The sequence below is a fragment of the Lacerta agilis genome, chromosome 7 (assembly GCF_009819535.1).
Source record: "Lacerta agilis isolate rLacAgi1 chromosome 7, rLacAgi1.pri, whole genome shotgun sequence".
NCBI lineage: Eukaryota > Metazoa > Chordata > Lepidosauria > Squamata > Lacertidae > Lacerta > Lacerta agilis.
In genome coordinates this window covers 83,102,434-83,172,351 of record NC_046318.1, presented here as the reverse complement: position 1 = coordinate 83,172,351, position 69,918 = coordinate 83,102,434, and the positions used below count along the sequence as shown (strand labels likewise).

At 47.1% G+C, this 69,918-nt stretch overlaps 4 protein-coding genes across 4 annotated transcripts in view; 2 read left to right on the top strand and 2 right to left on the bottom strand.

Moving 5' to 3' along the window:
• LOC117050331 (lymphocyte antigen 6E-like) overlaps nucleotides 1-777 on the top strand; it is a 10,583-nt gene extending 9,806 nt beyond the window's left edge. The window contains exon 3 of the mRNA XM_033155936.1: nucleotides 404-777. Coding sequence (XP_033011827.1) covers nucleotides 404-612 — 209 coding nt within the window. The 3' untranslated portion in view covers nucleotides 613-777. The remainder of the gene's footprint in view (nucleotides 1-403) is intronic.
• Nucleotides 778-33,192: 32,415 nt separating this feature from the next.
• Nucleotides 33,193-38,269, top strand: LOC117050489 (ly6/PLAUR domain-containing protein 2-like). Its single transcript, XM_033156156.1, has 3 exons — nucleotides 33,193-33,244; nucleotides 35,086-35,232; nucleotides 37,997-38,269. The coding sequence occupies exons 1-3, from the start codon at nucleotides 33,193-33,195 to the stop codon at nucleotides 38,206-38,208; spliced, it is 411 nt and encodes a 136-aa protein (XP_033012047.1). The 3' UTR covers nucleotides 38,209-38,269.
• A 10,538-nt stretch (nucleotides 38,270-48,807) lies between these two features.
• THEM6 (thioesterase superfamily member 6) lies at nucleotides 48,808-58,928 on the bottom strand. Its single transcript, XM_033155935.1, has 2 exons — nucleotides 58,201-58,928; nucleotides 48,808-49,922 (listed from the first exon to the last, which is right to left on the bottom strand). Exons 1-2 carry the CDS (start codon nucleotides 58,708-58,710, stop codon nucleotides 49,809-49,811), a joined length of 624 nt encoding a protein of 207 aa, XP_033011826.1. The 5' UTR covers nucleotides 58,711-58,928; the 3' UTR covers nucleotides 48,808-49,808.
• A 3,111-nt stretch (nucleotides 58,929-62,039) lies between these two features.
• On the bottom strand, nucleotides 62,040-65,989 carry LOC117050488 (ly6/PLAUR domain-containing protein 2-like). The gene is made up of 3 exons (XM_033156155.1): nucleotides 65,938-65,989; nucleotides 63,662-63,781; nucleotides 62,040-62,319 (listed from the first exon to the last, which is right to left on the bottom strand). The coding sequence occupies exons 1-3, from the start codon at nucleotides 65,987-65,989 to the stop codon at nucleotides 62,108-62,110; spliced, it is 384 nt and encodes a 127-aa protein (XP_033012046.1). The 3' UTR covers nucleotides 62,040-62,107.
• Between the last annotated feature and the right edge of the window lie 3,929 nt (nucleotides 65,990-69,918).

Here is a 69,918-nt window from a genome sequence, read left to right as displayed (position 1 = left end):
AACAAAACATTCTCATAAAAAGAACAGAAGAAGGAAGTGGGACTAAGTTTCAATGAATGGGCATGAAATTAGAATCATTTTCTGAGCTGTAAATGATCAGTATCAGTTTCAGTGTCAGACTCTGTTGTGTCTGTCATTATCACAAGTTATTATGGGCTTCTAAAAACTGAAGGTTTGCTTGGATTGAAACATTTTTTTTCAATTTTTCAGAAAAAAGGATTCGGGGGAAAAACAGGTTTCCCCCCTGAATTTTTCCATTTCCCCCCCTGGGCCTTCACATCTCTAGCGCAGCTATCCAATCTTGAATCCCAATTATGTCCTCCCTGCTATTAGCTACCCAGTTTGCTGTCTTCTGCAAATTTGATGAGCATCCCCTCTGTTGACTCGATTCCTTCCCTTCCAGGTGGCTATTCGTCGCAGTCAATCACCAAAGGCTGTGTTGCGGTTTGCCCGCAGATGGGGATCAACCTTGGCTTCGCTGCCACGTCGGTCAGCTGCTGTTCGTCTTTCTTGTGCAACACCAACGGAGCCAGCAGCGTCAAAACAAACCACCTGGTCCTGGCTGCTGGGATCGTGGCCAGTTTCCTCTACCTCTTTGGACCCAGGCTGTGATATTTTGAGAAATCTTTGCACGCAGAAGGAATCTGCTCAGCCTTCTCTGCCGAGCAGCGCCAAAATAATGTGCTTTCAATGGCATATAATTCCATTGCTTTTTAACCCAATGAATCTGTGTCTCTGCACTTTGTATTGGTCTTAAGAGGAGAGAGACCTTTCCCACTTAACTATTTTTTTGGGGGGGGGGAAGGGTGTGGGGGGGAATGAAATGTTTTGTATGGCAACACTGCCCCCTTGAGGCTGCTGGGATATGTGCGCACCCTGGCAAGGAGCCGCAGCTTTTTGGGGAAAGAATTTTGCACCAAATCGAAGCCAAAAATTCCGCAGGAGAAAACATTCCTAATCTCTATGGTGGGCTTTGAAACAGGGGCCTTAAACAGTGTTTTTCGCTTGATGGCTCACCAGGAGGCAAAATCGACTGGGGGGTTGGGTAGGGAAAACCCCTCGGATTTCTTTTTTTTCGGGAAAATTCTGAATTTAGATCCAGTTTTTTTGCTTGTCACATTTTACATAAAGAGCAATGTTGGGATTTGCAGCAGGTGTTTTTTTTCTGCCTCTAAAAATTTTACATTTAAAAAGTTAACACTTTCTTGACGATTTTGCAAAACACTGTTCTCTTGTGCTTTCTGAACTTTAATAAATACATTTTTGGTTTTTACCTTCCTTCATTTCCTCCCCCTTCTGTTTTCGTGTCGTAGGATGCCTCCAGTTTCACGTAGTGTGTTTTCCTGAAATAACTCACATTATTATTACAGTGGTACCACTGGTTGCGAACGGGGTTTGTTCCGGAGGCCCGTTCGCAACATGAGAAGTACAACCTGAAGCGGCAAATGTGTGCGGCGCGATTCGGCGCTTCTGTGCATGCATGAAGCGACGAACCAAGGAGTAACCCATTCCAGTACTTCTGGGTTCGGCGCGTTCGTATCTTGTGATGAATGCAGCCTGCGCAGATAATTAGAATCCTAGAGTTGGAAGAGACCACAAGGGCCATCCAGTCCAACCCCCTGCCAAGCAGGAAATACCATCAAAGCATTCCTGACAGATGGCTGTCAAGCCTCCGCTTAAAGACCTCCAAAGAAGGAGACTCCACCACGCTCCTTGGCAGCAAATTCCACTGTCGGACAGCTCTTACTGTCAGGAAGTTCTTCCTAATGGAATCTTTAGGTGGAATCTTCTTTCTTGAGAGAACAACCTTTCTCCCTCCTCCATATGACATCCTTTGATATATTTGAACATGGCTATCATATCACCCCTTAACCTTCTCTTCTCTAGGCTAAACATACCCAACTCCCTAAGCCGTTCCTCATAAGGCATCGTTTCCAGGCCTTTGACCATTTTGGTTGCCCTCCTCTGGACACGTTCCAGCTTGTCAGTATCCTCCTTGAACTGTGGTGCCCAGAACTGGACACAGTATTCCAGGTGAGGTCTGACCAGAGCGGAATATAGTGGTACTATTACTTCCCTCCCCTTCATGGATCACTGCCTTGTCGTGGCGAAGGGGCTTGAATTACTCAGGCAAGCTATGGACAGGTCAAGATGGACAGGTCATAGCGGAGAGTTTGGACCAAACGTGATCCACCTGGAGAAGGAACTGGCAAGCCGCTCCAGTATCCCTGCCAAGAAAACTCCATGGACAAAGACAACAGGCATATAAAAGATATGACGCTGGAAGATGAGCCCCTCAGGTCGGAAGGCGTCCAACTTGCTACTGGGGAAGAGCGGAGGACAAGTACAAGTAGATCCAGAGCTGATGAAGCGGCTGGGCCAAAGCCGAAAGGACGCTCAGTTGCGGATATGCCTGGAAGCGAAAGGAAAGTCCAATGCTGTAAAGAAAAGTATTGCATAGGAACCTGGAATGTAAGAACCATGAACATTGGTAAGCTGGATGTGGTCAAAAATGAGATGGCAAGAATAAACATTGACATCCTAGGCATCAGTGAACTAAAATGGACAGGAATGGGCGAATTCAGTTCGGATGACTATCATATCTACTACTGTGGGCAGGAATCACGTAAAAGAAATGGAGTGGCCCTCATAGTCAACAAAAGAGTGGCGAAAGCTGTACTGGGATGCAACTTCAAAAATGATAGAATGATCTCGATACGAATCCAAGGCAGTCCTTTTAACATCACAGTAATCCAAGTTTATGCACCAACTACCAGTGCTGAAGAAACCGAAATTGATCAATTCTATGAAGACTTACAACACCTTATAGAAATGACACCAAAGAAGGATGTTCTTCTCATTATAGGGGATTGGAATGCTAAAGTAGGAAGTCAAGAGATAAAAGGAACAACTGGCAAGTTTGGCCTTGGAGATCAAAATGAAGCAGGGCAAAGGCTAATAGAGTTCTGTCAAGAGAACAAGCTGGTCATCACAAACACTCTTTTCCAACAACACAAGAGACGACTCTACACATGGACATCACCAGATGGGCAACATCGAAATCAGATTGATTATATTCTCTGCAGCCAAAGATGGAGAAGCTCTATACACTCAGCAAAAACAAGACCTGGAGCTGACTGTGGCTCAGATCATCAGCTTCTTATAGCAAAATTCCAGCTTAAACTGAAGAAAGTAGGAAAAACCACTGGGCCAGTAAGATTCAATCTAAATCAAATTCCTTATGAATACACAGTTGAAGTGAAGAACAGGTTCAAGGATTTAGATTTGGTGGATAGAGTACCTGAAGAACTGTGGATGGAGGCTCGTAACATTATACAGGAGACAGCAACGAAAACTATCCCAATGAAAAAGAAATGCAAGAAAGCAAAGTGGCTGACCAATGAGGCCTTACAAATAGCGGGGGAGAGAAGACAAGCAAAATGCGAAGGAGATCGTGAAAGATACAGGAAATTGAATGCAGATTTCCAAAGAATAGCAAGGAGAGACAAGAGGGCCTTTCTAAACGAGCAATGCAAAGAAATAGAGGAAAATAACAGAATGGGAAAAACCAGAGATTTATTCAAGAAAATTGGAGATATGAAAGGAACATTTCGTACAAAGATTACCACAATTAGGTCCTTTCCACTTTTGTCCTTAACAGAAGCAGAAGACATCAAGAAGAGGTGGCAAGAATACACAGAGGAATTATACCAGAAAGATATGGAGGTCTCATACACCCCAGGAAATGTGGTTGCTGACCTTGAGCCAGACATCCTGGAGAGTGAAGTCAAATGGGCCTTAGAAAGCCTTGCTAACAACAAGGCCAGTGGAAGTGATGATATTCCAGCTGAACTATTTAAAATTTTAAAAGAGGATGCTGTTAAGGTGCTGCACTCAATATGCCAGCAAGTTTGGAAAACTCAGCAGTGGCCAGAGGATTGGAGAAGATCAGTCTACATCCCAATCCCAAAGAAGGGCAGTGCCAAAGAATGCTCCAACTACCGCACAATTGCACTCATTTCACACGCTAGCAAGGTTATGCTTAAAATTCTACAAGGCAGGCTTAAGCAGTATGTGGACCGAGAACTCCCAGAAGTGCAAGCTGGATTTCGAAGGGGCAGAGGAACCAGAGACCAAATTGCAAACACGCGCTGGATTATGGAGAAAGCCAGAGAGCTCCAGAAAAACATCTACTTCTGCTTCATTGATTATGCAAAAGCATTTGACTGTGTCGACCACAGCAAACTATGGCAAGTTCTTAAAGAAATGGGAGTGCCGGATCACCTCATTTGCCTCCTGAGAAATCTCTATGTGGGACAAGAAGCTACAGTTAGAACTGGATATGGAACAACTGATTGGTTCAAAATTGGGAAAGGAGTACGACAAGGCTGTATATTGTCTCCCTGCTTATTTAACTTATATGCAGAATACATCATGCGAAAGGCTGGACTGGATGAATCCCCAACTGGAATTAAGATTGCCGGAAAAAATATCAACAACCTCAGATATGCTGATGATACTACCTTGATGGCAGAAAGTGAGGAAGAATTGAAGAACCTTTTAATGAGGGTGAAAGAAGAGAGCGCAAAATATGGTCTGAAGCTCAACATCAAAAAAACTAAGATCATGGCCACTGGTCCCATCACCTCCTGGCAAATAGAAGGGGAAGAAATGGAGGCAGTGAGAGATTTCACTTTCTTGGGTTCCATGATCACTGCAGATGGTGACAGCAGTCACGAAATCAGAAGACGCCTGCTTCTTGGGAGAAAAGCAATGACAAACCTAGACAGCATCTTAAAAAGCAAAGACATCACCTTGCCGACAAAAGTCCGTATAGTTAAAGCTATGGTTTTCCCAGTAGTAATGTATGGAAGTGAGAGCTGGACCATAAAGAAGGCTGATCGCCGTAGAATTGATGCTTTTGAATTATGGTGCTGGAGGAGACTCTTGAGAGTCCCGTGGACTGCAAGAAGATCAAACCTATCCATTCTCAAAGAAATCAGCCCTGAGTACTCACTAGAAGGACAGATCCTGAAGTTGAGGCTCCAGTACTTTGGCCACCTCATGAGAAGAGAAGAATCCCTAGAAAAGACCCTGATGTTGGGAAAGATGGAGGGCACAAGGAGAAGGGGACGACAGAGGATGAGATGGTTGGACAGTGTTCTTGAAGCTACTAACATGAGTTTGGCCAAACTGCGAGAGGCAGTGAAGGATAGGTGTGCCTGGCGTGCTCTGGTCCATGGGGTCACGAAGAGTCGGACACGACTGAACGACTGAACAACAACAACATTACTTCCCTTGATCTAGATGCTATACTCCTATTGATGCAGCCCAGAATTGCATTGGCTTTTTTAGCTGCTGCATCACACTGTTGACTCATGTCAAATTTGTGGTCTACCAAGACTCCTAGATCCCTTTCACGTGTACTGCTCTCAAGCCAGGTGTCACCCACCTGGTGCTTGCTCTTCACCATTAGGTTCCAGGGTGGATTACAACATTGGCATACGGTTTTGAAAAAAAATCACAAAAATAAGTTTGGTCCTAAAAATAATACACCTCAAGTGTCAAAAGCCATTATCTCCCACACTTCATAGAAGCAGAATTGTAGAGTTGGAACAGGCAGGGAGCAAGGGTCCTCTGTTCAAACTCGCTGCCATGAAGGAATCTCAACTAGATCATTAGAAAAAACTTCGAAATCCACGGTCTGGCAATACCTTGGGACCAACCAAATGTCACAACATGGTTGCCAGCTATTGCCTTGTCCAGTTTGTGTGTGTGAGAGAGAGTGAGTGTGTGAGGGAAGTCCATGCTGAAGTTAGCCTTACAATCAAGATGGTGCATTGTAGAGCAGATCGTTTCAATTCTTTAGCTGTAGTGCAACAAATGAAAATGCTAGTTTTGTGCTCAATTGCAACCTTTTTGAGTTGGGGAATAGAACAGGTTGGCAACCTAAGGCCCATGGGCTTGTAGCGGCCCACAAGGCTTGTCTAACCGGCCCATGGCAACCCTCGCTGCCTGCTCTTACTGGTGTGATGCAGGGGCCGACTTCCGGGTTGATGGCGCCTATGTGCATGGGCGCTCCTCCGACCCAAATGAATGCATGTGCGTACATGCTCCGGCCCATCCTCCTGACAGACAGAGCATCGACTGGCCCATCCTCAGATTAAGGTTGCCAACCTCTCGAGTAGAACATAACCCAGGGGTTGGCAACCTTTTGCAGCCATGGGCTGTTCAACCGTCCCTCAGCCCTTGTGGGGGGTCAGATTATATTTGGGGGGGGGGGAATGAACGAATTCCTATGCCCCACAAATAGTGCTGCTGCCCGGAGCTGTAATCAATCAGCTTTACGATCCTTCCCGACATCTAATGGCCGCCAAGTCACGCTTCTCTCTCAGCTGCACGTTTAAAAGCTGTCTTCAGTAGCAGAGTTAGCACAGGGTACGATGGCTTCTTTAGGTCTGCTTCTTCAGTGGTGTCTTAAAATAAATCAACTGGACACCAGTGCTACTAATCTAACAGAGCTTTATTGTAGTAGCACACACAAAACGTCCTACAGACTCGAGCTGCATGTCTGCAGCGTTCTCACTCATACATCAGAAAGCAACAGCACAGAGAAACATCATGCCAGGGGAAATTGAAACCAAAACTCCCCTTTTATCCAGACAAAGGAAAATGCCCGTATAACTGTGGGCGAGGCACCCAGGATCAGAACGCTTCCTGAACGGTTAACTATGTGATGACCAGAAAACCTGACACGTATCATGAACGCACGGAAAAAAACCCAAACCCCCGGAAGAAGCGCGATTTGAGTGCTGCGCATGCGTGAAGTGCGCAGAACGCTTCTGTGCATCCAGGGGTCGCGCGCTCTCCGGAAACACTTCCGGGTTGCAAGGGTTCGCAACTCGAACGTCCGCAACACCGGGGGGGGGGTTTACGTAACCCGGGGTTCCACTGTACCCATAAAATAAGCCGTAGCAGGATTTCTATGCATTTGCGCAATATAAGCCATACCCCGAAAATAAGACACAGTGACGCGGCGCCTCCCTTAAGACGGCCTGGATAGTCATGGCTATGCAGCGTACCGGCGGGGAGCGGTTAAAATAAGACATCCCCCACCCAAATAAGCCGCTGTGTGTTTTCTTGAGGAAAATATATATATAAGGCAGTGTCTTATTTTGGGGGAAACACTGTACTTTGTATTTTTATTTAGAATCCTAGAGTTGGAAGAGACCCCAAGGGCCATCCAGTCCAACCCCCTGCCAAGCAGGAAACACCATCAAAGCATTCCTGACAGATGGCTTTCAAGCCTCCGCTTAAAGACCTCCAAAGAGGGAGACTCCACCACACTCCTTGGCAGCAAATTCCACCGTCAAACAGCTCTTACTGTCAGGAAGGTCTTCCTCATGTTTAGGTGGAATCTTCTTTCTTGTAGTTTGAATCCATTGCTCCGTGTCCGCTTCTCTGGAGCAGCAGAAAACAATCTTTCTCCCTCCTCTATATGACATCCTTTGATATATTTGAACATGGCTGTCATATCACCCCTTAACCTTCTCTTCTCCAGGCTAAACATACCCAGCTCCCTAAGCCGTTCCTCATAAGGCATCGTTTCCAGGCCTTTGACCATTTTGGTTGCCCTCTTCTGGACACGTTCCAGCTTCTCAGTATCCTTCTTGAACTGTGGTGCCCAGAACTGGACACAGTATTCCAGGTGAGGTCTGACCAGAGCGTAATACAGTGGTACTATTACTTCCCTTGATCTAGATGCTATACTCCTATTGATGCAGCCCAGAATTGCATTGGCCTTTTTAGCTGCCGCTGTTTATTTTGGCAGTCTATTGGGGATCTTTTCCTCCGGCGTTTCCTCGCCTAGGTCGGCTGCCGCCTGACAACATTCATTCCAAACATTCCGCCAACGTCTATAGTTCCGCCTCCATTGTGACACCCTTGCGCTTCTCTCCCCGCGACGATGGTGGGAGGTTTTCGTTCCCCTTGCACTTTCATTGTCCAAGATGCTGAAATGCACATGTAACAGGTAGTTGGAACAGGCTGAGCTTTTCCTACTTTCCCCCGGTTCCAGGAGGACGCTAGCTGCAGAGCCCTGTTCCCGGGGCGGGTTGGCGGTGGCTGTCTTGAGAAAAGACACGGCTGGCTGACACAGGTAAGAGGGCTGCGGTGGGAGCAGAGGCCATCCTGCTGGGGTAGGAAGGTGAGAAATCAAGTTCCATGGCGGTTCATTGGCTGCAGACAAGCAGTGTAGTCTCCCATTCATCGGTTAAGGACCCCAAGTAATCTTTGCAGCTGGGGTGAGAAACCTCAAAGCCTGAAGCAGGGGCGTAGCAAGGGGGGGCGTAGGGGGCAGAGTGCCCCATGTTCAATAATGGAGGGGGTGACAAATTATCAAGGAACAATTGCTGCCCTACTAGGACGGTTCATAAAAAAAAAACTTTTTTAAAATGCCTGCTCCAAAGGTCTTATCATACTATACTAGGGATTACATAGCTATATATGAAATTTCATGCATATCGGTTAATATCTTGACCCTCCTCCACCAAAATAGCTGTTTCCTTGGCTGTTTTCCCATGTCGTGAAGGCTGAAATTTCACTTCAGTGGAGCACTTACTGTTCCCAACCCTAACCCTGTGGAAAGCCGTCTAATTAGACTTTAATTTGATTTTGAGATGTTTTTAGGAGGTAATTTAATTATTGTTTGATTTTATACCAATGTTATGTATCTGATGTTAGCCACCCTGAGCCCAACTTCTTCCGGGGAGGGCGGGATATAAATAAAAGTTTATATTATTAGTTATTATTCCTTTGTAAGAAAATATGAAATAACATAAAACCATTTTTGCAGGGGGGGATCATTGGGGGGTGACAAGAAATTTTCCGCACCGGGTACCACCTGACCTTCCTATGCCTTGGGGGCGTGACAAATTTTTTTTTTGCCCCTGGGTACCAGTTTACCTTGCTACACCCCTGGCCTGAAGGCTGCCTGTTGCTCTCCAGACCTCTCCCTAGGCCATGGGTGTAGCCAACGGGGGTAGGGAGGGACAGCTTTCCCCCCAATCAAAAAAAAATACGTAGCAAACAGGTTCTGCCCTCCCCAAATCCTGGCTATGCCCATTCCCTTCTGTACCCATGGGTGCTTTTCACTTCTCTGTGATGTGTCCTTGATCTTTGGCAATGCTTCCTTGCCTTGATGGAGGGCAAGGGAAATAGGACAGGCCTGCTGGATCTCACCAATGGCCCATCTAGTCCCCCATCCTGTTCTCAGAGTCGACAGCCATCAGATGCCTCTTCTGGGATGTCTGCTGCAAGCCAGGACCTGAGCACTAATAATAATAATAATAATAAAATTATTTGTACCCTGCCCATCTGGCTGGGTCCCCCCAGCCACTCTAGGTGGCCTCCAACAGATATTAAAATACATTAAAATATCACAGGTTAAAACCTTCAGGTATTTTCTGAATGACAGAAATCCTGTAATCTCCGGCAGTTAGACACATCCTACTACTGTGTTTTCCTGAAAATAAGACACTTATGTTTATTTCTCCTCAAGAATACACGCTATGGCTTATTTTCAGGGGATGTCATTTTTATTACCTGTATCTTTCACGAACAGATATTAAAATACATTAAAATATCACAGGTTAAAACCTTCAGGTATTTTCTGAATGACAGGTAGTTGTTTATCTCTCTGACCCCTGATGGGAGGGCGTTCCACAGGGCGGGCGCCACCACCGAGAAGGCCCTCTGCCTGGTTCCCTGTAGCTTTGCATCTCGCAGTGAGGGAATCGCCAGAAGGCCCTCGGCGCTGGATCTCTGTCCGGGCTGAACGGTGGGGGTGGAGACGCTCCTTCAGGTATACAGGACCGAGGCCGTTTAGGGCTTTAAAGGTCAGAAGAAGAGTTTGGATTTGATATCCCGCTTTATCACTACCCGAAGGAGTCACAAAGCGGCTAACAATCTCCTCTCCCTTTCTTCCCCACAACAAACACTCTTGTGAGGTGAGTGGGGCTGAGAGACTTCAGAGAAGTGTGACTAGCCCAAGGTCACCCAGCAGCTGCATGTGGAGGAGCGGAGACGTGAACCCGGTTCACCAGATTACGAGTCCACCGCTCTTAACCACTACACCACACTGGCTCACCCCCGACCTCCTGTAATCTCCGGCAGTTAGACACATCCTACTACTGTGTTTTCCTGAAAATAAGACACTTATGTTTATTTCTCCTCAAGAATACACGCTATGGCTTATTTTCAGGGGATGTCATTTTTATTACCGTATGTCAGTATGGTACAGCAATCTACATTTATTCAAATATAGTTAAAGTCGTTGTCTTCTGGAACATCGTCATAACTCTCCAAACCCGGAATTCCATCCTTAATTTCTTGCGACTCCATTTCCTTTAGAACCATTGGCCCCAATCTTTCATGTCGAGCGACAGAGCTCTGAGTAAATGAGCAGCCTAAAGCAGAGCGTCCAGCTCCACTTCCCTGAGGAGACTTTTACAGGCGAAACTCTGAAAATTAGAATATTGTGGAAAGGTTCATTTCTTTCAGTAATTCAACTTAAAATGTGAAACTAATATATGAGATAGACTCATGACGTGCAAAGTGTGATATGTCAAGCCTTTATGTGTTATTATTGTGATGATTATGGCGTACAGCTGATGAGAACCCCAAATTTACAATCTCAACTTTGGGGTTTTCATCGGCTGCATGCCATAATCATCACAATTATTGCAAACAAAGGCTTGGCGTATCTCGCTTTGCATGTCATGAGTCTATCTCATATATTAAACTCCAGGAGCTAATGAAAACAATTGCTTACATAAATGGACTTTCCCATGATAGTCTTTTAGCTTTTTTAGCTGCTGCATCACACTGTTGACTCATGTCAAATCATGTCAAGTTAATGGTCTACCAAGACTCCTAGATCCTTTTCACATGTACTGCTCTCAAGCCAGGTGTCACCCATCCTGTATTTGTGCCTTTCATATTTTTTGTGCCCAAGTGTAGTACTTTACATTTCTCCCTGTTAAAATTCATCTTGTTTGCTTTGGCCCAGTTCTCTAATCTGTTAAGGTCATTTTGAAGTGTGATCCTGTCCTCTGGGGTATTAGCCACCCCTCCCAATTTGGTGTCATCTGCAAACTTGATCAGCAGCTTAGAATTCAGGCTTCCTGGAGCATTTATGTTAAAACTATGGAGGCCTGTTGAAAGCCTTCTCTGCCATGATTTTGCCCAGTCACCATTGAAAGCTGTCCTAGTGGGTGTGCTCCGGTGGCAGGGAGTTCCATGGTTTAAGCCCTTTTCTTTTTCCTGTCCTGAATCTTCTAAACATGCATCTTCCTTGGATGTCTTCAAGAAAGCAAGAAGAACTTTGCTGTCTCCACGAGAGAGTGTGATTTTGTAAAGGAATAAAATTCTGTGTAATTTCTTAAAGGAATACTTCTGAACATTAAAGGAATATTCTGTAGATAGGAACGAAGCAGCATTTGTCCCTGTGAAGAACTCACCAAAGGGACCACTAGGTGGGGTTGTTGTTTGACTAACAGTAGTTTTAGGGCATGCACTGTAATTCAGAATATGCTGTTGTGTGTTCCCACTTCTTCTTAAGCACTGACTCTGCCCAGGGGTTGGCAGGGAAACTTAGGAGTAGGGCTTGATGGACATATCCACCCCTTTTGGTGTCTGCAGCAACTGTTAATCTCCAATAATAAAAATGATTGTGATGCATTAGAAGCAGGAAAACAGCCAGGGAGGCGGTTAGACTTTTGAATGACGAGAGAATTTAAGGTGTGCTAAAGGAGGGGATGCGGGTGGCACTGTGGGTTAAACCACAGAGCCTAGGGCTTGTCGATCAGAAGGTCGGCGGTTCGATTCCCCGTGACGGGGTGAGCTCCCGTTGCTCGGTCCCTGCTCCTGCCCACCTAGCAGTTCGAAAGCACACCAAAGTGCAAGTAGATAAATAGGTACCGCTCCGGCGGGAAGGTAAACGGCGTTTCCGTGCGCTGCTCTGGTTCGCCAGAAGTGGCTTTGTCATGCTGGCCACATGACACGGAAGCTGTATGTCTGCTCCCTCGGCCATTAATGCGAGATGAGCGCCGCAACCCCAGAGTCGGACACGACTGGACCTAATGGTCAGGGGTCCCTTTACCTTTACCTTTTAAAGGAGGGAAAGGGGGGTTGCAGAGAAGCTGAATGCATAATAAGGACAGGCAAAAAGATTCAACAACATGATGCAGTGTTCACCTGTAGTGATGAAGGCAGCGCTTCTGTGGGAATGTTCAGGGTGTCAGGAGAGTATATACTGTTTCTTAATATCCTTCCTAGCTTGCACTAGCAAGTTTCTTTACTTAGAGTTTACATTCCCCTTTTACATGCACAGCAGATAGCTGGTTGCAGGCTCGTGTGAGCTTCTCACTATAATACAATTAGACTGAATTGTACGTTCCTGGTAAGTTCCCTCGAATCCCTCTTAAAAGAATAAATACGTCACAATCTTATTCAAAGTCAATAAAAGACATTTACTCACATCAGTTCACAGTTAGATTCCGGAAGGCAGATTTAGTTACACATATGTACATGTGGGTCTACCCTATGTTTACCATATAATTTTCAATGAATCCGGGGACACTTTTTTTTTTTAAGCTGAGTAGCAACAGGGAGTCAGTAGTGGGGATGGTGAGGCAAAAGACCCTGGGCCCAAGCACACATGCATTTTGAATAAAGGTGCAAAGCCCTTCTTTCGCACCCTGTGAAACATAAATGCCCAGAGTTTTTTTTAAAAACCGGGCAACAGCCGCCCGCCCGTGACTCCCAAGCATCCCCCATCAGTCAATACAAAGGGGGCAGGGGGCAGGAGATCTGTACGGCCGGACGTCCCCGGTTCCCCTTTGGCAGTGGGAACGGCAGTCTCAGCACCCCAGAGCCAGCCTGGTAGCGGGGGAAGAAGGGAAAGGAGAATGTTAGCCGCGTTGAGACTCCTTCGGGTAGTGATAAAGTGGGATATCAAATCCAAAGTCCTCCTCCTTCTCCTCCTCCTCCTCCTCTTCTTCTTCTTCTTCTTCTTCTTCTTCTTCTTCTTCTTCTTCTTCCCAGGGACAGATTAGCAAATCAGGACATTCCAGGGACGGAATTTGTCCAGGGACAGATTTGCAAATCCGGGGACTGTCCCCAGGAACCGGGGATGTCTGGTAACCCTAATCTACCCCATATGGGGGAATAATCCCAGTGCTTCTGCTAGCTGAGAGCTAGCAGAGCAGTCCTAGCTAAAAACTGGTCAAACGAAGAAGAAAGTCAAAAAGGAGGGAGGTGTGCTGCGTGACTCGTCCTTTTGTTACCTGGACAGGTAAGGACACGCCCACCTCTAGTCACAAGCAAAAAGAAGGATGCTCCAGCCAGGAGGAACAGGAAGTTTCGAATGGCTGGACCAAACATTCCCTTACATGTCTTCTCTAGCATTACAAGGAATGTTGTACTTGACTGCCTCTCATGGATCACACACCCCACAGCTTCCGAATCTCTGTTGCTGTGGGGGGGGGGGGAGAGCAGAAGTGGCGAGAGAGCACTTTTGCATTCCTGGGCTTCCCAAGGGCACCCGGTTAACACTGTGAGACATGTGATAGGCCTTTGGTCTGATGGTAGAATTAGACCCAAGTCCCATCTGGTTCAGCATCCTGCTTTCAGCAGAATGGTTTTAAATGGTACCATCTCCTTTCGCATTCCAACCGTCCTGGCTGCATGAATCACAAAGGAGAGAACTTCCCGCAGCCAATCGGAAACAGCACCTTGGTTTCCGAATGTTTTGGAAGTCGAACGGATTTCCGGAATGGATTCCGTTCGACTTCCGAGGTACCACTGTATTTCCTGGCTTAATTGTTGACGTGATGATTTTGTGCACCAAAGGGAAGCGGGGACTCCTCAAGGCAGGCTGCTTCATCCTAGCGGCGGAGGGAGACGCAAAATGATGAAGGTTCTTCCTGTCCTACTGTTGACCACCATCTTGTGGACTAAAAAGGGTGAGTCATTGACACGGTGGTTACTTGCTCCTGGAACAACCTCCTTAGCTTGGAGAGGAGAAGACTGAGAAGTGAAAGAATCATAGAATCATAGAGTTGGAAGAGACCACAAGGGCCATCCAGTCCAACCCTCTGCCAAGCAGGAAACACCATCAAAGCATTCTTGACAGATGGCTGTCAAGCCTCCGCTTAAAGACCTCCAAAGAAGGAGACTCCACCACACTCCTTGGCAGCAAATCCCACTGTCCAACAGCTCTTACTGTCAGGAAGTTCTTCCTAATGTTTAGGTGGAATCTTCTTTCTTGTAGTTTGAATCCATTGCCCCGTGTCCGCTTCTCTGGAGCAGCAGAAAACAACCTTTCTCCCTCCTCTATATGACATCCTTTTATATATTTGCACATGGCTATCATATCACCCCTTAACCTTCGCTTCTCCAGGCTAAACATACCCAACTCCCTAAGCCGTTTCTCATAAGGCAACGTTTCCAGGCCTTTGACCATTTTGGATGCCCTCTTCTGAACACGTTCCAGCTTGTCAGTATCCTTCTTGAACTGTGGTGCCCAGAACTGGACACAATATTCCAGGTGAGGTCTGACCAAAGCGGAATACCGTGGTACTATTACTTCCCTTGATCTAGATGCTATACTCCTATGGATAGCAACCTTCAAGTATCTGAAGGGCTGTCCACATGGAAGATGGAGCAAGTTTGTTTGCTGCTGCTTCAGAGGGGAGGAACTGAATCAATGGCTTCAAGTTACAAGAAAGGAGATCCCAACTAAGCATAGTAAGAGCTGTTAGACAGTGAGATGGACCAGCTCAGAAAGTGGTGGGCTGTCCATTATTGGAGGTTTTTAAGGTTGGAGAAGCTATCTGTCAGCAATAATAAACAAACAAACAAACAAACAAACAAACAAACAAACAAATACATACATACATACATACATACATGCATACCCCGCACATCTGGCTGAGTTTCCCCAGCTACTCTGGGTCGCTGAAAACACATATAAAAACATACCGGTAGTAAAATTTCAAGTGTTAAAAACCTCCCGATACAGTTCTGCCTTCAGAAGTCTTCTAAAAGTCAGATAGTTGTTTATCAGGGAGTTGTTAAAGAAGCTGAACTGTGGTTTGACACATCTGAATTGACCTGCCATTGTTTGCAATGGGTCAAGAGCCATAGTTTGCTACAGGTTTATGCTACGATGCCCAACATAATTTCAGCCATCGCTCTGCTTTAAGGGATTGTTGGATCATGGAGACAAGTTATGAAGCTGAGTGCCAAACAATGATGATGATGATGAGGAGGATAAATTATTTATACCCTGCCCATCTGGCTGGGCTTCCCCAGCCACTCTGGGCAGCTTCCAACAAAATATTAAAATACAATAGTCCGTCAAACATTAAATGCTTCCCTAAACAGGGCTGCCTTCAGATGTCTTCTAAAAAGTCAGATACAGTAGTTGTTTATTTCCTTGACATCTGGTGGGAGGGCATTCCACAAGGCGGGTGCCACTACCGAGAAGGCCCTCTGCCTGGTTCCCTGTAACTCGGCTTCTTGCAGCAAGGGAACTGCCAGAAGGCCCTCAGCACTGGACCTCAATGTCCGGGCAGAACGATGCGGGTGGAGACCAGTGCTGTCAAGTATCCCGTTTCCCCCGGGATTCTCCCTTATTTCAAGCAGTTTCCCGCTGCTCTCCCTTATTTTTTATTTCCCTTAAATTTCCCGTTTTTAATGGAAGCAGCTCCTCCCCTGCTGGCCAGGGACTGGGTGGGAAGAACTTGCCTACTTGGAAAGAAAAGCCTCAGCCCTCAAAGCAAGTGGGAGCCATTTCTCATGCTTACAGGGGGGGTGTATTCCTCCCCCTGCATCAGTCCCTCAGCCGGCCAATAGGGTTAGCTGGCGGGCGGAGCCTGGCTGCCTTTGAGCAGCTGCTGCTTTCTATCCTGTTTTGATGGGATCAGACAAGAAGACGATGGGGCTCTCCGCTCTGAGCCTGAGTCCGCTTGGAGTTTACATTGCTGCTCCGCCCACTTTTGCTTCTGGCTCCACCCACCACTGACATGTGACTGTCCCCAGGATAGGTGAGACTGCTGATCCCTTATTTTCAAATCTGAAACTTGACAGCTATGGTGGAGACGTTCCTTCAGGTATACTAGACCGAGGCCATTTAAGGCCATTTAAGGACCTTAAAGGTCAGCACCAACACTTTGAATTGTGCTCGGAAACGTACTGGGAGCCAATGTAGGTCTTTCAAGACCGGTGTTATGTGGTCTCGGTCCAGAATTCTTTGGCTCCGATTCCTGCATTGCAGGAGGTTGGACTAGATGACCCTTGGGGGTTCCCTTCCAACTCTACAATTATGTGATTCTTGTGGGCATCTTGGAAAGGAGCACAAGGACATGGTTTGGCCCAGCAGCCAGCCACCCATGGTTGGTTGTTCAGATGCCCTCTGGTCTTAGGAGACCTACCAGGGAGAGACCTGGGGATCCCTGGTTAGGTAGCTCCAGTACTTAGTCTGTTTCATTTGAAAGTCCTAGCGAAGACAGATCCGCCCCCCCATCTTTACTGTGTGTTTTTATTTTAAAAATTGCTTCTTCCTTGCAGCTTCTTCCCTGGAATGTTACGCCTGCAATGATAAGAAATATGTTGGTTGTGAAACTGTTATGAACTGTTCTGAAACGGATCGCTTCTGCACGAGATACACTGGTGAGTATGGAGAGGCAGAGCATAGCCATTGTGCCTAGCAGCCATCAGTAGCCCTCTGCTCCATGAATTGGTCTAATTCTTTTTCAAAGCCATCTAAATTGGTAGCCATCACTGCTTCATGGGGAAGGGAGTTCCATAGTTTAACATTTCCCCCCCGGTTACAGGTAGGTTGGTCTGCCATAGCCGTGTTGGTCTGCCATAGTCAGAACAAAATAAAAAAATTCCTTCTTTAGCCATCTCACCCCTTGCTTTTTCCTGTAAGACCAATTGCAGTCATTAAGAGTCGTCAACAGTTTTCCCACACCCATCAGCAGGGCTGGCGCGTCCATTAAGGCGAACTAGGCAATTGCCTAGGGTGCCAAAATGGAGGGGGCGCTGGCCAGGCTTTGGCGGGGGGGCGGAACGGGTGAGAAGCAGCTTCTCTGCTACAGCAGAGAAACTGCTGCTTGCCTCTCCACCCCCCCCAACCTCCTGCTAAAGCAGGCTTTGGAGGGGGCGCCAGAAGGTGGTCTGTCTAGGGCGCAAGAAACCCTACCACCGGTCCTGCCCATCAGCCAATCCCCCATTCCCACCACCCTTCTGAGTAATACCCCTCCCCACCCTCTCACTGTATATAAGGGTCTGGTGACTTCTGTTTCAGTGCATCTGAAGAAGTGTGCATGCACACGAAAGCTCATACCAAGAACAAACTGAGTTGGTCTCTAAGGTGCTACTGGAAGGAATTTTTATTTTATTTTTATGGTCCTTAGTTTTCCAGCGTTCAGCTTCCCTGGATGCCCATGAGTTGAAGGGTTAGGAGAGCGGGAGGAAAACTGTCTCTCTCCCCTTTCTCCATGTTATGCATTATTATGTTGCCTTTTTCTTGAAAGTCAATGAAAATTATGGCTTTCTAACCATGGCCCTTTCCCCATTCTCTCCTTTTTAGAAACGACCTCTGCCACCGGCTATTATGTGGAGCAAGGCTGCTCCAACACTTGCTTGATTGCCAAAGTTAGTTGGCCGTCGCTGTATACTTTCACCTGCTGTCAAGAGGACAGGTGCAACGGCACAGCGAATGTAAGATTGTGCATGCTTCTGCTGGTGGCGCTGGTTGTCATCAGAGCTTTGATTTGACCCGGAACCGAGACCCCGGGTAGGCAGAATGGAACCACGACAAAGCCCCTGCCCAGAAAGCAAGTCGTCTATCTGGGTGGCCAGTTTTAGCCAAGCCGCACAGAGCAATCCTACCACCAAAAAGGCCCTGTATCTTATATATTTTTTTTATTGCTGCGTTGCCTTCTGGACACTGTCTGTTTCAGGGAGGAAAGTCCACTACCAACAGTGGCAGACTGGTGCACCAAAAGCTGGACTTCTGCGGACACTTTGCAGGCTTGGGTCAGCTTGTGGCCATCAAGTCATGTCTGATAGCTCATGGCTACTTTCTATTTTTAACTTTTCGTATTGAGAACTTGCAAAGATGCCAAAAGGAAACACGGGAGGGTTAGGCACAGGATTTTTCCACAAGTAAGACTAAATCATAAAACAAATATGTACATTCCATCTAGTAATGAAAAGACTGGACCCCTTCCGGGGAGATTTTCATCGTTATTCAGAAGAAAGGAGAGATAAACGAGACATATCCCCAAGAAAAAGTTAAATGGCTCGGGATCTGAGCTTTGTGGGGGTCGCTGGACATTCGGGAAATAGCAGCAAACTCTTCTGGAGCCAGCGTTGCCTTTTTGTACTTTTAAATGATGTGCGAGTTTTTCAGAAACTGCTAATAAAAGTTGTTTTTGTTTTTTTACCATATATCTGAGGGGTTTCCTTTTGCTTCTTCCCAGTTCTGAGTTCTGAATGGTCTTGTGGCTGCGGACATAAAAATAGTCAGTTCTTTTGAACTGAGATTATTGGCTTGATTAGGGAATACAGTGATACTTTGGTTCTCGAACTTACCGTATTTCCCCGTCTATAAGACGCCGCCATGTATAAGACGCCCCCTATTTTTGGGGACTCAGATTTAAGAAAATGGGGGGAGATGCTATCCATGTATAAGACGAGCCCAGACTTTGTACATTATTTTAGAGTAAAAAAAACCCATAGTCTTATACACGGAAAAGTACGGTAATTTGTTCCGGGATCCTGTTTGACTACTGGAACTGTTCAAAAACCGAGGTGCGGCTTCCGATTGGCTGCAGGAGCTTCCCGCACTCAAGCGGAAGCCGCGTCGGACGTTCGGCTTCCCAAAAACATTCGGAAACCGCAACACTCACTTCTGAGTTTTCGGCGTTCAGGAGCCAAAATGTACAAGTACCGTGGCATTTGAGAACCAAGGTATGACTATATGGAAAATAAAATCTTTTTGCCCAATGTGGGGCTCGAACCCACAACTCTGACATTAAGAGTCTCATGCTCTAGCAACTGAGCTAGGATCCTGTTTCCAACAGTAGCCAAAGATGGCCTCCAGGGAGTCCATAGGCAGGGCATGAGAGCAATCCCAGAAGCTGATATGGCACTGTGCCTCTTCTGATCTTGGAGGCAGCATTTCGGCTTTGTGGCTAGTCATAGACTTGCCCTGATCCCCTTTCCAAGCCATTCACTCCATACAGTTTAAGAACCACAGTCAGTGCCGGATTTACATATAAGCTAAACAATTGGGACGCTGGTGGTGCTGTGGGTTAAACCACAGACAGAGCCTAGGGCTTGCTGATCAGAAGGTCGGCGGTTCGAATCCCCATGATGGGGTGAGCTCCCGTTGCTCTGTCCCTGCTCCTGCAAACCTAGCAGTTTGAAAGCACGTCAAAGTGCAAGTAGATAAATAGGTACCACTCCAGCGGGAAGGTAAACGGTGTTTCCGTGCGCTGCTCTGGTTCACCAGAAGCGGCTTAGTCATGCTGGCCACGTGACCCGGAAGCTGTACGCTGGCTCCCTTGGCCATTAATGCGAGATGAGCGCCGCAACCCCAGAGTCGGACACGACTGGACCTAATGGTCAGGGGTCCCTTTACCTTTACCTGAACAATCTATAGCTTAGGGCCCCAAAAAATTTAAAGGAAAAAAAAAACCTGGATGTACATTTCCAAAATATAAGATAAATAAAACCTACATACAGCAACAGTGTTTTGTGTTTTGTAGGCTCCTACAGCCTTGTGCAAATTAATTGAAACAAACAATGTAGTTTATTGTACAAAACTCACATATGCATGTACAAAACTCACATATACTCACATATGTTCGGCAGTGGAATTTGCTGCCAAGGAGTGTGGTGGAATCTCCTTCTTTGGAGGTCTTTAAGCGGAGGCTTGACAGCCATCTGTCAGGAATGCTTTGATGGTGTTTCCTGCTTGGCAGGGGGTTGGACTGGATGGCCCTTGTGGTCCCTTCTAATTCTATGATTTGCTACCAAGGAGTGTGGTGGAGTCTCCTTCTTTGGAGGTCTTCAAGCGGAGGCTTGGCAGCCATCTGTCAGGAATGCTTTGATGGTGTTTCCTGCTTGGCAGGGGGTTGGACTGGATGGCCCTTGTGGTCTCTTCCAACTCTATGATTCTATGATTTTATATACGTACATTAGAAATGGATATGACCTCCACAAGGCGTCTACTAGTTTCGAACAGTCACTGTTGATTTCCGGATCCCTGTACCACACTTGAATCAGCGCCTGAATGAGCTTCTCCATAGTCATACAGTCTACAGCGCGGAGACGACTTTTGCATATAGCCCACAAATTCTCAATGGGATTTACGTCCGGGGAATTCCCTAGCCAATAAAGTACCTGTATTTGCTGCTCTGTCCTGAATTTCTTCAGCACTTTTGATGTGTGATAGGGGACTATGTCCTGCAATGTCCCAGTACCCTCAATATATTGTGGCGAGCACATCATTCCTTCTGTTAGCTGCAGGCTTCCGACACCATAATGATCAACTGACTTTTCGTGTTTGCTTTGAGTAAAGGATTACGAGTAAGATAGAAAAAATGCCTTGTTTCAATTAATTTGCAGTAGGGTTTATGATGTAAGTAATGGGCCCCGCCTGCTAGCCTGCTCCCTAAAATATCACTGGTTTGCTCATTTCTATATATAGGGTGCCTACATTCTGCATGTGCAAATGGGTTTAGATACCTATTGGGTCCATAAATTACCATATAGCATATATTCAACAACAACAACAAAAAACAGCGGCAATTTGTTGTTGACAAGGGACAGCTGGACATAGAAAGGGCCCCATTACCTTCAGTAGCTTAGGGCCTCATCAAACCTAAATCCGGCCCTGACCACGATACCACTTTAAACTGTCATGGCTTCCCCCAAAGAATTCTGGGAGCTGTAGTTTGTTCAGGGTGTTCAGAGTCCTTAGGAGACTCCCATTCCCGGAGTGGTTCTACAATCAATCCCTCTTCACAGGGAACTCTGGGAATTGTTCATTTTTTGCCCAGGTGTCTCCACCTTGCTTGTTGTATTTAATCACAAGAGAGAGGAGTAAAGCTCTTGCCAATCAGAAGAGAAAAAGAACAGCAGGCATGCAAAGGGGAAGAAAGAAAAAGGAATTCACCGTTCAGCCAGTTTCAGGTAAGTTGCATGAAACCGCCCAAGTCTTACCATTATCCTATTGTTCTTGGCAATTCAATCTGAGAAAAATACCCCGACCGCACACGTCAGTTCACACTGTTGGTAAAAGAAAATGACAGCAGAGATGCTGTTTCTGTGGGCCTTCTAAAGCTCTCTGCGGGCGAATTTGCCTGTCATCTCTGTGGAAAGGTGTGTTCAGAACAGTTGACAGTATCCTAGATGGTGTCTTGGTCTAATATCTGGATTTTCATTGCAAGAAAACACAGCCCAAATCAAAGAGGTCCTCACACTGGCTTACTAGCAGTACAGTGGTACCTCGGGTTACAGACGCTTCAGGTTACAGACGCTTCAGGTTATAGACTCCGCTAACTCAGAAATAGTACCTCGGGTTAAGAACTTTGCTTCAGGATGAGAACAGAAATCACGTGGCAGTGGCGCGGTGGCAGCGGGTGGCCCCATTAGCTAAAGTGATACCTCAGGTTAAAAACAGTTTCAGGTTAAGAACAGACCTCCAGAACAAATTAAGTTCTTAACCCGAGGTACCACTGTACAGGTGAAAAGGATCTAGGGGTCTTAGCAGACCACAAACTGAACAGGAGTCAGCAGAGTGATGCAGCAACAACAAAAAGTGGATGCTATTCTAGCCTGCATCAACAGAAGTACAGTGTCCGGGTCAAGGGAACTCATCGTGCTACTCTATTCTGCCTTGGTCAGACCTCACCTGGAGTTCTGGACTTGAGGGCATCCTGATCAAGTTTGCAGATGACACCAAATTGGGAGGGGTGGCTAATACCCCAGAGGACAGGATCACACTTCAAAATGACCTTAACAGATTAGAGAACTGGGCCAAAGCAAACAAGATGAATTTTAACAGGGAGAAATGTAAAGTACTACACTTGGGCAAAAAAAATGAAAGGTACAAATACAGGATGGGTGACACCTGGCTTGAGAGCAGTACATGTGAAAAGGATCTAGGAGTCTTGGTAGACCACAAACTTGACACAAGTCAACAGTGTGATGCAGCAGCTAAAAAAGCCAATGCAATTCTGGGCTGCAACAATAGGAGTATAGCGTCTAGATCAAGGGAGGTAATAGTACCACTGTATTCGGCTCTGGTCAGACCTCACCTGGAATACTGTGTCCAGTTCTGGGCACCACAGTTCAAGAAGGATACTGACAAGCTGGAACGTGTCCAGAGGAGGGCAACCAAAATGGTCAAAGGCCTGGAAACAATGCCTTATGAGGAACGGCTTAGGGAGCTGGGTATATTTAGCCTGGAGAAGAGAAGGTTAAGGGGTGATAAGATAGCCATGTTCAAATATATAAAAGGATGTCATATAGAGGAGGGAGAAAGGTTGTTTTCTGCTGCTCCAGAGAAGCGGACACGGGGCAATGGATTCAAACTACAAGAAAGAAGATTCCACCTAAACATGAGGAAGAACCTCCTGACAGTGAGGGCTGTTCGGCAGTGGAATTTGCTGCCAAGGAGTGTGGTGGAGTCTCCTTCTTTGGAGGTCTTTAAGCGGAGGCTTGACAGCCATCTGTCAGGAATGCTTTGATGGTGTTTCCTGCTTGGCAGGGGGTTGGACTGGATGGCCCTTGGGGTCTCTTCCAACTCTAGGATTCTGTGTCCAGTTGTGGACACCACAGTCTAAGAAAAATATTGACAAGCTGGAAGTTGTGCAGGGTGTGGGAATGCTCAGGGAGGCAGGAGAGGATATATTGTTTATTATTATCCTTCCTAACTTGTGCTAGCAAGTTCCTTTTCTTAGCAGAGTTTCACATTCCCCTTTTAAACGCACAGTGAATAACTGGTTGCAGGCTTGTGTAAGCCTCTCACTATTTGGTTCCTGCTAAGTTCCCTTTTATCCCTCTTAAAAGAATAAACACGCCACAATCTTCTTTAAAGTATATAAAAGAAGTTTACTCACATTCAGTTCATAGTTGGATCCCTGAACGCAGACTTAGTTACAAAGTATATACATGTGGATCTATCCCACATGGAGATAATCCCAGTGTCCTCTGTTGGAAGCCAACAGAGCATCACTAACTAAAAAGCTGCTCCAATGAGGGAGGAAGTCAGAGAGAGAGAGCATAGCTGTCAACTTTTCCCTTTTCTTGCGAGGAATCCTATTGGGAATAAGGGAATTTCCCTTTAAAAAAGGGAAAAGTTGACAGCTATGGAGAGAGAGAGAGGGAGTGAGAGCTCTGTGACTTGTCCTTTTGTTACCTGGACAGGTAAGGGCACGCCCACCTCTAGTCATATGCAAAGGAAGTATGTCCCAGCCAGGAGGAAAAAGGAAGTTTTCGACTGGCTGGACAAAACATTCCCCCGCATGTCCACTCTAGGAAAACAAGGAATGTTGTACTTGACTGCTACTTGTACTTGACTGCTACTTATGTATTACATCCCACACAGGGAAGGGTGACCAAGATGATCAAGGGACTGGAAACCAAGCCTGATGAGGAATGGTTGAGGGAATTGGGGATGCTTAGCCAGGTGACGTGATAGCCATTTTCAGATCTCTGAAGGGCTGTCACATGGAAGATGGAGCACTCTTCTTCTTCTTCTTCTTCTTCTTCTTCTTCTTCTTCTTCTTCTTCTTCTTCTTCTTCTTCTTCTTCTTCTTCTTCACCAGAGGGTGGGACCTGAACCAACAGATTCAAATCCTAAGAAAGGAGATTCCAACTCAACATTAGGAAGAACTTTCTGACAGCAAGAGTTCTTCGACGGCAGTGGAACGAACAACCTTGGAAGGTGGTGAACTTCCTTCATTGGAGATTTTCAAATAGAGATTGGATGACCACCTGCCAGAGATGCTTTAGTTGTGATTTCTGCATTGCAGATTGTTGGACTAGATGACCCTTGGGGTCCTTTCCAACTCTGCAATTCTATGATTCTCTGCAATGCTCCACATCGTCTATGACGTGGCAAGCTGGGTGCTTATGAATGGATCCGTTGTGTGAGTGAGAGAGAATGAGAGAGGTTGCATTCAGACTTGTGGATTATTGCGTAAATTTCTCTGGTTATAACAATAGCCCCAGGTTCTAACGTTCCTCTTAAACTGCATGACCTTCTGTGTTACAGAACTGCTGTAGTTCATTTTATCTGACACTGTTGTGAACCACTTTTGACCTATGGCACTACGTCACAAAAAATATAAGAATTTAAGCAAATAAAGAATAATAAAAACAAATAAAGAACAATTTCGATAGAAAGAGCAAGAAAAACAGCCAAAGTGCATGGCACAGAGCTTTGCATCGAATCTTGATAAATAAATCAGGGATCAATAAATCCCTCTGCAAAATTTGAAGCTCTGTTTGCACTTGGAAGCCACTGATCTGCTCTGATCTTTCCATACCACCCCAGTAAAAATGGTTTGCGTGGCAATGTCCAGTCCTCCCCGTGGAAAATAAATGACTCGTGACACAATATATGTTAATGGGCAGAAAAAGGCCACAACTTTATTGATTACAGACTTTGAACGGTATTGGCTTAGGCATTGGATCTAACCGACTATATCCGACCCGAGCCCATGCGCTGGGAGTCTGGGAAGGGTTAACCACCAGTAGGGGGAGTCCTGCTGATGCACATCAACTAGGAGCTCCCCCTGGGGTCACCGTTAGGGGGCGTGCCTTAGGCCCTAACCTCCCTAGGCTTCGGACAGGGCCACACCTCCCAGAATCCTTTAATGGAATACCCTTCAAATTGTGGGACAGGTGATGGCGCAACTTCCCCTCTCCTCTTCTACAGAAATATTCCAATGCCTAACCGCCCAAACCAAGAGTTGTGACGAATTGCTACGAAGAAGGCGGAAAACCAAATGGCTGGTGCCAATTTGCCCAGTGGGAAAAATTCCTACCAGGGCCCTCAATGGCGACCAACCGAAGTCCATAGCAAGGTCAGAAAAAGAAAAAACCTTAAAGGGCGGGTGGGCAGGGAAAACCGGAGCAGCTGGAAGCAGGGAAACAGGAGGAATTCCCAGCTGCGCCCTGCTTAAATAGGGCAGGCCACACCCCCAGGACGACCGGATTGGTCGGCCTGGCAAGTGACGCAGCCGGGGTTCCCCCTGTCATGCAGCGGCTGGGCACCCAGCCCAGGTGCACGTGGCAAGGCCGTGACTGCCCGCAACACCACCTCCTCTTAAGGCGGAAGTGGCTTTGTCATATCTAACAGGACGCCAGGAAGCTATTGCTGGGCATGAACTGCAGCAAAGCATATTTATACTGCAACACTGTTCCCAAACCGTGGCTGCACAGGATGAAAGCCTTAGGCTAAACGTTATGTGAAATATACTCTGAGTCAAGTGTGGATTTCATGCTCTTTATTCAGCTCATAGTAGCGAGGAATGAAATTTCCCCCCAAAACATCTGATTTATATACCAAAAAATAAATAAATAAAAAAAATCCTTCCAGTAGCACCTTAGAGACCAACTAAGTTTGTTCTTGGTGTGAGCTTTCGTGTGCATGCACACAACTTCAGATACACTGAAACAGAAGTCACTATACATAAGGGTCTGGTGACTTCTGTTTCAGTGTATCTGAAGAAGTGTGCATGCACACGAAAGCTCATACCAAGAACAAACTGAGTTGGTCTCTAAGGTGCTACTGGAAAGAATTTTTTATTTTATTTTGTTTTGACTATGGCAGACCAACACGGCAGCCTACCTGTAACTGCTTTATATACATCATTTACACAATGGGTCTCACGTGATTGGCTAATTCCGGGATACTCCTGTATGCCAATCAGGTTGCGGATTCACTTCCACCTGGAGCTGGATTGGGTGGCTCCTGCAGACCAATCAGACTGCTGCATCCTATTGTGCTAGGACCAATCAGACTGCTGCATTCTGGATCCTATTGTGCTAGGACCAATCAGACTGCTGCATTCTGGATCCTATTGTGCTAGGACCAATCAGACTGCTGCATTCTGGATCCTATTGTGCTAGGACCAATCAGACTGCTGCATTCTGGATCCTATTCAACTCAGTACATAACACCATGAAACCATGAAAATTCTCAGTAAAGGCATGGGAGATTTAGGCTGACTCAGCCAGAGCAGGAAACATTTTTCAACCCCGAAAGAGTAGGATTGCCAGCAGCCCCGTCTTATCCATAGGGGCTACTGGCGCGGTGCTCCAGGGCGCCGGCCCCCCCAGGGGCGCCCCCGCAAGCCCGCCGGCATACCCTGCGCCCCCTCCCCAACCCACCCCCGCCCCCATGGGCGGACGGGCGCTTGCGCGCCGCCAGCACAGCCGCTGCCGCCCATGCCGCTCCCGGGCGGGCTGCGAGCCGGCCGCCCTCGCCTCCCATCCCGCGTGGGGAGCCCCAGCTGGAGCGCTGGAAGGGCGCGCAGAGCCCCACGCCGCTCCAGCGCCACGCCCCTCATCTCCCGCTCGCCCACCCCCCCTCCCGAGGGGCGGCCAGCGCGGGAGGGAGGTGGCCCCAGAGGCGGAGAGGCGGCACGCCAGAAGCGCCGGAGGGATCGCGTGCCTCGGCGGGCGATCTGCCTAAGACGGCCCTGGTTGCCAGACTTCCCTCTCCAGGCCTGATGCCTCCATGTTTGCCTGGCCACCCCCAGGTAGCAGCGGGAGGGCTTGAATCCCCAGGTAGAAGAGAACACATTTTTTTTAAATAATAATAATAATAATAATAATAATAATAATAATAATAATAAGACAGTGCCCGAAGCTTTCAAGCTTCTCACTGGCAGGAGCTGGCAGCAAATCATTGCCTAGTGTCAAGAACTGAAGCCTCCATCTTTGCCTGGCTCCCTCCAAGTGGCAGGTGGAGGGTTAAATATCCAGGTGAGCGAGACAGCGTTTAACAATAAAAATAGTTAACAAGAAGATTGTGTGTGTAGCTTGCAAGTTTTAGCCTGGCAAGAACCAGCTGCAAATTATAGTATAGGCACTCTGAAATCTGCCCTCCACCGTTCCCCTTTCCCAATTAACCTCCATCGCCTGGGGCATCCCTAGTTCTCAGGTTTCGGCCCTGAAATCTCAGAATCTGGGATGCTCTTGACTTTTCAACCCTTGTTGTTGTTGTTCAGTTGTTCAGTTGTGTCCGACTCTTCGTGACCCCATGGACCAGAGCACGCCAGGCATGCCTATCCTTCACTGCCTCCCGCAGTTTGGCCAAACTCACGTTAGTCTTTTCAACCCTAGTAGTGTCCATTCTCTCTTCAAAGGCAGGTAGTGGAATGTCAAATACCTGAGTTGATGCAATCCGACCTGGCTACATGACTGAACGCAAATGAGGGCAACTGGAAGTGAGGAGGACCAACGAGGGCTATTTAGCACAAAGGCACTTTTTCACAAGCAACATCAAAAGGGGAAAGCGGGTGCTTGGTGTTTGATTTTGCAGTGCTGAGAATGTTCATGAAACTCTCTCAAAGAAACCAATGCAATTCTGGGCTGCATCAATAGGAGTATAGCATCTAAATCAAGGGAAGTAATAGTACCACTGTATTCCGCTCTGGTCAGACCTCACCTGGAATACTGTGTCCAGTTCTGGGCACCACAGTTCAAGAAGGATACTGACAAGCTGGAACGTGTCCAGAAGAGGGCAACCAAAATGGTCAAAGGCCTGGAAACGATGCCTTATGAGGAACGGCTAATAATAATAATAATAATAATATAATATATTATTTATACCCCACCCATCTGGCCGGGTCTCCCCAGCCACTCTGGGCGGCTTAGGGAGCTGGGTATGTTTAGCCTGGAGAAGAGAAGGTTAAGGGGTGATATGATAGCCATGTTCAAATATATCAAAGGATGTCATATAGAGGAGGGAGAAAGGTTGTTTTCTGCTGCTCCAGAGAAGCAGACACGGAGCAATGGATTCAAACTAAAAGAAAGAAGATTCCACCTAAACATGAGGAAGAACTTCCTGACAGTAAGAGCTGTTTGACTGTGTAATTTGCTGCCAAGGAGTGTGGTGGAGTCTCCTTCTTTGGAGGTCTTTAAGCGGAGGCTTGACAGCCATCTGTCATGGAATGCTTTGATGGTGTTTCCTGCTTGGCAGGGGGTTGGACTGAATGGCCCTTGTGGTCTCTTCCAACTCTAGGATTCTATGATTCTAAACCAGTAAGAATTTTAGGCGTGTAGGAAACTGCTGCATGCCGAGTCAGACCATCAAGTAACCCCATGGATATTGTCACTCTGCAATATCCAAGGGAGTTCCAGGCACTCACTCAGGGTCTGTGTTCCTTTGGAGGACTAAAGATGTGGCAGAGATGCCGTAGCTTTAAGAAATATGATTTATTCCGCCATTTACACCTTCAGTCTGCATGGAGGGAGTCCAGATCTTACAGCATGATCATTTATAATAATTTATTATTTATACCACGCCCATCTGGCTGGGTTTCCCCAGCCACTCTGGGCGGCTTCCAACAGAATATTAAAATGCAACAATCTATTAAACATTAAAAGCTTCCGTAAACAGGGCTGCCTTCAGATGTCTTCTAAAAGTCTGTTAGTTGTTTTTCTCTTTGACATCTGGTGGGAGGGCGTTCCACAGGGCGGGTGCCACTACCGAGAAGGCCCTCTGCCTGGTTCCCTGTAACTTGGCTTCTCGTAATGAGGGAACCGCCAGAAGGCCCTCGCAGCTGGACCTCAGTGTCCAGGTTGAACGATGGGGATGGAGACGCTCCTTCAGGTATACTGAACTGAGGCCGTTTAGGGCTTTAAAAGGTCAGCACCAACACTTTGAATTGTGCTCGGAAACGTACTGGGAGCTAATGTAGGTCTTTCAAGACCTGTGTTATGTGGTCTCAGCAGCCACTCCCAGTCACCAGTCTAGCTGCCTCATTCTGGATTAGTTGTAGTTTCTGGGTCACCTTCAAAGGTAGCCCCACGTAGAACGCATTGCAATAATCCAAGTGGAAGATAACTAGAGCATGCACCATTCTGGCGAGACATTCTGCAGGTAGGTAGGGTCTCAGCTTGCGTACCAGATGGAGCTGGTAGACAGCTGCCCTGGACACAGAATTAACCTGCGCCTCCATGGACAGCTGAGAGTCCAAAATGACTCCCAGGCTGCGCACCTGGTCCTTCAGGGGCTCAGTTATCCCATTCAGGACCAGGGAGTCCTCCACCCCTGCCCGTCTCCTGTCACCCCAAAACAATACTTCTGTCTTGTCAGGATTCAACCTCAATCTGTTAGCCGTCATCCATCCGAGAACAGCTTGTGCAGCCCTTTGGTGGTCAAAGGCATATCTCCCAGCCGGTCTTCAACCAGCCTGCCCAAGACGGATCTTGGTCTCTCTTCTTCCTCCTCCTCCCCATAACACCTTGCTAAAAACTCCCTTTTCCTGTCACTTCAAAGAAAGTTTCACCTTGGAAACCTCTGTCTCCCCAGGCCAAAGGATTCCTCTGGGATAGCCCATCAACCACTTTTGTCATGTTAACAGATTAGCTGGTTTGCAGAAGCCAGCCCAAGGATTCCTTGTTTGGCACAGTTCTGCAGCTTGTACATTCATCCATACCACAGCTAGTCAACAGCCTACCATTTATTAATTTCTAGGGTTTGTGGGGAGGGCCCCCAATCTATAACAATATCTTCTTTCACCACAATTGGAAGCAGTGATGCTCCAGTTTCTGCACGAAGGGAGAATGCTCCTATTCTTGGGTCCTGTTTGCGAGCTTCCTAGAATCATGGAATTTTAGATTTGGAAGAGACCTCCCAGGGTCCTCAAGTCCAACCCCCTGCAAGACAGGACTTTTTTGCCCAAGTTTTTATTGGTACGAGCTTTCGTGTGCATGCACACTTCTTCAGATACGAGGCCCCAAGGCAGAGCAGGAACCCTGAGAGATCCCTGGGGGGTTAGGTAGCAGATTCCTAGCAGGTGTTGGGCAGAATAAACCAGGGAGGTGTGTTCGATTTTGGTTTCAGGTAGCCTAATCCTCTCCAGATTGAAAGGGAACTTGTTTTTTTCCGGCATTGTTTCAGAGAGGAGGGACATGATAGGTTGGGGGGGAAAACAACGTACCATCGCCTAGAGAGTAAAAGGCAGAGAATCGAAATTCTGCCTTTGTCCGGGCTGTTGACCAGCAAAACTGGAATGCTAAGATAGCGAGGCATTGCTCAAGAAGCAGGATGAAGCTGTTTCTTTCTGCATTGCTGGCTGCTGTTTGGTGTGCAGAGTTTGGTAAGGCCCCTTTTATTTAGACAGATCCTTTTTTTGATGTTTCAGCTGGCTGAGAGTTAAATTGAGGGAGTTGGGGATGTTTAGCCTGGAGAAGAGGAGACCAAGAGGTGTTAGGATAGCCATCTCCAAATATCTGAAGGGCTGTCACACAGAAGATGGAGCAAGCTTTTTTTCTGCTGCTCCGTCCGGAGGGCAGGACCTGAACCAATGGCTTCGAATCGTAGGGAAGGAGATTCGGACTAAACACCAGGAAGAACTTTCTGAGGGTAAGAGTTGCTTACCAGCGGAACGGACTTCCTCGGAAGGTGGTGGGCTCTCCTTGGCAGGAGAGTCAGGCTGCATTCCCTTGGAACTTAAAAAGCTAAAGGTAAAGGGACCCCTGACTGTTAGGTCCAGTCGCGGACGACTCTGGGGTTGCGGCGCTCATCTCGCTTTACTGGCCGAGGGAGCCAGCGTACAGCTTCCGGGTCATGTGGCCAGCATGACTACGCCGCTTCTGGCGAACCAGAGCAGCGCACGGAAACGCCGTTTACCTTCCCGCCGGAGTGGTACCTATTTATCTACTTGCATTTTGATGTGCTTTGGAACTGCTAGGTTGGCAGGAGCTGGGACCGAGCAACGGGAGCTCACCCCGTCCTGGGGATTCGAACCGCTGACCTTCTGATCGGCAAGCCCTAGGCTATGTGGTTTAACCTACAGCACCACCCGTGTCTCTTTTAACTTACTGCTTACTGCTCAGTAAACATATATAGGATCGGTCTGCCAACCTCTGCAATGGGACTTGCAGCTAGGGAAGCATTCATACTATTGGGCTTTAAGACCCATTGAGTGCTATAGCAGGGCTTTTAAAAGAAAAAAGAAAAAAAGAAAAGAAGATTATGTCTCTAAGATCATAAGGGGTGGTAGTTTTCACCTGTTGACTGTTCAGTGTCTTTGCCAGGTTGCATGGTGAAGATATTCTTGCCATATGTTCGGAATTTCCCAGACATAGCCGGGATTTCACCGTTGGAAACAATCAGAGCAGAAATCGCTGAAATGCCGGCGAAATCCAGCCGTATGGAAACTCATGTTGGAATGTCGGAAGTGTAGATTTTGGTGAATTTCCTTAAAAATAGGTCAAAAACTTCAATGGCGTTTGATTGAGATTTTTTTTGGGGGGGGGAAGCTCAACAACCTTTGTGTCTGCATATTCACTTTTTGAAATATGGGAACCCTCGGCTGAGAGGAGGAAAGCCTTTTCTGGTTCACCTCTGGCAGCAAAACGTCTTGGTCTAGCCCTGCAGATCCCTTAGGTTTTTTTTTATAGAGGCAAGACAATATCTCTCTGCTGCTGCTGCTCTGAACGGAGATTGCATCTACATTGCTGAGATTGGTTTGGTAGGCAGAGCAGACTATTGGTGGTTTTGCTCAGCATTGTCTACACTGACTGGCAGCAGCTCTCCGGGATTTCGGGAAGGGAGTCTCTCCCAGCCCTACCTGGAGAGGCCAGGGATTGAACCTGGGACCCTTCTGTATGTGAGGAAGATGCCCTCACCACTCAGCTACAGCATTTCAATTTCAATTTTTAATTTTTGCCTCAAATCAGAAACTCTGTGAATCCGGGAGTCCCATAGCTGTCAACTTTTTTAAAGGGAAATTCCCTTATTCCAAATAGGATTCCTCGCAAGAAAAGGAAAAAGTTGACAGCTATGTCCGGGACTGTCCCTGGAGAATAGGGGCACTTGGAGGGTCTGTAAGTGTGAACTGAAATGCAACTTCCCCCTCCTGCTTAGCACTAAACTAAGCTGTTTTATGCTGAATTTTGTGTGAGATTTGGGTTGCCTTTTCCTTTGACGTTATTAGGAGTTTCCGTTTCATCCAGTCGGCAACGCAGCTTACAGAACTATCAAAACCAGCCGAGTAATAAAATCCTGTCCACACAAACCACAAACTAAGCAGCTCTAAGGATCTGATTCAGAGCTTGGCAAACAGATTTCCTGCTTGGTGTCACCTGTTACATAAATCTACAAGGAACCATTGGGTTGCACAGGTGCTGTGGATAGAGTTGGTCAGCTGGAAATCCTCACTAAGAAGGCCAAGAAACACCTGATCTCTCCGCATTACCTTTAGATGCTACGGAATGCTAAAAGAAAGCTTGTTTCTAACAATAACCAAACTATACCCGACCCCAGTGAAGCTGCCGTATTTTTCCGTGTATAAGGCTAGGGTTTTTTATTATCAAAAAATTAGGTTTTAAATCGCGGCTCATCTTATACACGGGTGGTGCTGAGGGGTATTTTCTTAATTTGGAGTTCCCCAAAATTGTTGTTGTTGTTGTTGTTCAGTCGTTCAGTCGTGTCCGACTCTTCGTGACCCCATGGACCAGAGCACGCCAGACATGCCTATCCTTCACTGCCTCTCGCAGTTTGGCCAAACTCATGTTAGTAGCTTCGAGAACGCTGTCCAACCATCTCATCCTCTGCCGTGCCCTTCTCCTTGTGCCCTCCATCTTTCCCAACATCAGGGTCTTTTCCAGGGAGTCTTCTCTTCTCATGAGGTGGCCAAAGTACTGGAGCCTCAATTTCAGGATATGTCCTTCCAGTGAGCCCTCAGGGCTGATTTCAACCATCTCATCCTCTGTCGTCCCCTTCTCCTTGTGCCCTCCATCTTTCCCAACATCAGGGTCTTTTCCAGGGAGTCTTCTCTTCTCATGATGTGGCCAAAGTACTGGAGCCTCAGCTTCAGGATCTGTCCTTCTAGTGAGCACTCAGGGCTGATTTCTTTGAGAATGGATAGGTTTGATCCACATGGGGGAGTATTTTTCTACACGGAAAAATACGGTAAGTTTTATCTGTGTCCACCTTACAGGGTCTTGGTGTTCAGAACAGGGGAGGAATTCATTGGGTCCAATCCAGTGCTCCGAAATATGCTTGTGGACAAGAATGCAACTTGCAGTCAAGTTATGCACTCCTCTGGATTTTGCAGCGCATGTACAGTGCTCAAAAAGTATGCGCAAAAAGAGTATCTTACGCAACAGATGTGCATAAAATGTGCATTTCATTGGCGAACGCTCCCATCAGGCCTGGCCAGCAAGGGATGATGGGAGTTGTAGTCCCACAAATCAGGTAGAGAGCCACAGGTTCCCCTTTCCCGGCCTGTTGACAATACAGAACTAGATGCGCCATCAGTAACCTGACTCTGTGTAAGGCAGGTTCATACATTCCTATGAAGTTTGGAGCTGAAGTGCTGAAAATGCACATAAATTATACAAGAACAAACATAGTGGGTCTCTAAGGTGCTACTGGAAGGAATTTTTTATTTTATTTTGTTTTGCACATAAATTTGTAAGCTTTGGAGGCATTTTTTTTTTCCTTTTTGGTAACGCCCCAAAACCCATTGTTTCTTCTTGTCTTTCATTTTGCCTTTTGGAAAGGGTAACGTCGTACATTGACTGCCATGTCTTCTCTGCCTAATATCCTAAATTGGGTATTCACCTCTGCTCCAATGGGAATTTCCTCCCCTAAGGCTAAACACAGCACAGGTAGAAGTGGAAGTGGGAGTCTTCCTTGGGAACGTGGCTGGAGAGGGAAGAGCTAAATATCCTCTCCTCATGCTCTGTGGTCCTGTGGTCTAAACCAGGCATGTCCAACCAGTAGATCGTGATCTACTGGTAGATCACCAGCTGATCCTGGTAGATCACGGGACCCTTATCAATTGTGGGATTACCAAAAGTTAACAAATAAAAGCTGAAGAAATCTGGGCAATCCTACCCCCAAAAAAGCTCAACAACTCTGGGCAACCCACCCTCCCCATGCATGCTCCTCCTCTCTCCAATGACAATGGGTAGATCAATGCCAGTTTTTTTTAATACTGGGAGTAGATCCCAGTCTCTTGGGAGTTGGACGTGCCTGGTAAACCACCGAGCCTCTTGGGCTTGCCGATCAGAAGGTCGGCGGTTCGAATCCCCGTGACAGGGTGAGCTCCCGTTGCTCTGTCCCAGCTCCTGCCAACCTAGCAGTTCCAAAGCACGCCAGTGCAGTGGTGTAGGAAGGGGGCGGGAGGGGGGGGCGGATCGCCCCGGGTGCCATTCTGGGAGGGGTGGCAATATGGTCCCTGCCTCCCCCCAGGTGTACAGCTCCTTACGGGCTGCGGCTTGGACGTGCAAGCTGCATCCCGTACGCACTGCGCATGTGTGGGATGCCGCACATGTGCAGTCTGTACGGGGTGCCAAACAAATTTCCACACCGGGTACCATCTGGGCTTGCTACGCCAGTGCACCAGTGCAAGTAGATAAATAGGTACCATTTCAGAGAGAGGGTAAACGATGTTTCGGTGTGCTCTGGCTTACATCACGGTGTCCTGTTCCACCAGAAGCGGTTTAGTCCTGCTGGCCACATGACCCGGAAAGCTGTCTGTGGACAAACGCCGGCTCCCTTGGCCTGAAAGCGAGATGAGCGCTGAAACCCCATAGTCGCCTTTGACTGGACTTAACCGTCCAGAGGTCCTTTACCCTTTTTTTACCTTGGTCCTGATGCACCCCCTGCCCAAACGCTTATCTTTAAATAGAAGAAAACTCCACAGTTAAAGGGATCTCTAAGCTGGCTCTCAGCTTTTCAAATTTGGAAACAGGTTTGAGCACTGAGCAAGAAGGTAGAGTTGCGGGCAACTTGTGTTAGTAAAGATTTTTCTGTCACCCTTTCCCCTACAGCCCAGGCGTTGCGGTGTTATTCTTGCCAGGAGCCTATAACGGCCGTAAAATGCATGAAGGTGGACAATTGCTTGCAGAATGAGACCATGTGCAAGACTACCATGTACTCCCGCGAAGAAGGTGAGAGACTTGGCTGTGTTCTCCTTCCACTCTCCGAGAGAGCCTGCCTCCGAAGACTTGGGCTGGGATCCCCCAAATGGGGAGAGCGTGGTTGAACTCAAGTCCTGTTTGTGGAGTTCTCATGTTGGCATTTGGCTAAAATCGTAAGACGAGCCTGCTGGATCAGGCCAATGGCTCACCCAATCCAGCATCCTTTTCTCACAGGGGCCGAGCAGATGGCCGTGAGAAACTTGCAAGCAGGATTCGAGTACATGAGTAATCTACCCTCCTGCAGTTCCCAGCAAATGATATTCAGAAGCCAGTGTGGTGTACTGGTTAAGAGCGGTAGACTCGTAATTTGGTGAACCGGGTTCACGTCCCCGCTCCTCCACATGCAGCTGCTGGGTGACTGGGATACTCACCTCACAGAGTGTTTGTTGTGGGGGAGGAAGGGAAAGCAGAATGTTGGCCGCTTTGAGACTCCTTCGGGTAGTGATAAAGCGGGATATCAAATCCAAACTCTTGTTCTTCTTCTTCTCCAACTGTGGAGGCAAAACATTGGCATCATGGTTAGTAGTCATCAACAGCCCTCTCCTCCATGACACGGTTGGCGCTGTGGTCTAAACCACTGCGCCTCTTGGGCTTGCCGATCGGTCAAGTCGGCAGTTCGAATCCCCGCGACGGAGTGAGCTCCCATTGCTCTGTCCCAGCTCCTGCCAACCTCGCAGTTCAAAAGGTACCGCTGCGGCAGGAAGGTAAGCAGCGTTTCCATGCACTCTGGCTTCCGTCACAGTGTTTCGTTGTGCCAGAAGCGGTTTAGTCATGCTGGCCACATGACCTGGAAAGCTCTGTGTGGGCAAATCCCGGCTCCCTTGGCCTGAAAGCGAGATGAGCGCCGCAACCCCATAGTCGCCTTTTACTGGAATTAACCATCCAGGGGTCCCTTACCTTTCCCTTAACCTCTATGAATTTGCCAAATCCTTTTTTAAAACTGTCCAGGTTGGTGACCATCTCTGCCTCCTGTGGGAATGAGTTCCATAGTTTGTGCTGGACCTTCTGTTATCTGCCCTGAATCTTCCAACATTCAGCTGTGCTGGACTGGGGTGTGGATCTTGGCCAGATCCAGCTGATTTCTTCCTATATAAATGTTCTAGATATAAGGCTATCAACGGGGAAGGACATGGTGGACCCAGAATAATCTGTCTGGTGCAGGATATCAGTAGCTACTACTGTATTCACAAAGGCCTACCTTGACTGTTGGAGCCAGTATTACCAGCTGTGAGGAATGAGGGTGGGGTCTGTGTTGTTGTTGTGCTCAGCTCCTGCCCGTGGGCTTCTCATACATAATTCCCAACATACCCAACATACCCACCCAGCCTCCATAGCACCTCCTCGCTGGTGCACTGTCTGAAGAGGTGCTTTCTTATCTCTGCAGAGTTGGGTTAGATCTTCAGGTCTTTCCCCAACCGCAGAGAATACTAGTTACAGGTAGGTAGCCGTGTTGGTCTGCCGTAGTCGAAACAAAATAAAAAAATTCCTTCCAGTAGCACCTTAGAGGCCAACTAAGTTTGTTCTTGGTATGAGCTTTCATGTTCATGCACATTTGTGTATCTGAAGAAGTGTGCATGCACACGAAAGCTCATGCCATAACAAACTTAGTTGGTCTCTAAGGTGCTCCAATACTCTGGCCACCTCATGAGAAGAGAAGACTCCCTGGAAAAGACCCTGATGTTGGGAAAGATGGAGGGCACAAGGAGAAGGGGACGGCAGATGACGAGATGGTTGGACAGTGTTCTCGAAGCTGCTAACATGAGTCTGACCAAACTGCGGGAGGCAGTGGGAGACAGGAGTGCCTGGCGTGCTCTGGTCCATGGGGTCACGAAGAGTCGGACACGGCTAAACGACTAAACAACAACAAGGTGCTACTGGAAGGAATTTTTTAAATTTTGTTTCGCAGACAATCCTAGCACTGCAGAGTTGGAAGCGGACCCAAGGGGTCATGTCGCCCAATCCCCTGCAATGCGTGATTTGAAGATTCCGAACCTCCTTGTTCCCTTACCCCATTGGCAGGGTACCAACAGCCTCCACTTCCCAGCTGTGGAAAAATTCACAACTGCACAGAGGAGGCTCAGAGGACCCTGTACCTGCAGCACCGCGGTGGATTTCGGAGAGGCGTGGATGGCAGGGGCCAGTGCTGTCAAGTATCCCGTTTTCCCCGGGATTCTCCCTTATTTTAAGCAGTTTCCCGCTGCTCTCCCTTATTTTTTTATTTCCCTTAAATTTCCCGTTTTTAATGGAAGCAGCTCCTCCCCTGCTGGCCAGGGACTGGGTGGGAAGACCTCGCCTACTTGGAGAGAAAAGCCTCAGCCCTCAAAGCAAGTGGGAGCCGTTTCCCATGCTTACAGGGGGGTGTATTCCTCCCCCTGCATCAGCCCCTGTCCGTTGCCGCTGAGCCCCTCAGCCGGCCAATAGGGTTAGCTGGCGGGCGGAGCCTGGCTGCCTTTGAGCAGCTGCTGCTTCCTGTCCTGTTTTGATGGGATCAGACAAGAAGACGATGGGGCTCCATTGTGCGGAGCACATGGCTGCCCTCCTCTTTGCTGGCTGCCCTCCTCTTTGCTCCGCTCCGAGCCCGCTTGGAGTTTACATTGCTGCTCCGCCCACTTTTGCTTCTGGCTCCGCCCACCACTGACATGTGACTGTCCCCGGGATAGGTGAGACTTATTTTCAAATCCGAAACTTGACAGGTATGGCAGGGGCTGATCTGTCTTGCCACTTGCATTTGCAGTGTACCCGTTCCAGGGCGATTCGACCGTCACGCGGTCTTGTTCTTCGAGATGCATTCCGTCCGACGTGGATGGGATTGGCTTGACCCGCCCGGTGACCTGCTGCAACACGGACCTCTGCAACCATGATGGGGCAGCCGACATGCAGATCAGCTACATCACGGTGGGGACCTCAGCTGTTTCCTTCTTCATCCTCCTCCGGCCGGGACTGTGATTCAGAAGGCAAAGGCAGAAGATCTTGGTGTGTGTGTGTGTGTGTGTGTGTGTGTGTGTGTGTGCAAACGACAACAACTCCTTGATCAAGCCCCACTTGGCTTCGCTATCTCAGTTGGGCTGTGCATCCACCTCTCCTCCTACAATTGCAGACTCCTGTTCTCATCAGGTGAAGGAAACGGGGGCGAAAATGCTTTGCGCTGTGAAAAGTGCCGGCCTACCTGCTTCTCCTGGCTGTAAAGAGAATCAGAGAATCTGATTCTGCCTTTCATGGCTGATCCCATGTTTAGAAAACACAGTTCCAAGCAGTTTCCCCCTTGCCCCACTCCTTTCCCAGGGAAAACCTGCTCTTTAGCTCTAAACCTGAACAAACAGCAATTCACGGCAAACCCAGATTGCTGTTGTCTCTGATTGAGCACTAAAGAGCAGTTTTCCGCAGGGAAAGGCAGCGAGACTTTCACATGACTTGTATTTTTTATCGTATTGTTTTCTAGTTAATTTCCCCCTGGTCCGAGAGCTTTTCTCATTGTTTCATGACTGTGCCTTGCGAAAACCCTATCTCGCCCTCCGCACTGAAGCTCCTTTAGCAGCAAAACCCTTCTTCGGATTTCCTGTGCATCCGATAAGATTCAGAAAGGGGGTAAGGTCGGAGTTTCGCAAGGCCCAGCTGCAGAGCAACGAGAAAATCTCCCGTACATGGGGAAAGGAATCGCTACAGAATACAATAAAAATGCAGGTCAAGCGGAAGTGTGACTGAACACTTAAAAGATGTGCCTTTATGCACACCTGATCACGGCTCCCAACAGCCAGGCAGCATTCTGAGAGCAGTCACCAGAACTCCTCTGGAACCCCCCTTAAAATCTCCCCTCTCAATGTGGGGCTGTCTGAAATGGATCTGTTGCACGTAGAGACAGGGTTTGCATGATTCTCTTTGTAGGAATGAAGTACTCCTCCAGAAAACCTCTCCCTTTATCGAGCATTTATCCTAACTTCTTGCACGAAGCTTATGCTGAAATTATACGATGCCCCCGTTTTTGTTGAACGCCTACCGCAACCTGTTTGCAGGCAGTTTATACAACAGTGAGCAATCCATCCTGATTTACTTGTGTAGATAGCTTATATGGCTCCTTTGTTCTGCTTTATAATTAGAACCTCGGTTAAATCAGTAACTCTTTTTGTACAAGAACCAGATTTATTCATGTGATTCCTTAACTGCATTAACTTTCATGTCGAACAGTGCAAATCGAATTATTAAAACAAATGGAATGATACTCACATTTGATTGACTTTTATCCTTATAATTTACAATGTGGGGGAAAAGTTAAGTAGGATTACCTATTTATATAAACCAGTATATTCCAGTGGATAGTGTTAGAGCCGAAATTGGATGTTGGCTTAGTCAGGGACTTTTTTTGAGCAGTTCACTATTTTGAGCTTCTATAGCAGTGTAGGATGTAGTTAGGATGTAAACCGAATAAATAATAATAAATTCCCATTGATCAGTAAATTATCCCACACTGTTTCGTGCGTGATTTCATCAGTTTCCTGACCCCAAAATCTTTTTTTTTTATATGTAAAAGTGGACTGGATAGAATTGTGCAGAATTTAATAGAATTGTAATAGAGGGACCCCTGAGGGTCATCTAGTCCAACCCCGGCAATGCAGGAATCTCAGCTAGAGCATCCAGGACACATGGCCACCCAACCTCTGCTTAGAAACCTCCAAGGAAGGAGAGTCCACAACCTCCTGAGGGAGACCGTTCCACTGTGAAACAGCTCTTACCGCTAGAAATTTTTTCCCTGATGTTTAGTTGGAATCGCCTTTCTTGTCACTTGAAGCCATGGGTTCGAGTCCTACCCTCCAGAGCGGGAGAAAACAAGCTTGCTCCATTTTCCATGGGGCAGCCCTCGAGATAGTTGAAGATGGCTGTCGTATAGATGGATTTGTTGCATCAGAGCACAACAATCCACTTTAATTGCAGAGATCTAAATTCCCGGAGTGAGATTTAATCCATCGCGCAAAACAGCCGACAGTCCAGAGGTGATCTAAGTTTCGAGTTTTGTCATGTCCTTCGCAGTTTTGCCTTTCATCATGGCTCAGTTGTTGCCCTCCGAGCTTTCCCTATTGAGCCTATACCTTTCCAGAGAGATACCAAAATGGTCCAAGGCCTGGAAACAATGCCTTATGAGGAACGGCTTAGGGAGCTGGGTATGTTTAGCCTGGAGAAGAGAAGGTTAAGGGGTGATATGATAGCCATGTTCAAATATATAAAAGGATGTCATATAGAGGAGGGAGAAAGGTTGTCTTCCGCTGCTCCAGAGAAGTGGACACGGGGCAATGGATTCAAACTACAAGAAAGAAGATTCCACCTAAACATTAGGAAGAACTTCCTGACAGTTAGAGCTGTTGGACAGTGGGATTTGCTGCCAAGGAGTGTGGTGGAGTCTCCTTCTTTGGAGGTCTTTAAGCGGAGGCTTGACAGCCATCTGTCAGGAATGCTTTGATGGTGTTTCCTGCTTGGCAGGGGGTTGGACTGGATGGCCCTGGTGGTCTCTTCCAACTCTAGGATTCTATGATTCTAAGTCAGGGGTGTCTTACCCATAGAGGCTAGCGGTGCGGGGCGCCAGGGTGCCAAGTTCTGGAAGGTGCCTGGGAAGAGGCGGAGGCTGGACGTGGCACCTCCCAGCATCAGCTCACCGCCATGCCATGCTGAAACAGCGCCGCGCCTGGAGCCTCCGTCTGCCGCGGCCACCCTGGCACAAAGCGGCCAGCTGAGCCGGAAGGCGCTGTGTCCAGCCTCCGCCTCTTCCCCGCCAGAGGAGATACCCTCCAGCCACTGCCTGCCTCCTCCAGCCTCGCCGGCAGCGCCGTCCTCCCTAAAAAATGGTGGACAACTCTGGGAAAGGGGGGGGGAGCGCCGGAGGGAGCTTTGCACCACGGCGCCGAATATGCTTAAGACGGCCCTGCTTTAAGTGCTCTTTAAGCGGAGCCTAGGACTTGTGTCTTCCACCGAGACTCACCCAGGTAAACCTCCTGTGACGTTCTGTTGAGTCCCAGCACTCGACTTTCAATCTTTTCTCAGCCCAGTCCAACCCAACGTCCCCATATCACTTTTAATTTATTAATCTATTTTATTCATTGCATTTACATTCCTTTTTTAAATAAAGAATTTATTAAATTTTAGCTATAAAACACACACAAAATACAAAATACAACAAAACAACAACAAAACTACAAAACTACAAAAAATACAAAAATCTTAACAAACATACACTTATCTAACTATCCTTATCTTATTCCTAACATTGTTTGGGGACCTCCTCGCATCCTCTCTTCTGCGTTCATTTCTAATCTTCTTTGGTAACTTTATAACATTGTAAAATCCTCCTTCTCATTTAATCTTAATCTTTATAACCAATGATCATAACTCTAATCTTAATCCTAATAAAAATAAGCATAACATATTTCTAACTACTTCTTATATCCTATTTTAATCTAACTTCTGGCATTAATGTAGCCTTATATGTCCTCTGATTTTTATTTCAAATGTCTATCTTTTCACGCCGTTTCAAATATTCTTTGAATTTCTTCAAATCCTCCTGCACCGTTTCTTCCCTCTGGTCTCAGAGTTTCATTGCATTTACATTCCAAGGAGATCACCTGGTTCCTCACCTGCCCCCCACCCCTTTCTTTAATCCTCCACGTGTCAAGCCCTGTCCCAGAGAAGGAAGAAGCACACGTCTGACAGTTACCGGTAACTTTTGGGTGGCAAGAGAAACGCTTGCAACAGCTTCCACATTGTTCCAGATATGCTTCTAGCCTCTAGGCAGCTGTCCACAGGCCTGGGCCCTACAGAGCAACTTGCAGCAACAGTGGGGTCCCTCCCCTCGTCCATCTTATATACCCTGTCTATGCTGTTTTCCCCTTTTTAAGCCCCTCCTGAAATGTCCCTGACTTCAACCACCCCTTCCGCCACCCTTCCTCTGCCTCGGACTGTGGTGACTCCTCTCGTCTCCTGCCTTGCAGGTGGCGTCACACCCCATAAATCACTGTTCCCCTCTCCTGGGTCCCTCCCTCGGTCCCATGCCTCCGTCACGCACTCCTCAGAGCCCTGCCAGTCCCTATCTCCACAACAACCCTGTGGTGTAGCTTGCCCAAGGTTTCCCAGTGAGCTTAATGGCCAGGTGGGGATTTGAACCCTGGTCTCCCAGGTCCTAGTGCAGCACTCTAACCATTACACCACACTGCCTCTCTAGCCCTGCGATTACCTTTATATTTACTTGTAGCTCTCATAATAATAATAATAATACTTTTATTATTTATACCCTGCCCATCTGGCTGGGTTTCGCCAGCCACTCTGGGCGGCTTATAGCACATAAAAAATTGTAAAATATCAGCTGCACACACTCTGTCCTTGTGGAAGATCTCAGGCATGGGATGCTTAGTGCCTTGCAAATAATCTCTGTGCTTTTGGGGGGAAATATTCAAGACACATCGCCTGTCAGGAGTCCAGGTTCCCAGCTTGATAACATAGTAAGCGTAGATAATTAAAAAGGAGGATTTATTGCAGAAACAAAGCCTCTGGCATCATTACTCAAGATGACCCTTCTGAAGATTTCTTCCAGTGTCGACAGAATATATTAAACCGACACCCCTTGCACCTCTTGTTTTGCTTCCTATAGCAGCCCTCCCATTCGCCAACTCCTCAGACTTATTGGATTAGCTCCAGCCTCTTCCTTTTCTGACAAACTGTCTCCTTGTCTATTCGTGCCTATTTGAGCTACCGGCAAGCTTTGGCTGTGTTGACGCCTGCTCTCAGCTACTGCATAGCTGTCAACTTTTCCCTTTTCTTGCGAGGAATCCTATTCGGAATAAGGGAATTTCCCTTAAAAAAAGGGAAAAGTTGACAGCTAGGAGCCAGTGCCTTATCTGTCTGCTCATCAAGGTCAGGAAGAGCCAAAGTTTGCAGCTTCCAGCTCTCCCCTGCCTGACTAACACCCAAGCCTCTCTGTTCCTGGCTGCTTTCTGCAGTTGGCTGCAAACCTTCACTTGGAGCTGGCTCATTCCTGACATCGTCACACCCTGCAAGCTGGTCAAAGCAGCTGCCTTGAGCGGCATTCAATGCAGTCGCTCTCACCTTGTGGGACTTAAATCCCTTTGAAATCATTGTGTTTATTTGGGTATCTGCGGAGATGAACTTCTGAACATGTGTACTTTGAAGTACAGAAGATCTCATTCATGCCCTGATCCCTTTTACAGCCACCGCCCTGTTCTGGCAAAAAACCCAAAGTTAGCAGCAATAAAACAGTGATTCACAGGGATCATTTCTATATCAGCGTTGCACCTTAAAATTGTGAGATGGGTTTAATAGGTAGGAGAGGATATATTAATTGCAATTAATTCCTCCAGGCACCCATGTGTGTGGGTTGAACATAAACTGAGCGGAGTTCAAATTCCCATCCTTAGCAGAAACACGGCAAGTATATAGAAATAGGCTGAGTAGCCTTCCTTAAAGTAACTCCAGCTGCAAAGCATGCTGTCTCCCTCTTTTCTTGCCTCGCTTAACAAAGAATCAGGCAACAGACTGCGAAGTAAGTTTAAATTATGATTTACTTACTCATAGCCATGCATTGGTTCTCAACAGCAACAGCAGAAAATTAAATGGAGACAAAATACTTATATTTACAGTATTTGAGACTGGAGCAGGTGTCTGCTCCCATTGCTGGTAGAAGAGAGAGAGGAAAGATGAACAGTAAATTCTTCTTTGATTCCTCCCGCTCAAGAGAGGAGGGGAAATGGCATCACAGAGAGCCCTCTCTACCAATGACATTTCTATGGTCAGAGTGTCTGCCTATCAGCAATATAGCTCTTTTGTCTTAACCCCTTCTTATGCTAACTAGCAAAAATATGCATTGTTAGATTTGGCTGCTAATCTCCCACAAAAATGCTTAAGGTACTTCCTAGCCGTTGAGAAGGCCGATATTTGGTTTGAATGAAGTCCAAAACAGCAGGATTACCAAGAAAGCCTGAAATTAGATATCTGTACATAGTTGGAGATGAGATTTCCTTTGTAATAGATCTGCTGGGAATGTCCGCTGTCAGTAATCCTGGAGAGCCGCTGCGAGTCAGTGCAGACAATACTGACTTAGATGGAACAATACACTTTGACTTGGTATAAGGGAACTTCCTCTATTTAATCCTATGTCGCATCTCCATAAGGTTAACGTGAGCCAGAGAAGCGGTAAAGAAGGTATCATGTCAGGGGGTTGGACTGGGCGACCCTTGGGGTCGCTTCTACAATTCTTTGATTCAATAGGTTAGTTGCCTGTAAACTGCTGTTCAGCTCTGACAAGATGCCGCTGTCTGCTTTGCACCGAAGAACTGATGACCTGGGACAGCTCAGTTGGTAGAATGTGAGACTCTTAATCACAGGGTTGTGGGTTCGATTCCTGTGTTGGGGCAAAAGATATCTGCATTGCAGGGGGTATAAATAACAATAACAATAACAATAACAATAACAATAACAATAACAATAACAATAATAATTTATTATTTATACCCCGCCCTTATGGCTGGGTTTTCCCAGCCACTCTGGGCGGCTCCCAACAGAATATTAATAATAATTTTAAAAAGTGAGAAAAGATCAAACATTAAAAACATCCCTAAACAGGGCTGCCTTCAGATGTCTTCTAAAAGTCAGATAGTTGTTTATTTCCTTGACATCTGATGGGAGGGCGTTTCACAGGGCGGGCGCCACTACCGAGAAGGCCCTCTGCCTGGTTCCCTGTAACCTCACTTCTCGCAGGGAGGGAACCGCCAGAAGGCCCTCGGAGCTGGACCTCAGTGTCTGGGATGGACGATGGGGGTGGAGATGCTTCTTCAGGTATACAGGACCGAGGCCGTTTAGGGCTTTAAAGGTCAGCACCAACACTTTGAATTGTCCCTTAAGGTCCCTTCCAACTTTACAATAGAATGATCTTTGCAAAATAAAATAAAAAAATTCCTTGCAGTAGCACCTTAGAGCCAGTGTGGTGTGGTGGTGAAGAGCGGTAGACTCGTCATCTGGGGAACCGGGTTCGCGTCTCCGCTCCTCCACATGCAGCTGCTGGGTGACCTTGGGCTAGTCACACTTCTCTGAAGTCTCTCAGCCCCACTCACCTCACAGAGTGTTTGTTGTGGGGGAGGAAGGGAAAAGGAGAATGTGAGCCGCTTGGAGACTCCTTCGGGTAGTGATAAAGCAGGATATCAAATCCAAACTCTTCTTAGAGACCAACTAAGTTTGTTCGTGGTATGAGCTTTTGTTTGCAGGCACACTTCTTCTCTTGCTGCCCCAAGCATGTCGTTCTCACCCTCTGCTAAGCCTTCTTTTGTAACTGTCCTTTTGGTAGTCCCAGCTCTTCCTCCGGTGTCTAATGGCAGAAGTATGTGCGTTTAAATCCACTGAACAAACGGAGGATTAAGCATCGTTAAAGAGCATTTGCGCACTGGAGCATTGTTTTGTGGACCAACCCGCTATTTGGTCTGACAGACTGTCCCACCTGCATCTCAGCTGCAAGAGCTCAGGTGAGGACAGCAAAACTTTGAGGGTGCAGAAAAGCTTCCTTGTTAGGAAGTTTATTTATCAGGGCAGAACAACTTTTGCAGCTGTTGTTAAAAGTTCTCGGTGCAAAACAACAAAGCACGGGACCAGGGGCGGATTGAGGTTTGATGAGGCCCTAAACTACTGAAGGTAATGGGGCCCTTTATATGTCCAGCTGTCCTTTGTCAACAACCAATTGTCACTGTTATTTTGTGTTGAGTACATTTGCACACAACAAAATATGTATTTTATCAAAGTAATTCTTGAACTGAAATACAATTTAGTAGAAGCATATTAATAGTGAAATAATTATTAAACTCTAACGTAAAATGATTGGGGGCCCATTACTTACATCATAGGAGCCTACACAACACAAAACACTGTTGCTGAATGTAGGTTTTATTTTACCTGTTTTTCATCTTATATTTTGGAAATGTACATCCAGTTGTTTTTTCCTTTAATTTTTTGGGGGGACAGAGCAAGGGATAAATTTCCGGAACAACAATGGGATATCGGCTCTGCCCAAGGCATGACGGATAACGGTAACATCTTACAAGGACAGGAAGAAACACCATGGACAGAATAATTGCCACACACTGGGAGAATAAGGATATAGTTTGAGTTCCTCACTTGCAGTTTTATAAATCATTTAATGTGGCAACACAAATAGAAGTTATTAATATTGAAATATTATTGGACTGTAATTGAAAACTAATAAAATTATTATTATATATGTAAAAAGAAGCTTCCTTGTTAGACCTTCTGCACATGTGGAATCAGGGACGTGGGTGGTGCTGTGGTCTAAACCAGTGTTCCCCAACCTTGGGCCTCCAGCTGTTTTTGGACTACAGCTCCCATCATCTCTAGCTAGCAAGGCCAGTGGTCAGGGATGATGGGAGTTGTAGGCCAAAAACAGCTGGAGGCCGAAGGTTGGGGAACACTGGTCTAAACCACTGAGCCTCTTGGGCTTGCCGATCAGAAGGTCGGCGGTTCGAATCCCTGCGACAGGGTGAGCTCCCATTGCTCGGTCCCTACTCCTGCCAACCTAGCAGTTTGAAAGCAAGTCAAAGTGCAAGTAGATAAATAGGTACCGTTCTGGAGGGGAAGGTAAACGGCGTTTCCGTGTGCTTCTCTGGTTCGCCAGAAGCGGCTTAGTCATCCTGGCCACGTGACCCAGAAGCTGTACGCCGGCTCCCTCGGCCAGTAAAGCGAGATGAGCGCCACAACCCCAGAGTCGGACATGACTGGACCTAATGGTCAGGGGTCCTTTTACCTTTACTTCTCACCACATGTGAGTCCCCATCTATTGCAATAAATGGTCTATTTCCCTTCTAAAGCCATCCAAGCTATCCTGTGGTTGCAAATTTATTATCTGGCGTCCGGAGTGACAGCCATGCCATGCACCCGCGGGGGGGGGGAGCAGTTTTCGTCACACACCCCCCAGGATGACACCCGGAGCGGCCCGACCCCACCGACCCCAATCCTACGCCCCTGTATCCCCCCCTTTGCCGACGTGGTCCAAAGGAAAGCAGAACAAGACGTCTGCTGCCAGCTTGGCTGCAGGAGTTGCCAGGAGTAAAAGGTTAGACTCCACACTGGATTAGTTCCAATCCTCTTTTCAACCCACCCACGTCGGGGGCCCATCGCTGCATCCTGTGGGTGGGAGTTCCATAGTTTAACTCCACACACCTGATGAGAAGCAAAAAGGTGCAATGGGCAAATGTTTGAAACGTGGTCGAATTTGCCCCGGAAACCCCCCAAAGTAGGAACAAAGAAGACAAACATTCTCGCACGGTAGCACCAGCCCATATTTATTTAGATGCATTTACGATACATGTAAAATTTATCACTGTTCATTGAAGGTACCACAGTAGGAGGGGGACTGGCAAGGAACTTTTTTTTTTAATGGAACAGCTTGGAAGAATGACTTCCAAACACTTTTTTTTTGTGTGGGGAGATCTCAGGTCATTTCCAAGTCAACTGGAGGTGAGCTCGGGAGAACATGCCCGCCTCCAGCCTGAAGTTGTATTTTCAAACTCAGCTGTACCAAACTGTGTCCCCTAGCATTGTTTCAAACTCCCATCAGCCCCCAGCCAACATGGCGACTGGTCAGGGGGGGTGGGGAGTTATAGCGCAACATCTGCAGGCCAAACACACTAGCCATCCTTGGTGTAACTTTCTGCCTATCTTTCACCTGCCTACATAATCTATGCAGGTGAGGCTTGACAGGGTCCACCTGCAGTTTCGCCCCTCTCCTCCCAAACCTGGCTCCCTCTGTGGTCAGTATGGAATTGTGTAGGAACTGTTACCCTGTTTTTACCATTTTCCTCCCTTGCTCCCCCCTCTGCTGGGCCGCAAGCTCTCGCTTTAAGATTGCAAACCGCCTCAAACGGAAAAAACAATGTTTTCAGTGCAAAAGAAATAAGTTAAATAAATAAGATTTGAAGACAGTGCTGATTCTCTCCTGTGCAAAATGGCCGACCTTTCTATTCCACTGGATTAACTTAAAACGACAACAACAACCAACCAATCTTCAGCACCGAGTAATTAAATAACAATAAAGAACGAACAACCATTTTTCCTCAAAGCTATTTTAAACCATGCTGGTTTCTTCCTGGTTCACCAGAAGTACGGTGAACCAGGAAGAAAAAATCTCTCTGGAACAGAAGAACCATGTAGAATGAAATAGGTCTGTGCCTGTTTTGTTTATTTGGTGCTATGGACATCAAACCCCGATTGTCTCTGCTGTATTTAAATTGGTGCTAGCTCATGCAAGGCTGTGGGAATCAGATGTGCTACATGGAATTCCCTTTCAGCTAAGTCAGACTTCCTCAAACTCGGCCCTCCAGATGTTTTGAGACTACAATTCCCATCACCCCTGCCCACTAGTCCTGCTAGCTAGGGATCATGGGAGTTGTAGGCCAAAAACATCTGGAGGGCCGAGTCTGAGGAAGCCTGAGCTAAGTCCTAATACTGGAATGTCCCCCAAGTCACGAAGAATCAGCTAGCAGGACTGGGCACGGGTGGCACAACTCTTTCTGCTAGAAGGCCTGCATGACCTTCCAGCAGAAAGAGTTGAAGGTCTTGTGTGGTCCACTTGGACTCTGATGGATGCACACCTGTTTCCATTAAACACTGGAGGGACAAGGAACCTGTGGCATTCCAGATCTCGTTTGGAGTTCCAACTCCCACCAGCCCCATCCAAAGTGGCCGATGGCCTGCGATGACGGGAGATGTGGTCCCAGGAACATCTGGAGGACCACTGGCTCCCCACCTCCGGTTTCAAGCGTTTGCATGAAGCTAGCCTTGTGCGAATGGGAAACAGCAGCAGATCCGTCACAGTAGGTCGGGGTAGCCAAAACGCTGCTCTGCAGATGTTGTGGACTCCACCCTCATCAGCCTGGCCAACGAGGTGTGCTTTAGTTCAACAACATCTGGAGAGCAACGTCGCTGACTCCAGTTTGTAAGCAGACGGCAACCCAGGCTTCCCCGCAAGACTAGGTTGCGTGTTTATACTTTGGTTTCTGCAGAGCCCTGGATCTGTGGTGATCTCAAATCAAGAAGTCAACTGGGTTCTCCTTTCATAGACCCAAAACACATCTTTCCTACGTTTTCTGGGCCATGACGGTCACCACAGAATTATCAGGGCTGGCTTTCGTAAACAAGAACAGGTTAACGACATCAGGTTTCAGGGGAAGGCATTCCTGTTTTCGAGTAATGCCCAGTGGATAGGGACAGGATCGCTACCAAATCCAGAGCTATACTATGGGTTGGTGTGACATTATTTCCCTGTGTACGGCTGCCGACAGGGTGGAACCATAAGATTGCTCTGCGTGGTCCCAATCCTTTGGGGCTGACTTATCAAGTTGTCTGGCTTTGTTGTTGATGCAGTGCACTGGGTAGGGTCACCAATGCCTTTTATTTTTCACGGTAGCTGAAAAGGGGAGTCTGAATAATCCTCAGCAATTCCGCAGGAAGGATCCCGCACCGAGGACATAACGGGGTGGGTTTGAGGTATCCCATTACTCTTCCTTGTTGTTTTCCTGCAAATCGCTCTCTGCCCGTAACTTTTGGCTGCTGACTTCAGTGTATTTCAACCAGTGTAGTATCTCTTCGGGAAGTTCAGGAGACTCCACCTATAAGAACAGAGGAAGAAGATGAAATAGGTGTGTGTGTGGGGGGGAAATGGTGGGGGAATCCAATATGGATCCGAGGAACAAAAGCTGGTTTTCACGTGGGGGGGGGGGGAGAAAAACACAGCAACCGAGTTCTCAAAATCTGATTTCTAAACGTGAAAAAAGAGCCACGTTTGGTAATGAAATCTGAATGACTGCCGTGGCACTTTCAGGTATCTTTTGAAACTTCTGAAAAACCGTTCGTACAGGTTTCATCTGTTGTGTAATGAAGCTAACCACCAGGTCAGGCACCGTTGTGAGACAGGGACAATGCTTCCCCTGGATCTGGTGGTTGTGCTGGAGGCGAGGGGTTTTCTCGGGCATGGGGGAACTCTTTCCAGCTTCCCCAGGCCCAGGAAGTGGATCACAGGTTGCCTATTTGGCCAATGTTGTCGGATGTAGGTAGTGTTGTGATATTATAACATGCCGAGCTGCGAACGCTGCAGCAGCAAGGCCAGCTTGACTGTGTCTGTTTTTATCCTGTGGGAAAGCTACCAGTCCTATCAGCTTTCTCACACACGTGATGTTTGTTCACTGTACTGTTGTACTTTACTTTCAGTTCTGGCTCGAGAGATGCTGGACGCCATTACAGACAGCTCTGAACTAATGAGCTGGATAGCAGAAACATATTCTGCATTTTAACTGCAATAAAGTAGTTTTAGCCTTCACGGCTTGTGTGTGTTGTTCTTCAAGCTGGGGAACAATCACATATTACTAATGTGCCCCTGGACTCAAGTAGCCAGGAGGGCACGCAAGCTTCGTTCCTGCCTGGGGGTCAGTCTAACAACTTGCCCCCCCGGGACGTATCATAACAGGTAGTACCGGTAATATAGATACATACAGGTGAAACTCGAAAAATTAGAATATTGTGGAAAAGTCCATTTATGTAAGCAATTGTTTTCATTAGCTACTGGAGTTTAATATATGAGATAGACTCATGACATGCAAAGCGAGATATGTCAAGCCTTTGCTTGTTATAATTGTGATGATTATGGCGCACAGCTGATGAAAACCCCAAAGTTGAAATTGTTAAGTCGGGGTTCTCATCAGCTGTACGCCATAATCATCACAATTATAACAAATAAGGGCTTGACATATCTCGCTTTGCATGTCATGAGTCTGTCTCATTTATTAGTTTCACCTTTTAAGTTGAATTACTGAAAGAAATGAACCTTTCCACGATATTCTAATTTTTCGAGTTTCACCTGTAAAAGAATGCAAATTTGTCATGGCATCTCTCTGTTTGTTCGCTTAAAGAAGGCAGATTTCCAGGGGGGTGGGGCGCAGAGTAATCTTTTTCTGGAAACGTGGCAGTAGGCCAAATAGGTTCGGGAACCTCTGCTCTAACCCCTGCACCACAGGAGCCACTCACTAATTTTTGCAACTCACTGCCGTTCCGCTCAAGATTTCCTCCTTTATATACCAGGCAGCTAAGAGGTCACTTCAAGCAACTGACAAGGCGGGTGTTGGTGTTGACCTTTAAAGCCCTAAACGGCCTCGGTCCTGTATACCTGAAGGAGCGTCTCCACCCCCACCGTTCAGCCCGGACACTCAGATCCAGCACCGAGGGCCTTCTGGTGGTTCCCTCACCGCGAGAGGCAAAGCTACAGGGAACCAGACAGAGGGCCTTCTTGGTAGTGGCGCCCGCCCTGTGGAATGCCCTCCCATCAGGGGTCAGAGAAATAAACAACTACCTATCATTTAGAAAATACCTGAAGGCAGCCCTGTTTAGGGAAGTTTTTAATTTGTGACTTTGTATTGTATTTTGGTATTTGTTGGAGGCCGCCCAGAGTGGCTGGGGAGACCCGGCCAGATGGGCGGGGTATAAATAATAAATTATTATTATTATTATTGAGTCCAACAACATTTTAAGTCATAGTAAACCTGATAACATGGGACGCGGGTGGCGCTGTGAGTTAAACCACAGAGCCTAGGGCTTGCCGATCAGAAGGTCAGCGGTTCGAATCCCCGCAACGGGGTGAGCTCTCGTTGTTTGGTCCCAGCTCCTGCCAACTTAGCAGTTCGAAAGCATGTCAAAGTGCAAGTAGATAAATAGGTACCGCTCCGGCGGGAAGGTAAATGGCGTTTCCGTGCGCTGCTCTGGTTCGCCAGAAGCGGCTCAGTCATGCTAGCCACATGACCCAGAAGCTATACGCCGGCTCCCTCAGCCAGTAACGTGAGATGAGCGCAGCAACCCCAGAGTCGGACACGACTGAACCTAATGGTCAGGGGTCCCTTTACCTTTTAAACCTGATAAGAGGGTGGATAAAAATCAAATGATTTTAAAAAATAATAATTAAAAAATGGATTTTAAAAAATTTAAATCAGATTTTTAAAATAAAATGCTTTTGGAGGAATTCCCCCCCTAAAGATTATTTTCTATTTAAGTTACATTGTAGTCCAAAGGCTATTCATCAGGAAATACGGATTTGTTTTAAGTTTTTCATGTGTGATAAAACTCAGTCTAAGTTTTTTTTTTTTTTTTAAATTGTTTAACCATATCAGTTAACAAACATGGATACATATGCTATAATGGTATTGGTATAGTTAAATAAATTGTTTAAATTGTTATTAAGGAAATGATTATATTTCTCCATTTCCAATAAAGTACAGCAGAAAAGCTGTCCAAATATAAACAGTTGATTTATTAAACCTCACAATAATTTCATAATTAACTGTCTATGTATTTCTAATAGTATAACCAAATCAGTAATTTTTGATATTACTGTAAAAACTACTCTGGAAGTTTATTATTCCCAAAATGAAACCTTCATCTGGTTGTAAATATTAAGATTACACCAGCAAGAACGAGTCTTTCTGGAAAAAAGAAGATTAAAACCAAGTCTTACTGACTAGTGTTTAAAATCTTGATTTAAATCGATTTGATTTAAATCAAATCCACCCTGCCTGTTAAGTTTTTAAGGTGTAGTAAGACTGTTTGCTGTTTCTATAATCCTCCATCGCAGACTCCTCTCAATCCACGGGGACACAGGAGGGAGCATGCAATGGTATTTTCACCTGAGCATCTTCCAAGTGCCTTATTAATTCAATTTCTCCTTGCCAGAAGCTTTGTAATTTGCATACCTGGCTCATTCGTAACTAATTAGGAGGCTGTTTGTCTTCTCCTATGAATTCTGCTTCTTTGCTCGTGGGAAGCCAGATGATATCTGGAAGCTCACCATTTGTCCCTGACATGCTAGTTTTCTAGGTGGAAGGCATTTGGGGGTGGCGGCATTTTAATATTTAATTATACAGGATTTACGCAACACTTCGTCATCGAAACCTCTAAGCTGTGACACAAAACGTTAATATGCGGGTTATAAATGCTGATGGAATCGGGTGTCAAGAACGTGCTTCCCTGTAAATGTTCCGATTCAAAATCAGCAGTTTTAGAAGTAGTCGTACCTCTTGTTACGTCCACCTCCGGTTGTGTATTTTCGGGATACAGTCGCGGCAAACCCGGAAGTATACTTCCGGGTTTTCGCAGCTCGCGCATGCGCAGAAGTGGCACCTCTGCTTACGGACTTTTCGGGTTTTGGACGGACCCCCGGAACGAATTAAGTTCATATCCGGAGGGAACCACTGTACAGTCGTACCTTGGATCCCGAACGTCTTGGTACTCGGATGTTTTGGCTCCTGAATGCCGCAAACACGGAAGTGAGTGTTTCAGTTTCCGAACGTTCTTTGGAACCTGAATGTCCGGGGGGGGGGGGGCTTCCGATTGGCTGCAGGAGTTTCCTGCAGCCAATCGGAAGCCGCACTTTGGCTTCCGAACGTTTCGGAAGTCGAACGGACTTCCGGAACAGATTCCGTTCGACTTCCAAGATACGACTGTATACATTTAAAAAAAGGCCAGCAGGATTTTAGCATGTTTGGATCCTAATGGCGCAGCTGCGCTTGTCATAGTGGGTATAATTATGGCCTCTCTAGCCATCCCATTGGAATGTGGGGGGGGGGGACTCTCTTTCCTTGGAGGTTTTTAAGCAGAGGTTGGATGGCCATCAGTCACGGATGCTTTGAGATTGCTGCGTTCCAGGGGGGTTGGACTGGATGGCCTTTGGGGGGGTCCCTTCCACCTCTAAAGTTCTATGATCCTGTTCTCACACTGCCCAACCACATGCCCCAAAGGGAAACCTGCAGGCAGGATTCAAGCACAAAAGCATTCTCTCTCCTCCTGTGAATTCCAACAACTCGTATTCAGGAGCCTCGCTGCCTCCGACCTCCGGCGAAGCTGAATATTGGAAGACCTTTATCTCAGTTGGCTTCCGAACTGCATTTCAAATTATTTTTGTTTTTTACATATGAAAGCCTTCTTAATTGTTCTAATTGTTTTCATATATGGGATGCGGGTAATTGTCTTTTATTGCCGATGCTTTTTATTGCGAAACCGCCTCGAGATATTTTATGGAAAGGGAGTCATAAATGGAATTACCATATATACTTGAGTATAAGCCTAGTTTTTCAGCACATTTTTTGTGCTGAAAAAGCTGCCCTCGGCTTATACTCGAGTGAGGCGGGTGGTGGGGGTGGCGAGAAAGAAGCCCTTTCTCTCCGCTCGTGCCGCCACCCGCTCTCCCCAGTCAACCATTCCTTAAGAAGTGTACAAGAACGGCGGTTCTCTACTCTCCCCAGGCAGCTTGTTCCATTCCTGAACTGCTCGCATAAATGCAAACTTGGCAAAGGAAGAAGAGGAAGGAGCAGCCCAAAGGGTTGCTTTCGGGCTGCTCGTTCCTCCTCCTCCTCCACAGCAGCAAAGGTGAACCGGCTTATACTCGAGTCAATAAGCTTTCCCAGGTTTTTGTAGGAAAATTAGGTGCCTCGGTTTATATTCGGGTCGGCTTATACTCGGGTATATACGGTAAATAAGGACTAGGGCAGAAAAGAGGAGGTACTTCTTCACTCAAAAGTAGGGTTAATCGATGGAAATCGCATGCCACCAATTCGGAAGGCCACGTGTGAGTGAATTTAGCTTAGCCAGGGCAGAAATACGGACTGTCTAATTTAAAGTCTCCATCGATCTCCTCAGACAATTCAACATGCATGGGGACATAAGCAAAATTCATCTCAATGAATTTGTCCAGCCCTCTTTTAAGAGCTGGTGGCCAGCAATGTCTCTTGTGTCATGGATTATTATTATTATTATTATTAACCCGCCCCCATCTGACGAGCCACTCTGGGCTGCTTCCAACATATTTAATTTTTAATGTTTTAATATGTTTTTATTAATGTTTTAACTTCCCTGAACAGGCATGCCTTTATAGATTGTATGGTTATCTCCTTGGCTCAGGGGTTGCGTATCTCCATACCCTTCAACATTTTCTCTGATGAAAATTAGGGACACCCTAAGGAAAAGCAGGACATTCCGGGATCAAATCAGGAACCGGGACGGCTTCTGTAAACCCAGGACTGTCCCTGGAAAGTAGGGACACTTGGAGGGTCTGTAAAAACCATTCTAACTGCCCTACTATTCCCCAAGTCTTCCTGAATAGTGAATTCGTAGGGGCCTGCAATATACTGTATATTCTGCCATATAAGACTACTTTTTAATCCAGGAAAATCTTCTCAAAAGTCGGGGGTCGTCTTATATGCCGGGTGGAGAATCTGTGGTCGAGTATATCTCAAACTCTGTATTTTACCTGGAAAAGTTGGGGGTCGTCTTATACGCCCAGTCGTCTTATACGCTTGAAAATACGGTACTTCTTCAGATGCATCAAAGCAGAGACCAAGCGGAGGAGCTTAAGAAATTAGGAATCTGCTGGTTTCCCTACAATTGTAATGCACTGCTCCAGATGCTATACGATTTCTATTTACACTTCCATTTCTTATATATCGCCCTGTATCGTACTGTATTGCAGTTTGCACTCCATAGAATCCCAAATTGCAATACAGTATAATTCAATATAAGAAACAAATGGAAAAAACGAAAATACTAGTTACAGGTAGGTAGCTGTGTTGGTCTGCCATAGTCAAAACAAAATAAGAAATAAAAAAATTCCTTCCAGTAGCACCTTAGAGACCAACTGAGTTTGTTCTTGGTATGAGCTTTCGTGTGCATGCACACTTCTTCAGATACACTGAAACAGAAGTCACCAGATCCTTAAATATAGTGAGGGAGTGGGGAGGGGTATTACTCAGAAGGATGGTGGGAATGGGTGATCAGCTGATAGGTGTGGAAAACCTGTTGACGACTCTTAACGGCTGCAATTAGTCTTGCAGGGAAAGGCAAGGGGTGAGATGGCTATGTTATGTATAATGAGATAAGAATCCAATGTTTCTATTCAGACCAGGTTTCTCCATGGTTTTAAGTTTGGTGATTAGTTGCAATTCAGTCACTTCTCTTTCCAGGACATTCTATAAAAGATCTCAATGTAGTTGTCTTAATACAAAGAAATTTCAGAAATAGACTGGAAAGAGAAGTGGCTGAGTTGCAACTAATCACCAAACTTAAAACCATGGAGAAACCTGGTCTGAACAAAGACATTGGATTCTTATCTCATTCTACATGACAAATCTATCTTTAGCCATCTCACCCCTTGCCTTTCCCTGTAAGACCAATTGCAGTTGTTAAGAGTCGTCAACAGGTTTTCCACACCTATCAGCCAATACCCCATTCCCACCACCCTTCTGAGTAATACCCCTCCCCACTCCCTCACTATATTTAAGGATCTGGTGACTTCTGTTTCAGTGTGTCTGAAGAAGACATCTGAAGGCAGGCCCTGTGTTGGGAAGTTTCTAATCTTTGACGTTTTTAGTATGTGCTGTGAACTGCTCAGAGTGGCTGGGGAAAACCCAGTCAGATGAGTGGGGTATAAATTATAAAAGTGTTGTTGTTATTTGCAAAATAAAATAAAATAAATTCCTTCCAGTCGCACCTTAGAGACCAACTAAGTTTGTTCTTGGTATGAGCTTTCGTGTGCATGCAAACTTCTTCAGATACTTCTTCATGCACACGAAAGCTCATACCAAGAACAAACTGAGTTGGTCTCTAAGGTGCTACTGGAAAGAATTTTTTTATTTCTTATTTTGCAATGAAAATACTGTAACAGAACTACTGCAAGGCGTTATACGTAGGGCTGCCTCTGAAGACAGTTCGGAAACTTCAGCCAGCGCAGAATACAGCGGCCAGGTTGCTCACCGGACTGGCAAGATGGTTTGAGCATACAGTGGTACCTCTGGTTGCGAACGGGATCCGTTCCGGAGGCCCGTTTGCAACATGAAAAGAGCACAACTGAAGCGCTGTATCTGCGCATGTGCGCGGCACGATTCGGCGCTTCTGCAAATCGCGATTTAGCGCTTCTTCACATGTGCGCACACCGAAACCCAGAAGTAACCCATTCCGGTACTTCTGAGTTTGGCACATTCGTAACCCATAGCGAATGCAACCCAAAGCGAACGCAACCAGAGGTATGACTGTATTACACTGATCCTGGTCCGACTGCACTGGCTACAATTAGTTTCGAGGCCCAATTCAAAGTGCTGGTTTTGACCTATAAAGCCTTAAATGTCTCAGGACCGCAAGACCTCAAGGACTGCCTCTTCCCATATGAACCTACCTGGACCCTAATATCATCTTCTGAGGCCCTTCTTCGTATGCCTCCTCCTCGAGACGTATGGAGGGTGGCAACACGAGAACGGGGCCTTCTCTGCATTGGCTCCCCGTATGTGGAATGCTCTCCCCAGGGAAGTTCGCCCAGCGCCTTCATTAGACACCTTTAGGCACCAGGCAAGAATGTTCATTTTAAACCAGGCTTTTGGTTGATCCGATTTACTGTACATCCTATGCCCTTTTAAAACGTGTCTTTTTAATGGGGGCGGGGGCGGGCTATTGGGTTGTTGTTTTTATTTTTATTAATATTTCATGGTTTTATATCTTGATTATATTCTGTGAACCGCCCTGAGACCCCCGGGGGATAGGTATATAAATTCAACAAGACAGAGAAACAAATAAACAACAGTGCTAAATGTTTAGGTTTAGTGAATTATTAGGATCCGAAGAACAATTTTGCACCCACCTGGCCTGTCCTAGACCATGATGGACGTATCCAGGATTCTTTTTTTTCGGGGGGGGGGGTGCAGGCTTTTGTTTGGGGGGCAGATCCACAAATATAATTGAAAAGCATTGAAAGCACTCCATTATCTGAGGTTCTGCCCCAACCCCAAAAGAAGCTCAGCCACTTTGGCTGCCCCGCAAGAACCAAAAACCTAGCTAAGCTCATGCCCACGCCCGGTTCCGACTCACCTTCCTGCGGCAGAGGCTCTCGACGGCTTGCGCGGGGCTGGCCCCCACCACGTGCAGCCGGACGTGGAGCACGGCGCATATGAAACCGTCCCGGGCGCGCACGAAGCGCTGCTCCAGGACGAAGGCGCGCGCGTCCCAGCCCAGCAGCCTCGTGCGCACGTCGAAGCGCTCGAGCAGGTGCAGCGAGCGGCGGTAGCGGCACGTCGAGGCGGCCAGCACCGTGTGCGCGCCTAAGCCCCGGACGGCGCGCAGGAGCCCGCAGCGCGTCAGGTGCGCCAGGCGCGCCAGGTCCGCCTCGCGCGGGTAGCGCGCGTTGTTCATGTGCACCAGGCAGTCCAGGTCCGACGGCAGCACCCGGCTCGCGTAGCTCTGCTCCTCCAGCAGGTCCCACACCGTGGGCAGCGCCCAGCGCGCGTACAGCAGCGTCACGGGCACCCGCAGCAGGTACCAGCCGTCCAGCAGGGCGAAGAAGGCGGCCAAGGCCCCCAGAGCCCACGCCAGCTCCGCCATGGCGCAAAGGAAAGAGCTGGGCGCGCCGTCGGGGAGGTGCTTGCGGAGGAGCCCGGCGCTTGCAGCCGTTTTGCAAAGCCGGCGCCGGAGAGAGCGAAGGTCACCGGCAGGGCTCCTCCTCCTCTTCCTTCTGCCGTCTTCCGCCCTCCTCCTCCATTGCACGCCGAGCCGCCTCTCCGGCTTCCTGCGCAGGTTCAGCGTCTTCTCGGCTGGCCTTATGTAACGATGATGCTGCTTGCTTGCAGGAGCCTGCTGGACAGCTCCCCCTTGTGCACCGCCAGCTCTCTGCAAAATTATTACAGTATTTTGTTTTTTCCAGCAGATAAAAAATGCCATGCAAAGAGACGCCTTCCAGGAATTTTATAATATGTGAAATTTATCATAGGCCTTTTCTTGTGGTTGTGCTGTTTAGCCTTTTTATTACTTGTGTTGTTAATAGAAGGTGATTGTTTTATTACCTGGACCCTGAGATCATCTTCCAAGGCCCTCCTTCGTGTGCCTCCTCCTCCAGAGGTTTGGAGGGTGGCAACAGGAGAACAGGGCCTTCTCCGCAGCGGCTCCCCATCTATGGAATGCTCTCCCCAGGGAAGTTCGCCTGGCGCTTTCATTATACACCTTTAGGCTCCTGGCAAAAGCGTTCCTTTTTAACCAGGCCTTTGGTTGACCTGATTGACTATCCTCTTAAAATGTGGCTCTTTTTGGGGGGGCATGTTATTGGGTTATTGTTTTTATTCTTATTTTATATATTGTGATATTTTCTGTGAAACGCCCTGGGGCGCCCGAGTATAGGGCAGTATATAAATTCTACAAACAAATAATCAAAATAAATACTGATGACCTGTGGTTGTTTTACTGATGATTTGCTAATTGTTTCATATGATTTATGTTGTGATTGTGATGCGCTACGATGTTATCATTCGTTGTATGTAAGCTGCTTTGTGATTCGTGCGAGTGGAAAGCGGCATAGAAATGGAATCTACCAACCAGTTTATTACGGTCATAGTCCAGCAGTTTAAAAATAGCTAAAAATGCAACAATTTACAAGATGCAATAATTATAAGAACAAGCTAGAATAAGAGACATTACCTTGCCGACAAAGGTCCGTAGAGTTAAAGCTATGGTTTTCCCAGTAGTGATATATGGAAGTGAGAGCTGGACCATAAAGAAGACTGATCGCCGAAGAATTGATGCTTTTGCATTATGGTGCTGGAGGAGACTCTTGAGAGTCCCATGGACTGCAAGAAGATCAAACCTATCCATTCTGAAGGAAATCAGCCCTGAGTGCTCACTAGAAGGACAGATCCTGAAGTTGAGGCTCCAGTACTTTGGCCACCTCACGAGAAGAGAAGACTCCCTAGAGAAGACCCTGATGTTGGGAAAGATGGAGGGCACAAGGAGAAGGGGACGAGATTGTTGGACAGTGTTCTCGAAGCGGCTGGCATGAGTTTGGCCAAACTGCGGGAGGCAGTGGAGGATAGGGGCCCCTGGCGTGCTCTGGTCCATGGGGTCACGAAGAGTCGGACACGACTGAACGACTGAACAAAGAATAAGAGCAGGGAGACGAGTAGCTGAACAGCAGGTTTAAACAACTAGAATTATAAGTATTACTAAAGTATTCCCCTCTTGAAGACTGGGGAAGAAGAGTCATGTTTCTGAAACACAAGATTTCATAAATGGAATAGTCACTGTGCCTCTATAAGGTTTGCATAGAAATATAAGCGTTGAAATGAAATGAAGAAACGTGTTCCCCTTTCTTTAACGATGTTAATGGCTAAAATCAAGACCTTGTTATATCAATTGCTCCATCTTCTCAGTGGAGAGATTACATTAAGTAATATGTTTGAATGTTGAATGCGTTGTGTGTGTGTGTGATGATGGATACAGAACATAATGTGACCGACAGACGGGATTCTTTAAAAAATACTTTTATTTAAATCCTTAAAACAGCCAAACCTAACGATTCTAAGAAATAAGGTACACTAAAACATCTGTTTACAAATGCTGACAGCCAGGGGTGTAGCAAGGTAAATTGGTACCCGGGGGCAAAAAAAATTTGTCAACCCCCCCCAGGCATGGGAAGGTCAGGTGGTACCCGGTGTGGAAAATTTCTTGCACCCCCCATTGATCCACCCCCGGAAAAATGGTTTTAAGTTATTTCATATTTTCTTACAAAGGAATAATAACAAGTAATAATAAAAACCTTTTAATTTATATCCCATCCTCCTTGGCCGAAGTCGGGCTCAGGGTGGCTAACATCAGATACATAACATTGGTATAAAATCAAACAATAATTAACTTACCTCCTAAAAACATCTCAAAATCAAATTAAAGTCTAATTAGATGGCTTTCCACAGGGTTTGGGTTGGGAACAGTAAGTGTTCTCTGAACTGAAATTTCAACCTTCCCGACATAGGAAAACAGCCAAGTGAACAGCTATTTTGGTGGATGAGGGTCATGATATTAACCGATATGCATGAAATTTCATATATAGCTATATAATCCCTAGTATAGTAAGATAAGACCTTCAGAGCAGGCATTAAAATAAAATCCTTGATAATTTGTCATCCCCTCCATTATGGAAAATGGGGCAGCCCACCCCCCTGCCCCCTTGCTACACCCCTGCTGACAGCATTGCAACAAGAAAGGGGCACGTGCTGGAGAAGCAGAAAGATATTTATTTATCCGCAAACCGTTCTCGCAGTTTTCTATACCGTTCTTAGTTTTCAAGCACCGCCTGTCTCCCGAATGATCCCTGTTACGCTGCACTTGAGGCGCTCAGACCCCACCTGCGGTTCAGAGGTCCTGCCATCTCAAGCCCAACCTGTAAAACAATTCTTCCATGTCTTTTCAGGGACACCTGGAGGGTCCCTGTCACAACCTCCTATTTCAGAAATCCTTCTCTTCCAGAAATCAGATTGCAAAATGTCGTTTCCTTGCATTGGTGTTGTCTTTAAATCACACCTCTTGGTTAGGGAGGAGGCAAATTTATATGCATATCACCAGTCTTGTTTATTTTTTTGCTAAAGACATCTAGCACTCTAGGCATGCAAAATGGTTTTGCAGTCCTGATCTGGCCCATCCTCACAACAACCCTGTAGGGTAGGCCTTAAAATAATTTTTAGTGTTTTTAAACTGCTAAGCAGGTTACAGGCAGAAGGCGCTCTGCGTGCTGATTATGCAGCTCTGCTATTCACTCTTTTGTGCAATTATTTCCCCAAAGTTTTCTTAACCCCTTGATGTCCGTTTGAAGGGAGAACGGCAACAAACCTTTGGAAACAGCCAGGAAATTGCTGACGTTTTCCTGCTCTAGATTATATGGCCAAGTTTCCCCCCCCTTCCCCTCTTCTGTTTCCTGGGCGATGTTCCTCCAAAATCCACCCGCCCTCTTCCTGAAGCCTTACAGTCTGGTGCACAGGAGGCCGAAAGCGAGGGCAGCTATAAAAGCCGTGGCGGAGATTGTGGCTCTGGCCTGTTGCCCGGAGCCAGTGTTGCAGAGCTCCGTGTCACAGCAGTAGACCGGGCGAGTTTCACCGATCCCATCTGGCTCAGAAGGCACGCAGTTTTTGGAACAGGATTTGGTGACGGTGATGTTTCCGAAAAAGGGGTATCCTGGAGGGAGAATGAGAGAAGGTGGAGAAGGGAGGCTTTTCAGTGACGCTGCCCTGCTGGCTTGTTATTCATAGGCAAGGTAGCTCAGTCGGTAGAGCAGGAGACTCTCAATCCCAGGGACATGGGTTCGAGCCTCACGTTGGGCAAAAAATATCCCTGCATTGCAGGGGGCTGGACTAGATGACCCATGCGGCCTTTTCCAACCCTACAATTATGTGATTTTATGAAATATCCTGGTTCCTATTGTTAAGGATGTTAGGAGGACGTTCTTTGTTTAGCTGACGGCTTGCCAAATGTCCCAGATGATCTATGCAAGGTAGATCAATGGGACCTAATAAACAGGAGATGCACTCCTGATGGCTGGAAATCTCTCTGCAACCTTGGAATGCAATGCACACCACAGTTTGGGACAGTGACGCTCCCTTGGGAATGGGGAGGCAGAGAAAGACTGAGATAAGGGTGCGTAGGCGAAAGCGTCCCAGGTGTGTGGTGGCTCAGTTGTCAAGGGCAGTGTGCCTAGCTTGAATATTATGGGGTGCAAATCACAAGTGGGCTTAAAATATATAAATTGATTAATTAATCACTTAGAGCTTCTTACAACCCTGTTCAGAGCTCCTGTAGTGCTCCAGTGTCGTAATTTTTTATATATTTTATTTATGATTTTCAGTTTTATACATTTCTATAATTATACCATCATTTTAACATTTTGGAACTTGACTTGACTTCCCTCTTTCTGCGGGTCCTTAAATTTATTTTTAATATTTTCTGCATATCCAAATTAACTTAATTTGATCGTTTATTCATCTACGTTAAATATATAATAACGGCAGGTTATTACAATAATCCTGCCAATGTTCTTATCTGTACAGGTTTTTTTTTTGTAAATAGTCAATAAACCATTTTCCGTTTCTTTTATAAAAAGTTTGTCATCTTGATTTCTTATTTAACCAGAGTCGTAATGAACATCATTACATTTATATCACAACTCTACTCCAAGGTAGGCTAAGCCGAGAGACTGGCCCAAGGCCACCCAGTGAGTGGGGATTCAAACCATTTTCTCCCAGATCCCATTCCAACACTCTAGCCACTACACCCCACTGCCTTCAATGGAGGGAGGCAGCACAGTTCATGAAACTGCCCCCTTCTGTTGAGATGAACAGATCCTCACACTGGTCACTTTAGGCCAGGCGTCGCCAACTTGGCGCCCTCCACAGGGTTCTGGGCTACAACTCGCAACAGCCGGTGGAACCAATGGCCAAATGGGATTTGCGGTCCGAAACCAGGGTGCTCCTGGTTGGCGGAGGGCTGATCCAGGGTTTTGGTTGCGTCCCCACGTCCTTACCTGAATCCACCGAGTGCACTGTTGTCTTGCAGTGTGTGGTGTCTGCGGAGCAGTTGGCGATAGTCAGGCAGTTGCTGAGGTCGGTAGGGTCTTGGCAGGTGTAACACCGCAAACAGAGCCCTGTAACAGGAGGAAAGGGAATTAGCGTGCCAGACCCGAAGCTGCGTTTTCACCTCCGGTGGAGGGGCTTTGCTTCTGTCTGCACTACACAATTAAATGTGCCAAATCGCTGCAAGGATCGTCAGAAACTGCTGTACACTGAGTCAAAGCACATTGCCCCATCAAGCTCGGTATTTCCTACACTGGCTGGCAGCTGCTCTCCATGGTTTCAGGAAGGTTTCTATTCCCTGTGCTACCCAGAAATGCTGGGGAATGAACCCAGGAATTTCTGCATTTAAAGCAGCTGCTCCACCACTGAGCTATAGATCTATCTAGGTAAAGGTAAAGGACCCCTGGATGGTTAAGACCAGTCAAAGGTGACTATGGGGTTGCGGCGCTCATCTCGCTTTTCAGGCCGAGGGAGCCGGCGTTTGTCCACATAGAGCTTTCCAGGTCATGTGGCCAGCAGGACTAAACTGCTTCTGGCACAATGGAACACTGTGACGTAAGCCAGAAAGCACGGAAACACCATTTACTTTCCCTCCACAGTGGTACCTATTTATCTACTTGCACTATTGTGCTTTCAAACTGCTAGGTTGGCAGGAGCTGGGACAGAGTGACGGGAGCTCACTCCGTCATGGGGATTTGAACCACCAACCTTCTGATCGGCAAGCCCAAGAGGCTCAGTGGTATAGAGCACAGCGCCACCCGCATCCTGAACAGATCTATCTAGTGAGCCCTGATTCATGAGTTGTAAGTTGAAGCTTTCTTTTGTCTTTCATTCCGAGGCATCAAGCACCAAGAAACCATGGGTTCATGCCACGGAGACTTACTCAGAGTAGAACCACTGAAATTAATAATTCCAGGTGGATCACGTCCATTAATGCCAATGGGTCTAACTCTGAGTAGGCCTAACACTGCCTACAACCCCATGTTCTTCCCCTCTGTCAAATGACAGGCTGAAAGTTCTTATTACTACTAATAATTAATTAATTTCGTTAATTCCCCTGTCACGGAAGCCAATCAAGAACTTACTTATGAGGACCCCACAGCATCACAAAAAGGTTGAGCCCTGTCAAGTTTGTTGTTGTTGTTATTATTATTATTATTTATTATCTGAGGGTGAAAGAGGAGAGCGCAAAATATGGTCTGAAGCTCAACATAAAAAAAAACTAAGATCATGGCCACTGGTCCCATCACCTCCTGGCAAATAGAAAGGGAAGAAATGGAGGCAGTGAGAGATTTTACTTTCTTGGGATCCATGATCACTGCAGATGGTGACAGCAGTCACGAAATTAAAAGACGCCTGCTTCTTGGGAGGAAAGCAATGACAAACCTAGACAGCATCTTAAAAAGCAGAGACATCACCTTGCCGACAAAGGTCTATATAGTCAAAGCTATGGTTTTCCCAGTAGTAATGTATGGAAGTGAGAGCTGGACCATAAAGAAGGCTGAAGAATTGATGCTTTTGAATTATGGTGCTGGAGGAGACTCCCGAGAGTCCCATGGACTGCAAGAAGATCAAACTTATCCATCCTTAAAGAAATCAGCCCTGAGTGCTCACTGGAAGGACAGATCCTGAAGCTGAGGCTCCAAGACTTTGGCCACCTCATGAGAAGAGAAGACTCCCTGGAAAAGACCCTGATGGTGGGAAAGATGGAGGGCACAAAGAGAAGGGGATGACAGAGGATGAAATGGTTGGATAGTGTTCTCGAAGCGACTGGCATGAGTTTGGCCAAACTGCAGGAGGCAGTGGAAGACAGGAGTGCCTGGCATGCTCTGGTTCATGGGGTCATGAAGAGTCGGACACGACTGAACAACAAGATCTCAGGGTGGCTCACAACAGAAATACAAGATAAAAAACCCAAAATACATAATGGAAACAAGAACGCAAAGAAACCAGTAACCAACCCCCCCCCCCCACTTCAGTTGTGATTCCAGCATCGAAGGTGCTTGGGCTAGATGACCCTTTGGTTCCCTTCCAACTCTGCAATTCCACGATTTCTAAGAAATCGTAGAGCACCCCTGAGATTGTACAGAGTGCAGCTCCAGACTCTCAATCCTTGGGTGGCCGCATCCAGCCACGACACCTTGAGGGCGGGGTTCAGCTTCCCTTTCCAAGTTCGCACAACCATTCCAGTTTCACAGCCAAGCCCCTAGATAGAAATGAGTCTTACCTAGTTGTAAGGATGCCAGGAAGGCCAGCCCAACAGCCAGGAAGGCTTTCATCCTTGCAGGCAAACTCTGGAGGCTTCTGAACACTCCCGTTCCAAGTCCCTGCCGGGCTCTGCTGGGACCTTATTATATACCTGGTCACAGCCCTTTTCTTGTCCTGTCCTCAAGCTGTGCTGTCAAGGAGAAAGGGCTCTCTCAGCTGCCGAGAAGAAGATATCCCTTTGCTGCTGCCACACCTCCTCCACCCTCCACCCTGTTCTTCTAGGGACATGCCCCTGAGGGAACAAGAGGGAACAAAGAGGTGTCAGTCAGAAAAGAAGAACAGAAAAAAGCACGCAGGCTTGATCTGGGACGGAAGTAGACCTGAAGGGTTACCTGGAGCTCATTGCTGGAGATCCGTGCAGACGGTCCTCTCTGACGCACCTTCTTGTATGCTGGCGTCTTGGGCCTCTGATGGTGCAAAAGCCATTTGTGGTGAGGGTTATCGCAGCAGAGTGTGGTGAACTTTTTTAACTTTCCATTTCCCGAAATGAGGGGTGCTAAAAACTGGTAGCATGACTTGGGATATTTTGGTCAAATCAAACTCGAGGTATGACTGCATTTAGGATTTTGCCCGACATTTCAGGAGGAAAAAGTAAAAGTCTTTCAATTTCTGAAAGCTGTTCATGTGCTTCTTCATCAAACGTAGACTCACCAAGCTAGATATTGTGCAATCACAAAAAATAAAAGCAGATTTGAATTCCTCAAACTCCAAAGCATATTTTGCAAGAAGAAATTTGCAAAAGTTAACTTTGCAAAAGCAACACCCAGGAAGGACAATTCAATTCAAAAGCAACACCCAGGAAGGACAATTGAGTACAAAATCAGAGCCTGTGTGCATAAGAGCATCAGAAGAGCCGTCTGGATCAGGCCAGCATCCTGTTCTCACAGTGGCCAGCCAGATGCCCCAATGGTGAACAGTGGCGTAGGAAGGGTGGGGCGTGGAGGGCGCTCTGCCCCCGGTTCCAGGGGAGGGGGGTGACACTCCCCGGCCCCTCCCCCGCCACCTGGCACCCCGTCTGTGCTTCTTTACGGACGGGGCTGCCCAACCCGCCGCTCGCTCGCTGGCTCGCAGCAGCGCTGGCTGGATCCACTATGCATGCCCGGAAATTCCATTGGGGCTAGTAGCCACCAATCATAGAATTGTAGAGTTGGAAGGGACACCAAGGGTCATCTAGTCCAACCCCCTGCCATAGCCCTCTCTTCCTCTGTGAATTCGCCAAATCCTCTTTTAAAGCCTTCCAGCTTGGCAACCGGTTGTTGTTTGTTTGCATGTGTACAGAACCTAGCAGTCTGCTGGTTAACCAGGAGAAATTTCCATTGGCAAGTTCCCACTGTGGCAGAGGCAGCTCAGACCTGAGGGTATAGGGCGCCACTGTATATAAATTCAATAAACAACAACAACAACAACAACAACAACAACCTGGGTGTACGAGGCATGCTCCCAGGTGTAACTAAGACTTCAGCCTTAAGCACAGCGGACCTCTTATTCCATTTTCCCAGGGCCTTCAAACTCTGCCAGTGCTTTATATTTTTGTCTGCTCTTTCTTTCAGCCTTGTTGTACGGTAACTGTAAGAACCGTGCGGCGATTGCTCGCGAGTAAACGAGGCAGAAGTCCAGCTTGTCTTTCTACAGGATTATTGTGCGCATACTATGTACAGTGCAGAGCTACAAGTTCCGTGACTGTTATCAATCGCTTGCAGAATCCGGGAGTGGCCCCTTCCGGCTGTGACCCCAACGTAAGAATCTCGGCACCCCCAGTCTCCGCCTCCCCTCTTTGCGTTTCACCCCTTTGCGCGGTTCGGGCGATGGAAGTGGCGTGCCTCCCACATCGCCCGCTGAGCGAGGGGAGTGCAGGGTCTCTACAGCATCCCCAGAAATCCTACGCCCCTGGCTCCTGGTTGCTTGCCATTCTCCAACGGAGACGTCACTCTTTCCCCCGCTAGAGGAGGTGCTGCTAGTGAAGGTGTGGGGTCAGGGCTCTCTGTAACGCCCCGAGAACCCTTCCACCACCTCATGCTGAACCGGGGATAGTTCCCTGACAGTAACCAATCACTCCATCCTTAGCGCTAGTAAATCTTTAAGGGCCGAGATGGGGAAACGCTGGGACGGAAAAGAAAACCATTCTTCGCTCTTGGTTGAATTTCTCTCGAAATGTTTTGTCTCGAAACGGCACGCCTTTCTAGGCCTCAGGCCAGAAAAAAACCTCAATTTTTATGGGTACATTTTTGGGAGGGCAGGGTGATCTGGAGAGATAGAGAATAAGGACCCCACCTGAGAAGGGTACACCTCTTTCGCAAATACCTGTCCCTTTGTCAGGGCTTTGGTGCTCACCTGCCGTGAAAGGCCTCTCCTAAACCCATGCCACTACGAAGACAATGATTCACGAGGTTCAATATTTTTACAAGTGCTTCTGGGTGACCTCGTAAAACGCCCGATTTTTGTGCCGATTCATGATGATTCATGCCTCCAAAAGCAACAGGTAATTGGCTCAGGGTGCAGCAGACTGGAGTCTTCAGCAAGTTCTCGTCCAATCGCCACCAAAAATATGAAGAGCAGCAAAGAGCCTGCAAAAATTTCTTAAAATTTTAATTATAAACTTTATTGTTTTATTGTTTTTTATTAAATAATAAAAAAGAACAACCAAATATTGTCTTCTGGGAGGAATGCAGGTACAACAGATGTTAAGTCTTGTATGCAGTCGTCCATGGCATCAAAACAGGCTTGGGAAATATTTTACGGGACAGATTCAGCTCACATCCACGCAAGGTCTGCTTCAATCCAAAGTGTTAAGATCATTTCTCTATATTGGCTACCAGGGCCATCTTTAGCATATGCGGCGCCGGGGTGCAAAAAACTGCCTGGCACCCCCATTTGGGGGGGGGGCTGGCCAAGGTTGTTGAGCTTTTTTCAGGGGGCACACAACTCTCTCCCATGCCGCTGCGGGTGGAGGGAGGAGAGAAGAAGAAGAAGAAGAAGAGTTTGGATTTGATATCCCGCTTTTCACTACCCGAAGGAGTCTCAAAGCGGCTAACAATCTCCTTTCCCTTCCTCCCCCACAACAAACACTCTGTGAGGTGAGTGGGGCTGAGAGACTTCAGAGAAGTGGGACTAGCCCAAGGTCACCCAGCAGCTGCATGTGGAGGAGTGGGGAAGCGAACCAGGTTCACCAGATCACGAGTCTGCCGCTCCTAACCACTACACCAAACTGACTACACCAATCCCCGCAGAAGCTTCGGAGGGAAGCTGCACGCCTCTTGACAGCCCGCCAATCCCAAGCCCGCAAGAGGGCGGAGCCAGCCAGCTGCCTCAGTGCCCGCGGCAGAAAGGCCTGCGTAACTCCGACGGGCTCCGCTCCGCTCTTGGCCCCGGACTCTCGGCCTGGCGCCCCTGAGAGCCTGGCGTCCGGGTGCCCCCCACCCCTAGCGCCTATGGGTAAGCCAGCTCTGTCGGCTGCTATGACTGAGCTAGAAGAGAGATTACTGCACTACTGTGAATAATCGATATAAATCGAGACCATATGGAGCCTGCAAGAATTTATCTTAGTTATTGCACAGTGGTAAGTGGAAGCCGTATAGAGAGTGGTCTTGAATTCAAATCCTGCTTGCTGGTTTCCCCAAAGATGCATCTGGTTGGCCATTGTGGGAACAGGATGCTGCATTAGATGGGCCATTGGCCTGATCCAGCAGACTCTTATTGCGTTCTTGAGATTAATTAGACCCTTCTGTATCTAGCACTTTTCATGGCCCCCCCCTCACATTTCCCTGCTCTGATTTGCTGTTATATCCCTGCCTGGACTCCTCCAACTCAACCATCCTCAGAAAACTGGAAGGACCTCTGTTTTCTGAAACCACACCTCGAATCCTGAAGCTACCTCCTAAGACTTTTATCTCTTTCTCTTCCTTCAAATCATTCAAATGCACGATTCATCCTCCGGTAACCT

Bases quoted from the DNA above. Each gene is read 5' to 3' on its own strand.
- LOC117050489 (XM_033156156.1), top strand. From the start codon at position 33,193: ATGGATAGGTTTGATCCACATGGGGGAGTATTTTTCTACACGGAAAAA. The intron at 33,245-35,085 runs GTAAGTTTTATC...GTGTTAGTAAAG, and splicing joins TTTCTACACGGAAAAATACG to ATTTTTCTGTCACCCTTTCC. The intron at 35,233-37,996 runs GTGAGAGACTTG...TTGCATTTGCAG, and splicing joins CATGTACTCCCGCGAAGAAG to TGTACCCGTTCCAGGGCGAT.
- THEM6 (XM_033155935.1), bottom strand. From the start codon at position 58,710: ATGGCGGAGCTGGCGTGGGCTCTGGGGGCCTTGGCCGCCTTCTTCGCC. The intron at 49,923-58,200 runs GTGAGTCGGAAC...CTGTTCTTATAG, and splicing joins AGAGCCTCTGCCGCAGGAAG to GTGGAGTCTCCTGAACTTCC.
- LOC117050488 (XM_033156155.1), bottom strand. From the start codon at position 65,989: ATGAAAGCCTTCCTGGCTGTTGGGCTGGCCTTCCTGGCATCCTTACAA. The intron at 63,782-65,937 runs GTAAGACTCATT...CTCCTGTTACAG, and splicing joins CCTGGCATCCTTACAACTAG to GGCTCTGTTTGCGGTGTTAC. The intron at 62,320-63,661 runs GTAAGGACGTGG...TTCTCCCTCCAG, and splicing joins AGTGCACTCGGTGGATTCAG to GATACCCCTTTTTCGGAAAC.